The sequence below is a fragment of the Magallana gigas genome, chromosome 2, assembly GCF_963853765.1.
Source record: "Magallana gigas chromosome 2, xbMagGiga1.1, whole genome shotgun sequence".
In the NCBI taxonomy this organism is placed as follows: domain Eukaryota; kingdom Metazoa; phylum Mollusca; class Bivalvia; order Ostreida; family Ostreidae; genus Magallana; species Magallana gigas.
This window is the reverse complement of record NC_088854.1, coordinates 11253629-11316880: the sequence shown is the minus strand read 5'-3', so window position 1 is coordinate 11316880 and position 63252 is coordinate 11253629. Positions and strand designations below refer to the sequence as shown.

General features: G+C 33.5%; 3 protein-coding genes across 14 annotated transcripts in view; 2 read left to right on the top strand and 1 right to left on the bottom strand.

Annotated features, from left to right (window-relative positions):
• Positions 1-9603: 9603 nt before the first annotated feature.
• LOC105334948 (transcription factor AP-4) lies at positions 9604-15271 on the bottom strand. 2 transcript variants are annotated; one of them, XM_011438581.4, is made up of 5 exons: positions 15052-15271; positions 13635-13794; positions 12011-12194; positions 11528-11727; positions 9604-11400 (listed from the first exon to the last, which is right to left on the bottom strand). In XM_011438581.4, the coding sequence occupies exons 1-5, from the start codon at positions 15141-15143 to the stop codon at positions 10984-10986; spliced, it is 1053 nt and encodes a 350-aa protein (XP_011436883.1). In that variant the 5' UTR covers positions 15144-15271; the 3' UTR covers positions 9604-10983. The 2 variants fall into 2 exon arrangements, with proteins under 2 accessions (XP_011436883.1, XP_034300762.1); XM_034444871.2 differs by lacking the exons at positions 13635-13794; positions 15052-15271 and adding an exon at positions 12400-12761.
• A 1851-nt stretch (positions 15272-17122) lies between these two features.
• LOC105334949 (zinc finger protein GLIS2) lies at positions 17123-49127 on the top strand. Of its 9 annotated transcripts, none has more exons than XM_020070056.3 (9): positions 17123-17221; positions 29999-30068; positions 30341-30483; positions 36994-37064; positions 38600-38765; positions 39515-39879; positions 40098-40351; positions 46357-46475; positions 46933-49127. In XM_020070056.3, the coding sequence occupies exons 4-9, from the start codon at positions 37053-37055 to the stop codon at positions 47586-47588; spliced, it is 1572 nt and encodes a 523-aa protein (XP_019925615.3). In that variant the 5' UTR covers positions 17123-17221; positions 29999-30068; positions 30341-30483; positions 36994-37052; the 3' UTR covers positions 47589-49127. The 9 variants fall into 9 exon arrangements, with proteins under 9 accessions (XP_019925615.3, XP_011436886.3, XP_011436885.3 ...); XM_011438584.4 differs by having other exon boundaries at positions 30278-30483; XM_011438583.4 differs by having other exon boundaries at positions 17147-17230.
• A 3367-nt stretch (positions 49128-52494) lies between these two features.
• The window catches only part of LOC105326374 (transient receptor potential cation channel subfamily M member-like 2), a 42113-nt gene continuing 31355 nt past the window's right edge, over positions 52495-63252 (top strand). For 2 of the 3 annotated variants that reach the window (XM_034444865.2, XM_034444864.2), the window contains exons 1-5: positions 52495-52638; positions 55393-55758; positions 56226-56411; positions 56774-56956; positions 58072-58293. In XM_034444865.2, coding sequence (XP_034300756.2) covers positions 52585-52638; positions 55393-55758; positions 56226-56411; positions 56774-56956; positions 58072-58293 — 1011 coding nt within the window. In that variant the 5' untranslated portion in view covers positions 52495-52584. Of the gene's footprint in view, positions 52639-55392; positions 55759-56225; positions 56412-56773; positions 57010-58071; positions 58294-63252 lie in introns of those variants that run through there. The other variant, XM_034444866.2, reaches the window with a different exon arrangement.

The following is a 63252-nucleotide window of genomic DNA, read 5'->3' as shown; positions in this document are numbered from 1 at the left end:
TGATCGCTAGAATCATATATTGTTTCATTTCAGAAAAAAAACCTACTGAATAATGTGCAATTTATGCAAAAATCCCAGGGGCTCGGCAGGATCTTTTTGTCCTTTTGCTTGGTGACCACCCATATACTATGAAATGTAAGTGGATATTATAGTATAGAAGTAGTCAAAGCATAAGAAGACAAAAAGTTCCTGACGAGCCCTTGTTCAAAAAAAAAAAGAAGAGAGAAAAAAAATATTTATGTCTCACGAATATCTATTTTGAGGGCATTTTGGAACTCTTTACCATGCGAGTACATCAACATGTATATATATAAAGGATAATGAATATTTTTTTTTATTTCAGAGAAACAACTTAGACCCTTAGTGTAAATACAGTAGTCCTTGTAATGTAATTTGATCTATACACATGCAGTTTATGATTACACAAACATGAACTTTCATATAATATGGTTATATTGAATTTAGATTTCTAAGCTATCAAATTACAACGAAATCAAATTTTATTTGCATATGCACATCCATTCAAACAACATGTTTACAAGGAATTATCTAGTTTTAAATTAACAAAATGACAATTTAAGAATATTTTGACAAATTACTTATTCAGGTGAATTTAGTTCATATAAATCTATCATACGAGTAGGGGGTGGGGGGTCAGACGCAGTTTACTTTTCTTACGACCACCGACAGCAATCATTCCTTGATTTAAATTTGTTTATTATGAGGATTATTTTCTGTGGTAATTAAGTCGATCGCTGCTTAATCTGCGCAAGGGACCATGCATGTGCAAATTGGGGTCGAGGCGGGGTCATCTCGGGCCAATTCGATATGTATGTTAACCTCATAAAACCGTGTCAGACGTCTGTGTTGTGTAAACAAACATGACACACAGAAAGCGATGGCAGACTTTAGACTGTTTAAATATCTTTACTATTCTTCTGCATCTTACTTTTTAAATACCTTATTAATGAGCTTAATTGTCGTCGATTACACACTTTGATTTTGTTGAAAATGTCTTATATAATAGTATACAACTTTAAAACTTAAGGCATTATTCCAACATTTTTTATCTAGATTTCCTCAGAAATCGGACAGTTGTCACGCATGTCCGAGCAATCAGGGTGGGACTCACCTGGGCTCTGATGCGATCACCTTTCATTGACCTTACACCTGGACAAATGTAAGGCGATCATGTTGAAATGTAACGTCGCAGGATTGCAAAAGATTATTCATATTACACATTGCCATTCAACAATATATATAAACAATAGTTACACCTTATTGTATAACACTCCCCTAAGTGGAGAAATCGATGTACATGTAACAGATTTTTGCGAAAATTAAAAGGTATCGTCTAACTTCACGAAAGCATTGAGAAGTGCAAAGGAAATTATACACTTTTTTTTTATTTGTAAAGTTTGTTGTATTAGATCAGACAGAATTAACGATATCCTGGTGGTAACGCTATATCTAGATATAGTCTATTAATAATGTAAAATACATTTTTACAAAATACGAATAAATCACCCCCCCCCCCCCACCCCCCACCTTTATAGAAGTACATTGGTATACACAAATGGGCATTTTCTCTTTTTGGTATTGAAGAATTACCAAAACTGGCTATTATAGGTTTAATGATGATTTAAGTGCCTAAAAAGTGGAAAAGGGCACATACACACCTGAAATGCTACTAGCACTAGCTGGGCAGGAATAAACATACCCCCTCCCACATATACATGTACTCTGAAAGTCGTGCTTGATTTCCTCCCTATCCCTGTCACTGTGAACTCTACAATAGAACAGGAATCTCAATTCGGGTTTTAAAAACAAGGATCAAAATATTGCGCAAAACAATCAAAATATGGCACAAAACCAGATGCAATTAACGAATATGTTTTTTTTTTAATCCAACTTCTAGGAGGGATGGTACGATAACTCAATTTATCCGGATTATGTTTTATTTAGCATTTCCGTTGCAGTCGAGCCAATATTTCATTGATTATTATATTGAAATTTTTCTGAACAATTGTTTTGAGATACGTTCGGCTTAAAGAAAAATTGGCAGCGTTCCAAATTATTCTCTGTATCAATTAGGGTTAAATGCATTGCCATAGCACTACTTTCAATTACTCAAAATATCGATTACTTTAAAATTGAATGAGGTCTTACAGAAATTAAAGGCCTTCGGACTAAAGAAACTATTTTCATGATTAAAGAAAATGTATAGCACGGCGACTGAATTGTTGCAGTATAAAGAAAACGAACTCCAGAATTTCTTCACCAAGGCACTGCTTTTTTTCTCTAATTTCAACATAATGCAATGCTGTCTTTAGAGAAATTCAAATCAAACTGATTTGTTACGTAACGTACTTTTTAAAATGTCCAATTTTTTTTTTAAATCAAGCCGTGTCTAAACTTCCAAATGAGCATCTACAAGTATGAATATTTTACAAATTTGAAAGTAGGTTTGGTAACGTAATCATACAGGAATGTACTTCTTAATATTTTATGCCCCATTTGATTGATTTGGAATCCGTCATATATATGTACCTGGTATATCTACCGATTTAAAACATGCTCTTTGATAATTATTTACTTAAAAAAAACTTTCCTGTTTTAATTCTAGAGATTTTTCCTGATTAAATCTTCCTTTTACGCGGCGGGTATTCATACATGTACATTATCTTGTACATATAGAACAACAGAGGTGTTAAGTTGCATGCAGATATACATGTGAATGTAAGAAAATCTTGGAACAATCTTTTAAAACCTAACTGATAGTAGGTTCGGTTGTTTACACTAGTTGTAATGTCGTTTTTATACAGTCATAAAAATAGATAAATAAATAGATAAGTAGATAAACGAATACAACATGACAAAATGTCAATATGTATGTTTGTCTAAACTTCATTCTGTGGTTTCATTAATATTCAAGGGTATGAATGTTCGTGGATAAACTGAAAATCGCAGTTTCAAGGATACGTAAATTCGTGGCCAATGACCGTATCAATAAAAAATGTTAATAGAAATTACACTTCGATGAACATTTAATTTCAAGGATCAATATAATAACGAAATCCACGAAAATTGGTATTCAACGAATATTGATGAAACCACAGTATACAAAGAAAAAAGAAAGAAAAAATACAAGTAAAGGGAAAAAGTTTTAAAACTTTACATTTTCTGTCTATTCACAATTGGGTCTAATTTTTTAATTATACGAAATGAAAGTAAAATAAGGCGGTATCTTGCAAATTATAACACCTACATGTACTGCCCGCCCCCTTCCAGTCTACACTTATTTGTCAAACGCTATTAACAAATGGCTTTGTTAATTCAAAAGTACATGCGCACCGATACAATTCAAGCACATGCAATGTGCATGCAAGGGATATTTACATGCATTAATTTAATCACGTCACAGCAGCCCAAGCACACACATATTCACATATAAGTACATATACTTATGTATGTATGGCCTGACCATAGCATTCCATACCAAGGTTCCCGTCGACCGTGACAGATTCATGCATTGACAATATTTGGCAGCCGTGGTCTCTTTACCAGTCAAACATCTGTGGAATGTATATGTCTATTGGCTTTTAAATATATCTTCTTTTTAATGAATGGATATAATCCATAAAAATGCTTAGCGGCCAACACCAAGAATAAGTGGACCTTTTATCAGTTTAGATGTAAAGTACACATTTATCTATTCTGTTTTTATATTAATTTGGGTCGAGAATGACAATCATTTCATCTATTTATGAAGAATAATACAAGTGGTCCGAGGGAAGAGGAGGAGGGATGGAGTAGTCCCGGGGTGGGGTGGGGGGGGGGAGTTGTGACATTAAAAACTTATCAGGACAGATAAGTTTTAACTTTTATAAGGTAATGAAAAAGTAAATAATATTGATTTATACAGGGTGTCCCTGTATACCATTTGAAATTCGTATTAATTAAAATATTTGGCCAAAACGTTTTAATTGTGACTCCAATAGAAAGCGAAATCGTTTAATTTTTTTCCCAAAAAAAAGTTTGGGGAGAAAAACATGCTTTTCTTTGAATTATGATGACACAAAATTGCATCATATTTTTTGGTTCAAATGAATTCTGTTCAAAATGAAGGAGCAAGCATATTCCGTTGTAAAACTATTATCAAACAAATAATCAGACTCCGGATATAGTTGTATGAATTATGAAAAAAAAGAATACTCTGAAAAACAACTCAACATACAACATGTTTTTTAAATAGTGAGAAGATTTGAGGAAATTGGATCCATCGAGTGGCTGTTGGGAGAAATTCTACTCATCGACTTGATGTTCTCATTCATTAAGGACGTCATTTGGAGCACACTCTCTTTGAAATTGTTGTATTTTTATAAACATGCTCAATTTGTCAAAAACTTATAAATGTTCGTAAAATTTCTTGAGATATACATTTATGAAAATGCATATGATATTTTGTAAAAAAAAAAAAAGTTAATCAAAAATTACTCAAAGAGTAAACGGTATCAGACTCTAGTATTCTGGGATACCTTGTATGTATGAATACGTCGTTAGTTGGTTTAAACTGGCTTTTCTTTCATTTCCTATGATGAAATATGATGTACACTAACAAACAAACGCCACCACAGCAAAATGCGAGATTATGTATTGGAGGATTCACAAGGAAATAAATTCATTTAAACTATTCTGTCAATTGGTATTGTGACGATATAAAGAAATTCGTTACGAAAGTTTTTAATTAAGTTATTTTTTATCTTTAAGGGACTCAAAATTATTTCGCTTTACCTGTAAATCAGTTATATCCGAATTATTCATAAATGTAAACTATTTGCATAGATTATTAAAGAACTTTGCCGGGAATTTTTTTAAACTTCGCAATACCCGAGACTTCGCTCTATTTGCATCCGAACTAAACGAGTTTTACTGTATTTATTTTAAATATTTCCGATAATGTATCTTCCCCTTAAGTGTTTCCTGACACGATCCTTAACAAACCAGTGTTACATAAGTATGAATTATGTTATAATGTCAATTTTTACTATTTGTATTCCTGTGTGACTATGAATGTTCTGTATATACCTCTGACGATTTTTATTCATGCTTATTCTGTATATATGTTCTTCTTGTATCAAATTATTTGGTTTGAGTGAATAAACTAAACTAACATAAACTCATGGACAAGCTTAAAAACATTATAACAATATTATTTATATTTTTTTCGACGGTCATTTTAACACAGAACAATTGGCATGTGTACAGGCACTTGATAGAGTGTTCGAGTTGTCTTAAAATTGGTTCTACGGGGACCTCTTTCTATAATGTTTTGTGGAACAGATTTGCATCGCAAATTTAATGTAAATTAATCGGAAGGAATCGGAGGGGCCATTAATCATGAACAAATGAGTGATTGAAAGAGAGAGAGAGAGAGAGAGAGAGAGAGAGAGAGAGAGAGAGAGAGAGAGAGAGAGAGAGATCCATATAAAGCTTTGTTCAGGATTTTTCTCTTTGTTCCATTTTATAATTTCATAATTTGCCGACAAAAACATTTACAGTAAGACCTAGTTACTAGGATATGCAAAAATTCAATACATTCATAAACAAGTTATCAACAGCATTCAGAAATTCAGCTCTTCTGATCAATCGTTGACCATCATTTGCCCTGAGATGATCCGGTCCCATTGTCTGACTGAATCTCTTGCCCAATCGTCTGTCTGAAATTTCCCCATTTCTAATTTTTATCCAAAAGGTTTTCTTGTCTAACTGCATGTCTGGATGGCTTCGTTGTCCTATTGTCTATCTGAATGGTTCCCTTGTCCATTCGTCTGTATTGGTGGTCACCTCGTCGAGTTGTCTACCTGAGTGAAATGTCTGTTTGATTGGTCCATTTTTCCAGTCGTTTGTCTGAGTGGTTCTCTTGTTCAATTGTGTGTCTAAGTTGTTCCCTTCTTTTAATGTCCGTCTTGATTGGCTCTCTTGTCCCAGCTTCTATCTGCATAGTTTCTTGTAAATCGTTTGTCTTAGTGGGCTCTTGTCTAATCGTCTGATTAAGTATTCCCTTTGTCTGGTTTGCCCTCTCATCCAATCGTCAATCTGAATGGTTCTTTTGCCAAATAGTCTGTGTCTGTCTGAGTGGTCCCCTTGTCCAAACCTATGTCTGATTGGTCTTGCATAATCGTCTATCTGAATAGTTCTTTAGTCCGATGTCTGAATGGCCCCCCTAGTCCAAACCTCCGCCAAAGTGGTTCTTTAGTCCAAACGTTTGTGTGAGTGTTCCTTTCTTCAAGTGTCTGATTAAGCGGTCCATTTTTCCAACCTTTTTTTTTTTTTTATTGTAGAGTCGTCAATCTTAGTGGTTCTGTTTTCCGTCGAATTATCTGTTATAGCAAATCTTTATGGTTAGAATTGGTTGTTCCTTTGTCCTATCGTCCTTTTGATTGGTTCCTTTGTCTTTTCGCCATTTTGATTGGTTCCTTTGTCCCATCGTCCTTTGGATTGGTTCCTTTGTCCTATCACCATTTTGATTGGTTCCTTTGTCCATCGTCCTTTTGATTGGTTCCTTTGTCCATCGTCCTTTTGATTGGTTCCTATGTCATATCGTCCTTTTGATTGGTTCTTTGTCCTATAGTACTTTTGATTGGTTCCTTTGTATATTCGTCTGATAGAGTGGTTACCAACCACCCTTGAAGATACTTTTTCTGAATATTACAATATAGTGCATATACATATGATTACTTTTTTACAAATAAGGTGTCAATTTATACATGAACGATAATGAAAAAAATTAATATACTTGTAAAGTATTTGTGTTAGATTATTTATCTCTGAGACGAGTCCGACATCTAACATATTGATCTTTAACTATCAGGAAATTTTTACCGTATGTGTAATCTTGACTGAGGTTGCAGCTATAATAATGTAATGCTGATTTAAATAGTATTACATCTAAACAAAAATTTGTCGTCTAAAGCCATGGTCCGTTGTCTTCATATTAGCTCTCTTCCAGACTGGAGGGACTTGTACGTATGGGCTGTGATTTGTGACAATGTCAAACAAAACCAATCGAAATTAAATAATTTTTGTGAAATATGGTTAAAAATATTACTTTTACTTAATTTCTACTTATGATACGCAAAATCTAGAGTATGTGTGGGGGAGGTGGGGGTAAAAACCTCTTAGATTTCAATGTTTTGGGGTTCATATTGATTGGTTCAATCGAATGTTTTGAAAATTTATTCAGGATGTTTTATTATTGTTGCTCTACCTTGAAATCTATTTTATCCATAAAGGAAGAGAAAAGACGCTGTACATATAAGGATACGGCGTACAACATCAAGTGCCCATGCACAGTGATATTCGAACCAGCAACCTTGTGAATGTGTGTATTTTACTTGTCACTCAGTACTCAATTACCAATTAGAAGATAATACACTATGTGCTTGAAGCATGCTTACACTTTGAAGTCAATGTCATTGCTATCATTCTAGGACACAAATCAATAAGCCAAAGAGGAGACTTTCGTCGTTTAAGGTCACACAGGGCCAAAGTTATTACTGTTCACCCAGTATAATGTTTGTATACATATGAAAATAAACACATTAGTTTGTCTTGGCGTTGAGGTTGTTGATTTTCATCAAACTCAAAAGTTATACAGAACGATGTAAGGATCTTGACCTCTGGTTGCGACTTGGGCCCTGGACCTTTGCTGGACATCAAGGACACTTCAGGTTTGGTTGAGCCCCCCCCCCCCCCCCCAAGCTTTTGGATAGCTGTTGGCTGTCAATTAATGGAAGTGATGATACACTCACAGCATTTAAAAATCATTTTAAAACAACTTTTTTAATGGATTGCTAAATATTTAAAACAAAACGAGGACGAAATTAACAGTAGTATTAAAATGAGTACAATTTGTCGTAAGAAAAATTCGTTGTTTGCCTTAATGGTCGTTCGGCAAATTTTAAGTGTTGATCGTTTGAGACTAGGACTTAAGACTTAAGTCAAAAGCAAAAAAATGATAAGAACCACGTGCTGAAAATCATTAATTTCTTGTTTTGAGGTTTCGTCACGGATTACTGATTTTTAATCCGTATTGCTTTATTTTATGTGCTATTGTTGAGAAAACATATCAGTTACAAAATGATGAAAATTTAATGTCATTTTATTTCATTATTTTCAAATTATGTTATTAATCAGGGAGAAATTTTTATAAATGTGTAAGTGATATAAATTTACTGTTGCAACATTGTTCAGAGTCTTCCCATGCACCTTCAAACTTCTTTTTTTAAAAGTCAATTAGCAGTTGCGCATCTCAACCTTAAATTCTAGGTGATGGTGACCTTACAATCATGACCAATTCCTTCAAAACAGTGTTTGGTTGATGTATAATTCCGCTACACCCTTTTAAAGAGGGTAATGTCGTATATATCCTTGACACAATACACAATTCAAAGGCCAGGGTCTCTGCTATACCTACGTTATAAAACAATTTTTGCATCTTTCTAAATTCGTATAGAATACTTATGAGAATTTTCGTCTTTAATATGTTGTATGGCAGATATATAATAGTATACCGTCCTTAAGATGAAATCATATGGTAAGTTTAAAGGTGTCTTTACATGATTATTTAATATAGTTGTATATATGTACATCAGATTAAAAACAAACAAAATTTCACACTGCAGAGCACTTACGAGAGAACGTATACAAAACAAACTTTATTACTCTTCAAAGTGCTCAGAATTACGCTAAACTCTGATCAAGTCTACGGAGAGTTTACAGTTGACTTTTTAATGTCCTTGTTACAAATGCTGTTGCACTCAACTTGCACCCCCCCCCCTTTTTTATGGGGGGGGGGGGGGGGGGGGGGGGTTGATATCCCTCCTTTTTTAAAGAGAGAGAGGGGGGTTGAGGAAAACATGATCGTTTTATGTAAAGAAATTTCCCGAGACAGCGGGAATCTCCATATTTTATGTCGTTATTGCTGTCCTTTTATTTGTAGGCCACTTGTTAACATCTAGGCGGATATATCGATTTCTGATCACTGGCACATTGCCAGCTAGACAGACTAATCCAAACACACAATAGAGCAGCTTGTAATCGGCCCGATAAACTGCCATGTAGAATGGAAATAAAGACAGAAAATCTCCACACAATATGAGGATACAAGACCTGCAATTCAACTAAGAACCTTAAAAAATAATAAATACGCTAGAACAATGAACAGCTTTCGCGTCAATCACTTGGATCTGTGCCAGTTAATTTGCACAATGCATGTTCCGATGAATAAAAATAGTTTTAGACTAGAGTATTGATTTTTATACCTGGCACATTGCCAAGGCGCCAACTTATTTTACGCTAAAAGCTTACACCAAATGCAAAATGCATGTCAATGGCCCAATGTGGCAACCTTCGCTCAAATACGAGGCCATGTTTGTGTAGACAAGTTTGGTTTTAATCAATGACTTTCTCACTTTAAATGCTAATGAAGTGAGTTGAACCGAGACAAGATATGAATGGGACGACGTCTTTGATCTAGCATCTACGTCTTAACCATAAATTCAACCATTTTTAACACACTAAAACAAGAGAAACACCGTGTTTACATTTACCACAATTTATTGTACCTCCAGATTGAATTTCCAGAAAAACAAACTCTAATATAAAGAAACAGAAAATAGTATCAATTTGTAAGCATCCTTCACATAAAAAAGTTACAAAATTAGCAAAAGTATTTTAATAAAAACTTTTGTAGCACTAACTTATGCATTAAGGAAGAATTTATGTAAATAAACATTGCATGGCTTTGACAACCAAACAAATTATGTAATTTTTTTCAACAACAAAAAAAACCCAGAATAAAGCTAAAAATATTTCCAGTTCATGTTTACAGATTTTAAAATCAAATACAACTGAATATCAAACAATAAATAACATGGTATATACATGTTTGTGAATAAAAAAATGCACCTAGTCATAAATGCTTGCTTCACAATTTGTATCACCAAAACTACCTCTTTTTTTAATCAGTTATCATTTACTTCAAGAAAGGGTTAAAGAAGCCTCATCACAAAGACTTGAAAGATATAGATCATATTTGTTTTAGCAAATAACAACTCAAACATTAACAACAAACAACAATTGCCACATATCATCCCCCTCTCCACTGAAGTTGGAATCTGTCAAAAATCCCAATCTTCAGGTATTAGGGGTGAAGTATGCATTGCTATGTGCATTTTGCTGGTCATTGACAGTGACCCATACATTGCTAAACAATAACATGTACACATTAACATTTACTACACACACTCACTCTCCTATGTAAATTCTGTGCATCTGGAGAATGCCTCAGTGATTGAATGCTAGCGGTTAAATTTACTCAGGTTTGTTACAATAAGCACCACAGACTCACAAGAAAGCTATATGGAAAACATTCAATTCACAATTCAATTTTCTTCAAAAAAAAACTTTAATAAAAATTTGAAAGAGCAGCATTTTGTGGCTTCAACAGACAACTCTTTCATACAAAAATAAAACTTAACAACTGCAATAACAAAGTTTGATACAATGACGGCGACCTATTTACAAATGTACATGATCAATAAATTACAAGAAATGAAAATAAAATGCCTCCCTTCCATATCTTCAAAAGAACAATTCCCCAAATTTAATTATTTTTTTTACTTTTCAAAGAAAAATTAATATTAAATTTTGATAATTGAATCTATCGTAAAGAAATGATTCAGTATTAAAGGCAATAAAGATTTGAGGACATCACAAACTGTATACAGTTACAAAAAATTGAGCAGTTCCTTGGGTGAGAAGCACTCTTCTGAAATAATCGAATGACACATTACATAAAGTATACAAACACATTTCGTATGAAAAGGGCAGTTTTTCTTTTAATGTCAATGGAACCATGAAGTTACTATGTACAGAGTGGCGGGATGGATGAAGAATGAAGAATCTACAAGGCTGATCTTATGACTTCTGAACTATGACATTTGGTCGACAGTAGTAATGTACCATGTTTGGTCGATGTAATAGATTAGTGGCGATGGGGAACTTCTCGTGATATTGTGATGATGAGAGGTGGGGATGTAGTTCTGTCAGTTGAACTTCTGTGACAGATTGTCTGGAGTCTATTTTCTCAAATGGAATAGGAGAGTCACGGTCTTCCGGTTCACTACAAGTAACACTACTTTCTTTCTCACTCTCGTCACTATGAGGAATGCCTCGGTGATGTGTTGTTCGTTCATTAAACCCTAAACGGTCCCCTTCCAGGTGTCGGATTGCTTCCACAATTGTCTCCAAGTTTCTGCGAGACATGGATTCAGAATCAGAATTCCTTTCCTGCATTTTGTCATCCTCCTCAGATTCTACCTGTTCCACGTAAACCTGCAATGTAAAAAAATGAAAGTTCTAAGTAAGTGAAAAAAAAGGCATTTCAAGTAACATGACAATCTTTCCATCATTTCTCATCATTTATCTCCATTTAAAAAAAAACCAACAGAACAATACATACCACTTTATCCTTTGATCTCTTTTCTGGAATATCTTCAACTGTTGTTTGATGTTCTTGCTTCAAATGAAGTGATTGATTTTGTTTCTGTAACATCATTCGCAAATGTCTCTCTCTGTCAAGCTGGCATCGCAGGTCTATCATCTCTCGCTTAATTTCATTGATGTCTTCAAAGTCTGCCGATATTCCCTCATCTGATGATTCTGCAATTCAAGTCATCTTTATGAGTTCATTGAGAACAATTGAAATGAAATTCCTTTGATTATTTTACTTTCCCTTTTAAATATGCCCATGTATTATAAATACATTGAAAAAAAAAAATAATTCCCATCACAAAAAAAATTTACTCATGTAAATCTTTCATTTCTCATCTCACATAAATGTCTTGTTAAATCTGTCCTTATCCCAGTTGTCGCATTCAAGGATTGAGCAATGTATATAATTTACATACTGTCTAAAACTAAAAAATTCATACAAACAGCACACCTGTATCTCGCTTCTTCCGCTTCGTCGGAGGTGACGGGTTGTAGTTGACCGAGACTTGCTTTTCATAATCGCTTCCTAGTAAGCGTTTAAGCTGGGTGCTCAGCTGGTTGTTGATAGCCAAAAGTCTGGTCTTGTCACTTTCTAATTGCTGAATATAGTCTGATGTCTGCTGCAGAATGGCAGCCTAAAATAAGAAATATTTACACTGAATTTCTGTTCAATAATTGTAAAATTTTCAAACGATTGAAAAAAGGTGTGAAATCATGTTAAATCATATGAATATACTTCCAAAAATTCATTATTATTGTTGTCCTTTCATTTTAATTATAATCACTCAAAACAAAGATATGACATGCAATTTGCACAAAATACAGTGTTGGCCTGATTACCACATCAGCTGATGTCTCGTTACTTGTTTGGCATTTGGCCAAGTGCTTGCCCAACATTTAATAATGTCTGTTTGCTTTAGAGAGAACCTGGTGACCAAGTAATGTTTGTATACCCAGATTGTCTGTATCAGTTGAATCGATTCATTTCATGCCTATACTACACTAATGTCACTGACCTACTTTTTCATTTTCTACCCGACTCATCGCTTTCTATGTTTATCTTGCTACCAACTCCTAACGACCGAACTCTTTCAAATGTGTAAACCCTTCAGTAAACACAATCCTTACAAACATTTCATGAATGGCTCATTGTGTGATACACTTGAGTAATTTCATATTTAGGTTTTACCAAAACCAAAGGCATCCCAAGAATCTCAGGTAAAATATATAATACACAGGGATAACATTTTAACTGGAGCACGGTCACAAACCTGTCGTTGCCCATCCTACTTGATCTGAATTTGTCTACACAACTATCTTAAGTGATAACCATCAAACACTTGCAACAGCCATTAAATCAAGCCTTCTTTACACACAGCCTCTGTTTGAATGAATGCTTACTCAAACAGTTTTTAAACCCAACTGGAATTCCCATCAATGAGAGCCACTCCTTTACGACACATGAGCTGCTGACTAAACATTGTCCAAAAAAAAGCAGAAACCATGTAACACCAGTTTAAAAACAGATGTGATTCAACAGAAAAAATTGATTTTGTTTATTTTTTTTCTAACCACTGTATGATATAGGGTTTTATAAATTAATAAAATCTAATTCTTCAATATGGTAAAGGTAGGAGTCTTTAAGTCAACAATTTTCATCTGATCACTGTGATAAAGGGATCAATAATTGCCATCATACCATACAGGCTGGCAAAGCAATATAAACGGCACACAGCTTCCAATGAACACATCAGTTAAAGCTTGTCTAGACACACTAATTTATTTTTATGCAGAAAGCCTTGCCCATCATCAGCTGATCCATGGCACTGAGCCAAGAAATGAATACACATTTTTCACTCTTTACTATCAGGATATCAGGTGCAGCAGTGAAAAATTACACAACAGCAGTTGATAAGAAATACAGTCACATGCTTGTTCATCATGTTTCATGCTTCAGCTGTTACTTTTTTCTCACTATTTGGAATTCCTTAAATTCTTTATGTAAAAAAAAAAATTAAGATTGATGTCATGTGAGGATATAAATTTTTTTCAACATTGAAAATTAGTTACAATACCTTGCTTAGTTTTTCTCCATCACTATGGGGAATCAGAGATTTTAAACTCTGAAAGCCGGCATTGATGCTTTGCATTCTTCGTCTTTCATTGCTGTTGGCAATTTCTCTCCTCATTTTCTTCTCATTTTCCATATGGGCTTTACCTGGCACAGATTGTGATCTGCAACATAAATGAAAAATTAAATAACAATTTCAAAACAAAAACAAAAATACACTATTCATTTATAAATTACCTATCATAATTCTCTGTTACAGCTATAAAAAGTAAATTGAGGGAAAAAAAATTCTTGAATTTCAGAGATTTTTCATTATATATTACAATTATATTTTTCACATATTGTAGCACAACAAAGAAAACTGAATTGCCACATATCATTTATCTAATAACTTCATATTTCAATAAAATTAATTGTAAATATTTATATTTTCCAGTGTCTTTGCCTGTGATAACACTACATATCGATTTTTACTATAAAACTCATAAAGCCAAATTGAGGTGCCAGCGGGGTTTGCTTATATTTAAATATTTAATCATACGATGGTTTAAAATTATATAAATATAAGAAATAACGAATCATTCTCTGAAATTATGAGGAGATAATTTCGGTCGGGGCGTGATCAAATCTATCATAAAGCCCTTTGGGTTTTATTGGATTTAATCACACCCCGACCGAAATTATCACCTCATAATACTCAAAGAATGATTCCTTATATAAACTATTTTTTAACAAGTGCATGTAAACTTATGCAATAAGCACAACTATCTGCTTCATAAAAAAATCTGGAACCGTGCCAAAAAAATCCTCTACAGCATTTAGCGAATTTATTTACAATCCTGTGTTAGTATGGTGGACTAATACACTATAATATTGCTTTTTATTTTTTATATAATATCAGTGAGCAGTGTCAGCAGTGACACTACGTGTTGACAAAACACGATTCACAGATAAGGTCATATGAATAACACATCAGCATATTGTGGCCATCTCATTTAGTACAAATATTCAGCGTCTAAGTTCTCATATATCTGTAAAAATGATGTCAAATCAATAAGAGAGCAAAGCATTTCAGTTTAGAAATGAAAATGAGTCTAGAGACGATTGCAGTTCGTAAAACATTTTGATATAAATGCAATGCAGTATTCAGTTGTCTGCCCTTTGTTTTCAGTCACGCCATGTGCGGTCTCGTGCTCCGGCAAACACATTTCGGTTTGTCATCAAAGTACAAGAAACAGCATCCAATATTTTTGTCAACTTATACACAATCATGTTCTTAATATCATAATCAATCATATAGTAAACGTTTAAAATCGAATTAATCATTGAAAACCATGAAAATTTACAAAACAAGCTGGGCTATGACGCCGCTACGCAATGTTTATATTATGGAAGGCGTGCGTACTCGCGTCGCTACTCACCTTCCCAGAACAGCTGTTAATTCCTCTCTTTGCAAATCGTACTCCGAGTACAATTTTCTCCTTTCGCTACTTCTGTACACATTCGACATCATAACTCCTTTGAAATAACAAAGTTTGCAAAAGTTTTAATCCAAGGAAATAATAAAGTTGTATTCCAAGTTTACTACCGGGTCGTCGTGGCTTCAGTAGAATGAGTATTAATTGGCGGGAAACAGCTGTAGGTCGATTCACCAAGGCGGTGCGCTGGCTGACTGCATTTCATATTTAATCTAAGAATGTTTTGAATTAATTTTAGCATTCATAAAATTTTAAAAGTATTTGAATTGAAATGTTATTTACTTTGTACATCCAACAACACTACAAATATTCCGTTTATGCACGAAACATAACGAACTATTTTGTAGTGCGCAATCGATTCACTTTCCCAAGCTGTACTTGTTTTCCCGTTGGCAAGACGCGGGAAACAAACCAACAGCTGTTTGGCTCAGTGCCAAATTTGAGTAAGGAGAATATGAAAATTTGTGTTCATGTTTTTCACTTATTATAAATCAACAAGCCATTTTCTCCGGATGCCACGTTGTATAGAGTTTTATATTACTTCATTTGTTATATATCGATGATCAATATATTTCATTATTTCAATCTTTATCTGCATTTTTGCAAACCCATATTTAATGTTACTGAAATCTCTTTTGTAACACCGAATGTCTGGAATGCAGACTGCTCTATGACACATTACCATATTTGTAGTAACTAAATTTAGATGTCAATCAGCTGAGCCAGTGCATGTTACAGATTGGTTCATCAGGTCAAGGAAGGCAGCTGGCTTGGGTGAAGCGAGTGTTTACCAACACGGCAGAGACCTGGTGAACTGGGAATGGGGTGAACACACAATACTCAGCAGAATTAATCGTCAGATATACGATGTCCTTCACATGTAAACATTTCTGCTGTTGCAAGGAATACACAGTCTTGTATTTGCAAATGACAACTTTTTCACTGCAGACACAGATTTGGATTTTTGAACGAATTTTGTTAATTATTTTGACAAAAATTAACCGAAATATTGTTTTTATATAGTTAATTTCTGAACACTTTATTTATTTATTAATTAGGATTTATTCATCAATATCTAGACCTACAATTATATTTTCCACTTATGCATTTCCAAGTGCTTCGTAAAAAGGTCGCTCAAAAGATCAAACATTTTTGCCGTTAATTTAGCGAATAACACTGATATTACTCTATAACAAAATATACCAAGAAAAGTCAGTTGCCAATTTTGGAAAAATAGGAAAATATCTTATTCAATGAAAATTTAAAAAATCATAATTTATGACGCGTCCATATAATTTCTTATCGATTTCAAAAGGTCACTCGAAAGCTAAGACTTGTTCTGTTAATTAACTCACTACGCCATTTTTAGGAAGAGATAAAATAAAATTAATGGTTAGGTACGATTATAGATCCTTTTTACAAGCACAGCAATACCATTTAGAAAAATTTATGGGTGATAATTGTCTCATATTTCTTTTTCTCTAGGTGGACAGTTTGAGAAAAATTATAAATTTAAAAGATTTTACCAAAAATAGTTTAATTTTCATTTATTTATTTTTTAATAACGTCAACTCTTCTGAATAACGTTACATTTTGATAGATCTTTGGTATTAATTAAAGCAAATAGCTTAGAAAGTTTTTTTCTCCATTTTTGCAACCATAACAATATTATTTCAAAATTTTCATAGAGAATGATTGTGCCATATTTCTTCTCATCGTTGGAAACCCATGGTCGGCAAGAGAAGCGAGACCGACCGTGGTTTCCGACGATGATTACTTCCGTAAATCGCAAGCTTGAGGAAGGTTTATAAAATAAATTACCAATAATTAATTTTGTTTAAATATTTTCTTTCTTCTTATTTTTTTTATTAAATACCAAATGGCTTTTCTAATGTATGTATATAATTTTTTAAATGATATTCATTCATTGAATTAACAAAAATTGCATCAACAACCAAAAAAAAACCTGTCCATGAAAATATTTGTTTTGTATTCAAAGAAAGATAACTCCTATATCTATTTACTTTGTTTGACTTGCAGGGGGTCTTACGCATGCGTATTATTCAGAACCAGCATGTTGCATTGTTGACAGCAAAGAGGAAATTCCAGAGAGGTGAGAAAGGTAGATATGACTTTACGACGTGTAAAAGATAATAATACTTTGTGACTTCTCCTCACTGACTAGTTTTACGTGACATGGTTTAATTTATTTTCATTTTGGTTAAAATTTTCAAGAGAACTTTAGTCCATTTTTTTACATTTTGGAAATTGCAATGTAACGTTAAGCTACAGGAACTCCAAGATTATTTTTTCTGTTGATAACACATACTTGATATTAATAGAACACATTTTATTGGGACTTGCTGGCATTAGACATTATACTAAATAATGTCATATAACTGTTATGTTTTAAGATTTTTACAGTGCATTGTTCAAAATTACTTTCAAGCTCTGACAGCTTTATTTGATTATAAAATGTTTAAATTTTTTAATTGAAATGCATAGGAAAATCCAAAGAGGGGCTTTTAGTCCATGTCTTTGCTTGCTATATCAAAAACAACACAAATGACATTTCTAAATCAAGAGCAATGCATTCTCCTCTCATATATATATACTATAAAAAATTATGTATTTGAAACTAAACCTGTAGCTTAAAATTCGTCAATCATTCTGCCATACTAAGTTGAGCCTCATCTCAAAAGAGTTTCTTTGCCGCATAACAGTTAACATTGCATGCTGCATAAAGAGTGCATTTTGATATTGAGTAGACATTTAAGAAATAAACAACGTTATTTAGTGAATATGGCGTTATGAATAGCAATTGCTCTGTTGGCATATTCCATGATGCACGGTAGCGCATCATGGAACAAATACCAAAGGGCAATTGCTATTCATAACGCCATATTCACTAAATAATCATTGTTTATTACTTAAATTTGCATTTTACCACTCACAAATACCCTGTATCAGCCTAGACCTTGACTTTTAGCTATTGCATCAAAAATAAACATTCAGACTATAATGTATCTTTTTAATTCACATAGATTTGTTATCAGAATCAATAATATGTTATTTAACAGTAATTCCTTTAAAATGTTATTTTAAGACATTTTTTAATTTAATACATCAATTTTATGGAGTTGGAGAAAACACATAATGTATCGTTTAAAGTGGTTTAAATCTATAACGTCATGGAAAAGTATATGACGTCACACCTTTATGACGTCATAGTATACAGACAGAGCAATTGCGATTATAGAAAAATAATTGCAGTTCCTTCGTATGGACTTATAGTGGGAAAGAACAATGGATATGCAAATATAGTTATATATTTGCGTATTATATTGGCATATTATATTTGCATATTATATTGGCATATTATATTTGCATTTTATATTGGCATATTATATTGGCATATTATATTGGCATATTTTCCATGATGCGCTAGCTAGTAAAATTTCTGTTGATAGTTTGAACTTAAAAAAATAAAGTCTACGCATATGCATTGGTTGAAAACAAAGATATTTTTCTGTTGCTGAGAACATGGGAGTTGTCAGAAAGAATCTTGCACATTAAAGAATATTTTGACAGAAGTTAAAACCTACCTATTTCATTAGTGGTGATGTATGCAATAAATGCTCACCGTTGTTTGATTATATACAGATACTTACCTTAATAACTACCGTTACTTGTCCAATATGGTTATGGGTGTTTCAGTGAATTTTTGCCGAATTGTATAGGTCAGTTTAGCTATCAAAGTTCAGTACCATGCATTTATGTAAACAATAACTTTACAAAATATAGGTACACAAATTATACTTCACATGACCTTGAATTTGTTGCGTGGACCCTGAGGTCCACGCAGAAAAGATATAAGCGAGGTTAAACCGGATGCTATGGGGAAAATTCAACCTGCGCATGAGCTAGCCTGGTTCCTGTGCGTAATGGGTAGCTCAGGGAACCAGGCTAGCACACGTTTATCTGAATCGGGATCGGGATTCCGTGCCATATGCATATATAAGTTCAAAGGCACTGTAAGAAACAAAGTATTCCTTTTAAAGAAATGATTGGCATGTGATATGAACTATCAGTATTATGGAATAAGTTAATGTTATGCCGAAACTACAACATGCATCAAATGGCATAATTTGCAAAGTTTTCTTGTTTTCCGAATACACAAGTAACTTAACTTTACTTTTATAGTAGGCGAGGCTAGAGAACTTCCCAATTAAATTTTTTAAAGCATATTAGTGTGATTGAATAATTATGTCACTGTATAAAAGTTTAAATCTCAAGAAAAATGCATCAAAATTTGAATTTTTCAATTTACACAAAGCTGTCACTGCATAGTTAACAAAGTAGTGCGAATCGTTATGTGTGCGCAAATAGTAGAATTCACCGAATGTCTGATACTATACATGTATGCAATCTTCATTCATAGATAGATCATAATTAATTTAGAAGTATGAACCCTTTTAATTCTGAGATAAAAAAGTCAGGGCTATACATACATGTATACGTAATACAACGTATAAATTTAGTGGTTAAAAGCAGAGGGCTAGAGTCGGTGGAATCTCTGATAATCTTAAGGCTTTCACGTTTTCGTTGGAAACACATGCAAATGGTCCACGTATTGTAGTCCTTTTTTGAAGGACAGCAACTTGTTTTACAATAATCACACTTTTTTTGCTGAAATTGGATTATTAGTATACTATACTAGTATTTGCTGCATCTGCACTGATTATAAATTCAGGGCTCTCACACCATCATTTGGTACTTGGACCAAGGCTGTTAAAATTGGGTTATCTGCAACACTATAGGTTAATTGGGAAATCCTATCAACACTAGAAAATAGATTAGGTTTCTGGTGTTTTGTTATAAACTGCACTTCAGTTTTGTAATACACAGGAAACACAAATACCAAGTTTATATTACATATTTTATAGTTTTATATATATAACCATGAATACTGGTATATGTTCTTAATTTTGAAAGTAAGGATAATTTGGAAAAACAACACAGACTGTAAGTACCAGTAATTTGAGTTGGGACAGGGGCCTGTCAACAGCCTTTCAACAGCTCCATTTATAGACAATCAGGAGTCTTGTTATTGATACAATAAAACTTCCTGTTAATCATTGTAATTAAGATGGCATGGGACGCCTCCTTATTGTAACGTACCTCCTATTGAAATAATGAAATCAAGTACATGTATTATTTTATGTAACAGTATTATAATAACATTTTACCCCCAAAATTGTTACCTAACAGTATAGCGTGAGGGGTTAGGGCGTTAACTACAAATCTGTAAGTTGTGAGTTTAAGGGTCCTCCACACACCTGGGAAAAATTCTGCATAGGCCCATTCTTCTAAATTACTCAAAGATATGGATTTATAGCATTTGTTCGACTTGAAAATGAGTTTTTAGATTTTACCGCTGTTTATGAAAATAAAAATCTTTGCAGTATTCGAACTCGGGACCTGCGGGTTGGTAGACCGAGGCAACACCCACTGCACCACAAAAATACACAACTTTTGGTGGTATGAATTGTTTCAAAATGCGCTAAAATTGCCATGTGGTGACGTTCTTTTTTAAAAAGTAGAAGTCAAGGGATGTCAAGGATCCTTAAATTCCACTGGGCCTTTTATAATTTACCTTTGCCAGAATTTTAATTATTTTTTAAATCAAATAATTAGAAAATAAAAAATTCCAAAACCATGAAAGTATTTTGATTATAATGTACTTATATCCACATTAATGTTGACAGGTGCCCCATACCACCTTATTACTTTATACACATACATGTACTTAGTTCTGACTAAATAAGGTGGTCAGGTTTTGTTCTTTTAGCATCAGCAATCAAATTGCCTTTGTAAAGTTGATTCTTTTTTGGATCATATTCTGGATTCTATAAAACTTGATGGTCATTGCAAATTAAAAAGATCTTAAAACCATTAAAGAAAAAATGCACAAAATATATATCATTGCATTCTAATGTACTATTCAAAAATGATCAGTTTAAAAAAAGAGAGAAGCCTTTTTTATTTTTTTTTTAATTTCTTTTGTTAAAAAGTGTTTATTCAATACAAGTTTTTTAGTTTGAGTTTAATTATGTATGAATTTAATTCTTTTTATAACTACATATAATTAACAGTAAAATACTTTCTTTGGTGGTTCATTTGGACTATAAAGTTATTGATCTTTGCTAATGTGATTTTAAAAATATTCATATTTTTTGCAATGCCCACTACCTTCATACCAGCGTGAATCATCAAAGAGAGCATTTTAATTATTGTTTAAATGATTTTCCCCTGTGAGGTCTGGTTCAATGCTAAAAATATGGCTGCATTGCATGAGATAATTTGCATTAACTTTGAGCAGTTGGGTCTTAACATTTTGGCCAGTTTACAGACTAAAGTCAGTCCCAAGATATTTATTCAGCACATTTGGACAATTTTTAATAAAAACACACATACCTGTGAAAGAAGTGCAATTGAAATAGTTGAAAGGGATAATTTCCAAGATAATTTCATTGACACAGTATCATCTTTCACTCGGAAAAATTCACAGGAACGTAAAAAGATTCCTTACGGAGATTTATAATGGGGAATGTTTACATGTTTTCTCCATTCGGAATACACTCGGAATACATTGCACAATTTTACAACATTATCATCCGGGCTTGCTGCAATACAAAATCCTCGTAGACATCACATTTTTTAGCATTGTATTGAAACCTGATAAGCTAACAAGGGCGTTTGACTGAGAAATCTTGGAAATTTTTCATACTTTTGAATGAAAATCGTTTGAACCCTGAGGTATTTATAAATATCATGCAATTAAGCAAAATGTGAATCCAGGATATCTTGGGACAGAGTATAGACAAGATACAGAGTGCATAACATTTATTAGAATGATTTGTAATTGTTTCAAATTGGACAACATGCCAATTAATGTACAAATCTGGACTTTTACATGTATATATATATATTTATGTTGGGTAAATGTGATCTCTTTTGAATATATTCAACTGATTTAATTTACTTTTTAAAAAAATGAAATTTACTATTCTGTAATAAATAAATGATAAATAATCATTGCAAATATGAAATTGATAACTACTCACAACCAGCACACATGACAAAATTTCTATTTTTAAATCCATGTTTGAAAAAGCAAACACAAATTGAAAAACAAGGAATTCGGAAAAGAAATGATTTTCAAATATATATTTGTATAAATATTAGAATTGTTTACTCTAGACATGAAATATCTAGTAAAAATACGTGTATAGAATATTACCACTTCAAGGTAAAGAAAAACTATGGAAGATCCTTTAATATAAGAGATATATTTGATAAGAGAAGACCTAATTATTATTGGGGAATTATAAAGTCTCCCAAATGAACAAGGCCATCATTTGAGGTAGGGATGACCAACATGGGTCGAACTTTACAGACAAAAAGAGTTTAGGCCTACATTAGGTGAACTGACATGACTTAAGAATCAAGAATATATATGATTTATGGGTGGGGATCTCAACTGTTTTCAAAATATTTGGGCACTTCCTGTTTAAAGGGGGGTCAGGACCACCCCGGGGCCCATAACCTACATACCATTTGATGCTCCTTGACAATGTAGCTTTAGGGGTAGGGATCTTGAATGTTTTCAAGATATTTGGACACTTTCTGTTGGGGGGGGGAGGGTCAGGACAACCCACAGGGCCCATGACCTACATATCATTTGATGCCCTTTAAAGGGACTTGGACATGATTTGACATAACAACCAATTCTTACCCCTGTATCTCACTTGTAACTTGACTTTAACATTCAATATTTTGGTCAATCATTTGAAATGCACCAGTTAACCATTTTATACATAAAAAATGAAAATAAAATTTTTGATCTTAAATTCTGTCCAAGTCCCTTTAACACAAAGAACAAGTATTTATATAGTAAGGGGGTGGAGTTCTCAACGATTTTTGAGATATTATAACACTTTCTGTTTCTTAGGGAAGGACCCACCCCAACACAGCAAACATTACAACATAGATACACCTGCTCAGTTATAAGTCCATAATTGGAAATTTTTTGAAGAAACAGGAAGGTCTCACAAAGCATATCTAAGCTTAGCTATTAATACAGTGATACCGGTACATTGCAAAATGCAGATGAAACAAAACCTGCTGAAGTACATGTATTTTTTTTTTTTTTTTTTTTTTCCAAAACTTCAGAATTTCAAAATGTCTTAACTTAATTGTTTCTTACTGTTGAAGATCTGTATGTACAGTGACTCTGTGTCTTTCTGCATTTAGATTTTAATTCATTTTAGTGTAAAAAACAATCACTTTTAATGAACCAAAGTTTTCACACAACGCCTCTTCAAATATTGTATAATGAGAAATGTATGATGACAGGTGAATGTCCCTGTTTCTTAGTGGAACAAAATTTGAATATACTGGAACTCTGCACTGAAGCACCCTTTAATATCATAGATCTATTTCTATATATACTATTAAGGATGTAGGTGGAGTGCCATCAGATTCTTTAAGGCTTACAGAACAAACCACTGTTTGACAACCCTCTCTTCACCCTAGATTTTTTCTCTTATTTATTGTAGGATGTATGAGAGCACTTTAGGGCATTTGCTACCTTTGACCATTGCCAGCAGTAAAATTTTGAATTTTTTCTGAAAGTTATATATGACTTAAAAAATGAGGCATGTTATTTTGCTCCTCCACCTTTGCTGAACAGAATTCAAACATAGGTACCAACTAAGAAGTAGATGGCCCAATTGATTTTGAGGTCACTAGGTTAAAAGGTCGAGTGTCAAACCACACTGGGTTTTGGCAGGTATGCTGAGAGTTGTCGGGAACTGTTTGCTGGACAGACCTAACTGATTATGAATTTGAGGTCAAAAGGTCAAAGGTGAATGGTCAATTTTCTGGAGACATTTGAAGAATGAAGATATTGTCTGATCAGTATACTATGAACCCCTTTTTTATGAGACATTAAATTAAACTTGTTACACAGGTATCACTCAGAAGTAGGTGACCCCTATTGATTTTGAAGGTTACAAGGCCAAAGGTCAAAGGAAGAATAATGTCTGCTCAATATCTCAAGAACCCTTTGTTTGTCACTTTATTGTATCTTCCATGAAATGGCTGGGTTGCTTTTTTTTTTAGCTCACCTGAACCGAAGGTTCAAGTGAGCTTTTCTGATCACCCGTTGTCCGTCGTCCGTCCGTCCGTCTGTCCGTCCGTCTGTAAACTTTTCACATTTTCAACTTCTTCTCAAAAACCACTGGGCCAAATTTAACCAAATTTGGTACAAAGCATCCTTATGGAAAGGGGATTATAAATTGTTAAAATAAAGGGCACAGCCCTTTTCAAAAGGGAGATAATTGGGAAACAGTGAGTATAGGGTGCATGTCTTTAAAAATCTTCTTCTCAAGAACCACTGCACCAGAAATGCCAATATTTACACAAAAGCTTGTATATATAGTTAAGATTCTAAATTGTAAAAATCATGACCCTCGGACCAGTACTGGGGCCCCAAGCGGGGTTCAAAGTTTAACATATTTAGAAATACATAGGAAAATGTTTAAAAAATCTTCTTCTCAAGAACCACTGCACCAGAAATGCCAATATTTACACAAAAGCTTGTATACATAGTGAAGATTCTAAATTGTAAAAATCGTGACCCTCGGACCAAAACTGGGGCCCCAGGCGGGGTTCAAAGTTTAACATAGAAATACATAGGAAAATGTTTAAAAAATCTTCTTCTCAAGAACCACTGCACCAGAAATGCCAATATTTACACAAAAGCTTGTATATATAGTGAAGATTCTAAATTGTAAAATTCGTGACCCTCGGACCAAAACTGGGGCCCCAGGCGGGGTTCAAAGTTTAACATAGAAATACATGGGAAAATGTTTAAAAAATCTTCTTCTCAAGAACCACTGCACCAGAAATGCCAATATTTACACAAAAGCTTGTATATATAGTGAAGATTCTAAATTGTAAAAATCGTGACCCTCGGACCAAAACTGGGGCCCCAGGCGGGGTTCAAAGTTTAACATAGAAATACATAGGAAAATGTTTAAAAAATCTTCTTCTCAAGAACCACTGCACCAGAAATGCCAATATTTACACAAAAGCTTGTATGTATAATGAAGATTCTAAATTGTAAAAATCGTGACCCTCGGACCAAAACTGGGGCCCCAGGCGGGGATCAAAATTTAACATAGAACTACATATGAAAAATGTTTAAAAATTTTCTTCTCAAGAACCACTTCACCAAAAATGCCAATACATACACAAAAGGTTGTATATATAGTGAAAATTGTAAAAATCGTGACCCCCGAACAAAAGTGGGGCCCCAGGAGGGGTTTAGATTTTAACATATATAGGAAAATGTTTTAAAATCTTCTCAAGAACCATCGTGCAACTGTTTGGGATATTACTATGCATACATGTACATCCTTAAATAATGTAGATTCAAAAAATTGTAACTCCCGGACAATTGATGGGCACCAAGAGGGGTTCAAAATTTAAACATTTTAAAAAACAAAGGAAAAGTTTAAAAAATTTCTTCTCAAGAACTACAATGTTTTAGTTAGTGGAATATCTATGCATGCATCCTTCGCTTATGTAGATTCCTAATTCGTAAAATCGTGACCCCCGGACCAATAATGGGGCCCCAAGATGGGGTCAAAGTTTATTATAGAAATATAAAGGTAACAGGTTAAAAAATCTTCTTCTCGAGAACTACAATGCTTCAATTTGTGAGATTACTATCATGCATACAACCTTGGATAATGAAGGTTCGACAGTTTTAAAATAGTGACCCCTGGACTAATACTAGGGACCCAAGATGGGTTTAAAGTTAAATGTAGAAGTACCGGTATATATGGAAAATGTTTAAAAATCTTCTTTTCGAGAACTACAATGCATCAATTTGTCAGATAACTACGTAAGCACCCTCAAATAGTGTAGATTCGAAATTATAAAAGCCGTGACCTCAATCTAATACTGGGGCCCCAAGAGGTGTTCAAAGTTTAGCATAGAAATATAGAGGGAAAATGTTGAAAAATCTTTTTCTAGGGAACTATAATGCTTCAGCTTGTGAGATAACTATGCAAGCATCCTTAAATAATGTAGATTCCAAATAATTAAAACTTTAGCACTGGACTAATACTGTGGCCCCAAAAGGGGTTCAAAGTTTAACATAGAAAGATATATTGAAAATGTTTTTAAAAAGTTCTTCTCGAGAACTATAATGCTACAGTTTGTGAGATTACTATGCAAGGATCCTCAAATTGTGTAAACTCTAATGTAGTGGAACCAAGAGTTATCTTTCTTAATGCTCTGTACAGTCTGAGAGTTATTCCACTTGAAGTGGAACTCTTCCACGTTCAGTTTTTCAGGTTGTGTACGTGCGGTCCCACCGCAGTGCTACACATTTTCATTCCTATTTTACTATTTATGTTGTTCAAGCCAACCATAAACCTCGGACCATTACTGGGTCCCCAGAAAGGGGTTCAATGTTTAAAATAGAAAAAGCATATGCTACGAAATGTAATGTTACAAGGAACTGCTGTTCAGGTGAGCGATGTGGCCCATGGGCCTCTTGTTTTAATTTGCCATATTGGGGGCAAATAAATGTTTCTACAACTATTTGTTTTTTATTGCATTGTTATGAAAAGTCTTGTGTTTATTGAAGGAAGACCTTGAAATCAAGCTGTTTGATGCTTTATCTCCACTTACTGTGGTATTTGAATGTTTAAAGGGGAAGGGGCATACTTTTGCCCAGTACTATTAAAATAGCTTATTTCTCCCTTCTTTTACGTATTTGTCTGGACCAATCCCTATTTTCAATGACTTTTCATGGTTGTATTTCTTTCATTTCTGAGTGTTTGGGTGCTCTCAAAAATCACGAAAGTCGTCCTTTCCTTGACACAACACCCATTATGCAGGTGTCACTGTTTGTTTTTGCATCTTCAGTCCAAGTTGTAATTTATTTGCTGTATGCGATTACGGGATTTTGAAAGAGGATCGCCGGATATCAAAAAATAATTATATATCATGAATTGTTTATTTTATTCAGTGTAGATCATTTTATAGGGACCCATATTTTTTCGAATTGCCACACTCAACAATTCAAGTGCTACCTGCAAAAAGAAAGAAAAATAGAACATTCATGGGGGCCTCCAAAAAGAATTTTCATTTCGGAAATTCTCCTGCAGTTCCATTAACTTGTTATGAATTCTTAGTCAGCACCCCAGGTGATGTCATTTTCTCTTAGATGACTTTGAAAATTTGAAGGCATGTCTAATCTGGAAAAATCTCTGTTCACTTTGTTTTTTTTCAATTTGAGTGTAAAGACACTTCACATGTGCTCTAAAAAATGTCCAAAGTAGACAATTATAAGGACCCATATTGCATCAACAGACTTAATCCCGTGAAGCCACTGATTTGGCATTATTGAATTTTACACTCATGAACTGAAAGAACCCCCAATGTTTTGTGGTCCAAATCTTAGCCTTGAAATTAAAGTTGTCTCTTGTCGTCAAGCTGGTTAGTTTAAAGTTTTCAATATTTCAAATGGCGTAATTGGTTCTCAGCTATCGGTACATTTCACTTTTCGTAATTCATATGTGGGCTAATTATGCAATTTCTATTTGAAAATGAAATTGACCTCTTCTATTTCTATCTGTATTCTTTATATATAAAAAATATCTACATCAGACTGGTTCTAATAGTAAAAGCATTTTAGGGTGGGTTTTTTTTTTCAAACAAATTTGGGAAATCAATAATCCTGCTGTTCATTATGTAGTTTAGGTAGATATTGAGTACAATTTAGAAAAAAAAGGCATACATATTGCTCAGCTGGAAAGAATTCCGTATTTGAGACCAAAGAATACAGGACCCATTTTATTGCACATTCCATGGAGGATAGCTGTGGAGGGTCCATTGTACAAGATCCGGCAATATCAACAAATCAATTGACTTCAACCATATGTTTTAAGGACACCAGAGAGACCTGTTGGGTTTTTTTCCATGCTTTTTATCTCTGTGTTTAGATTTTAAGAATATTTTATTAGTTAATCATGGGCAGACCTGCTTTGAATTATATGTATTAATTTTACAGGTAAATCAACCCTCAAATGTTTAATATAGTAATTTCTGAAACAACTAAAGTTAAATTCCCCTCATTTATGTTTAATCTCGACACAATTTTATCCCTACAAAAATCTCTGCTTCAACTGCTAATGATAGTGCTGCAATTATGCTTCAGCTGTTGATGATAGTGCTTTAAGTAGTCAGATTTCTTTATTTATGAATGCATCTTACATAAGATAATGCTTTTTTCCACTTTCTGTCCATTAAATTCCATTTCTTTTCATGATTTGTTAAGATGCTTACATTTTTATTCTCAACTAATTTTTACATATAAAAACAGAAATATACAGGAAAACTTGTAAAATTAAAACAAAGTCATTTCATTATATTTATTGCAATTTCACAACATTTCTTCAATCGACATAAAGCTTTATACTTTAAAAAAAAATCTAATATAATGTAACAAATTAATTTTGTGTCCCATAGAGATTTGAAGAAAAATTAAGTTGACAAGGATCATAACACATATTCATATACACTTATCATTTCCCTGAGGCAGGATATGAATTGAATGCTCAATAAGCTTTCCTAGAAGTTATTAAAAGTGGAGCAATGCGTAGGTTGTATTTTAAACTCATTTAGGGTATAAGTAAATCATCACATTTCAAGGATTTTATTAAACAGTTCTGTATTGTACTGTACTTTGTCCATACATTGACAAAAAATTACAAGGGCCTGGTTTAATGACTTTTGCACTATTTTATAGATAAGACTATTTAGTACATGTATATGTATGTATTGTTGTAAAGGCTCTGACAAAGGTGACCAAGAATAACTGACACCATGCATAACCTTACACTGGCTACTCCTGGAATTCTCTATAATAGATGGCAGATCTGTATAAGGTCAACTGACCTTTAATTATCCTACAGTACATCTGAACTAGAAATAGTAAGTATTTGGTAACTTTTCAATGACTGAGTTTTTTTATTTAACTAAGGTGTCGTTCACCTCATGAGGTTGAGGTACTCTTATGGCAAAATGTGTTTTAAAAGTTTTTGTGGGGCGCCTACAATGGGGTATCAGTATTGGGTGTTTACTTTTAAAATGAATATTGATCTGGTACAATCGGGAGTGAAATTCAATTTCTACATTATCCGTTGTACATTAGGGGATTATCACCTAGCCATACCCACACATATATGTTTTGGGGGGAAGACACTGTAAATCCTAGGTGATAGACGGTTAGATAGGCCTTCAGTCGAGTTCCAGTTTGTTTCAAACTGCTGGTTGATTATACTGAATTTTAATAACATCAGCCGTAGAATTGGATACTTGGATGACTCTTACAAGTGTTCACCTGTGTGACACAGGATTGATTTGAATACCATTTGGTATGTTTTTTGTTTACGCATATATTTGGCCGTTTTCATTTTATTTTCTTATTCTAATGCTTTGATTGCAATAGAATTAAGCTTTTCTCTGCCTCAATGTGAGCAGGACATCCACTCCAGTGAGCCTTGATTTCCAGAGACAAACAAGATACTCTTCTATGGTGTACTTCGGCATGTCACTGCATATAAATTCAAAAAATAAAAAACCCTTAAAAAAACCCCCAAGAAACAAACAAACTGGTAATGTCTATTCCAATTTCTGCGTGCTGTCACAAGGGTATTGAAATGATCCATATTTATAGGTTAGTTTGATAATTGGTTTAAATGTACAATATTATGACACTTGCCTGTTTATTGTCTGTGTATTGCAGGTCCCAAGCACACAAAAGTGGTTTTCAATGGGTGTGGCAGGGCCTATGTTCACGAACAGAATGTAAGAAGGTAATTTAAGTACTGTCTTCATTGTTTACTTGAACGGTTTCACTGCTTGGCAGTTATGCAGTTTAATGTTTGAGAGTATGTAAGTATATTATTCTTTTGAGGGTTTATTCTGAGCAATCTTTCATTATTTATTTGCTGGATTTAAATACTCTGTGTCTATGTATAACCAGAATGTGCTGAGGTCATATATATTTTTTCCTGAATTTTAGTTGCAGTTTTTAGATGCAGCCAACAAGGGTGTAAGTGTTTTGATGATATCTGAACCATTTCAGCTTAAAGGAAGCATCAAGACCATCTCAAAACCTGAATAACCAACTCTGCACCATTGTGTAACCATCCACTTCATACCACTTCTGAAAAAAACCCACCAATCAACCAAACAGGGCTTTGTGGTCATCAGACACCAAAACTTTTGGTAAGTCGGTTATTGATGGACCATTCTTAAAAACAAAGCATCAGGGAGGGAAAAAAGTTAAGATCAAGAGGGCCTGTTTTCACAAAACTTGGGAGATCAGGGTGGGGTGGGAATATGGAAGTTGGGGTTTGAAGAGTTAAGTGTCAGATCTATTACAACATCCTGTATTCAACAACATTTTTTTGTTAAAATATTTTCAATTAAGGTCACATAGAAGTTTTAATTATTCAGATAATTGCTTTAATTCGAAGTCACATAAAATTTACAAGAAAGTTTCAGAAAGCAGTTTTAAAAACAAAAGGTTGTTTAAGCTCATTGTGTACTGTAATGAAATCTTTTTTGAATGCTAATCAATAATCATATTCATGTAGATATCCACCTTAAATGGTCTTTGAGAGAATTTTGAAAGATCAAAAGACTACTTCTTTAGAGCCTTAAGCCACAGGGATAACTTCAACCTTGTCATGTTGAGTAGGCCCAAAATATGTCTGATTTTTTCACATTGGGGGTATCGACTTTGTGGAGATCCCTGGAAAATATCCCTGGTGAAGAAGTACACAGTGCACACAGGGTATTCCATGAAGTGCAGCAGTCTGGGTCGACAATGGAGATAATGAGATTTGCAATTTAGGAAAAACTGGGCCCAAGATATTATTGAAGTTTCAGTAGGGGATTTTTTCTCATTGTAAAAGATAAAGTCTGTGACAGTTTTTAAATTTATAGATGAGATCATTCATGGCTTGGTTTTGTATAACATTTTTGAGATTCTTTTGAACCTGAAGAAAACCAAGCATCTGACTTGTGGTTTTGTTGTACAGGCTTTTTTTAACTATCAGTTTTTGGTGTTTGTTTTTTTGGTAAATCATAGTTGACCAATATATCAAAGCAAAGGCATTTGCTTTAGAGTATGACTCACAACTATTTATGTAAATACGTGTTTAAAATTAATCCAATTATCAGAGAATACATCTATTGGATAATGTGAAACTTAAATTGTTGCCATGGAATCTGGTTTTCTATGCCATAATAAGTAATTTAACAACTAATAGGAAAGTACTTTTAATGACATTTCTTGGCTTGACAATTTGACATACTTCCTTTGGTTATAATTTGCCAGACTTGCTGATATTTTGTGGAGCACATGGCTCGGTAGTCATAGGCATTTGGCCAGAAACCAAAAGGTTATAGGTTCAAACCCTCCTGTGGTTACTTGATGTAACAGTTGTGTATTGTGCACTTAGACAAGGCACTTTTTCTACATTGTCTCAGTCCACCCAGCTGAAACTGGGTACCAGCATACGCTGGGGGTTAACCTATGATGGATTGGTGTCCCATCCAGGGGGAGTCAATGATTTTCATAAGCTTAGCACCACGGAAACCGGGGATAAGCACCGGCCTTATGTACCATTATGGCTTGGAGAAGGATTTAACTTAACTTTTAACTTGACTGATATTTTATTTTAGTCTTGTTATATTAATAAAGATTTCTAGTGATCAGGAAGGTCTGTCAATGAAATCTGGAGCAAGAAATGAACTTAAACATTTTGAAAATATATCCTTATTATAATAACTAAGAATACTCTGTATAACCAATGTAATTTAAACATGTACGGTAAAATATAATTTGATGTATGATTAGATAAAATTCTATTACAAGCTTTGAATGATTTGAAAGCTATGCCAGGTATGCTTTGCAATAGCAATCTTTGATGATGGTTGAAAGGTATGTCTAAAGCTAACCACATGGTAAGGTCAATGGAATAAAAGGAAAGGTTAAATTCTACTAGATGAAGAAAGTCAGTTACCTTTGATAATTTTATGCAGTAGATTTCTCTGTCACCGAAATGCTTATTATTGAGACATGTAGCAAAGTCAGTGGTTCTTTAATTTCTAGATACCCAACACACAAAATGGCAGATGAGGGGTGGACTTTTATAGTTACTGAAATTTTATAGTTGTTTCTTTTTATAGCCTAGTCCTTGTTACATTGGTATCTTTTCTACATTTGTGGCTGTCATATAGATTTTGATACATCCTAGGAAGTATAGCTTCCCCTTATACAATTATTTTCAAACAGCTTTTCTACTTGTCTTTATATAGAACCATTTTAACAAGACCTTGAACTTTCAGTAGGATGTAGCTATCTATTTCTTTTGTTAAAACAAGTTAAAAATGATGCTGGTTTCAAGCAAAATATGCACCAATTGTGTAGCTTAGCTCAAAAGCCAGACAAATTGTGTTGATTTCAGAGCCATGGCTGAGTGGCCTACAATGAAATAGACGGGCCTACATCAGGTTGTAGTTTGATACAACTACCCAAAGCCCAAGCTCTTGATAAAATGGTTCTAACTTCCTTCCAACCTCTATACTTTTTGGAAAAAAATATATTTAAACAGATTCAGGGGTTTTCAATTGGAGGTGGGGGGTGTTAAGGCAGGGGACAATTTTTCACTTTATAATAATCAAAGTTAGCTGCTTCAAAATTCAAAATGGCAAATTAAACTAATGGAAATTTTCAAGCAATTAAACGAAGGGAAAGTTTGGTGCTATATATGTTAAGTTGATAATTTACAGCCTTAAAGTCTAATCTACCTATTCCATGGGGCATTTCTTGCCATCTTATCAGGCTTTTTTCACCTGATTAATTCATTTTTGCCATTAATTTGTTTGCCCCTGACAAAAGCTAAGTGTAACATTCCACTTGGGTGCTGCTGACTATATTGGTGCACTGCAGAAGTTTGTTGGCATTTTGGGACTCTAGGGACCCCCTACTTAGAAAGTCGATAGAAGACTTGCATTTATTACTGAATGTCATTAGGGTAGAAAGGTGTGCAATCTGCATTTCTATAGTGTATTCAAGGAAAGGGAAATTTAACATGAAAGTATTGGCATTTTAAATGTGTCTGCATGTTCATAGGTGAAAATGAAAATAGTAATATGTATGTAAGTACATTGTTAGTTACCATGGTAATGTTCAATTAACATTCAAAGCTCCTGAAAAATGGGTAAAATTAATGTTAAGAATTGTATCTAAAAGCTTTTAAAATTTCTCTAATACTTGTCATGTTAAAGTATTTTATATGGGAGAAGATATACATGTCTGATATATCTATCTTTTGAGACAAGAAATGTGTTACCTTTATATTCATACAATAAAAGTTGTGAAGAAATTCATTTTTTCCATAAATATTGTAATTAAATTACAGTGATTTCTTTTATTGGGAATGAATATTTGCTGAATATTCATTGTATCATACAATTATTTTACCAGAATGAAAGATTTTGCCTTAAAATTAATTATTAGTTCATTACATAACAGGAGAAGTGCTAAAGATTCTCTTAATATCAATAGTTCATAAAGAAGTAGTTATATTAATTAACACATTCGTGAGATTGATTTTAAGAATTGTCATTGAAATTAGAGATTCGTTGATCTATTAACCAATCAAAACTTGTAGACTGCACGCTTATTAAATGTTCAAAGATACTAGGTTATTTTGTAGGTGTTTAGCAAGGTCATCTGATTCAACCCCCATGTCATTAAGGGGCAGGATGACATATTTTAATGGAGATCATTTCTGTCAAATTAATCAGACAAAAAACCTAAAGCATACTACTACTTGTAGTAGTAATGGAAATTTGTGGTTCATAGGTCATGTGCAGAGATATATTTAGGCCTTAATTACCGTTGTAAAGATCTACATTACTGGGTAATTATTTACGGTCAAAAAGTTTGTTTTTATGGTCAGTTATTAGTAATGAGATCTTTGGTCAAATTTTCTTGTTCTAAGAACTATTGATGCATAAATTGTACTTGCATGCAACAAAGTTCATGTAAAACACAGTTCATGTAAAACTGACTCAGGAGTTCTCAGTGCTCTCAGTACTTTGATAAAATCATTTTAATTTGTTTTCTATATGCAATGTGTTAGTCAGATTCAAATTTTCATCCAAATATAGACAATTCAGAATTGAATTAAAGAGCTAGCATATTGCTTTTTAGAAATTTATTCCAAATACATAATTATAACTTCTTTCATTGTGTGAATGCTGAGAGTCTGTATAGGAAAGATCCTGCAAGGGAAAGTGGGATCAAATGACAAAATTTGCTGATTTAAATCATGTGTCTAATAGAAGAAAACTGGTAAAAAAAAATAGTCACCCCAATATAGCCTTTTTAACAGTACTTGCACCTCTGTTACTTTGACACTGTTCAAAGACTTCAAAGAACGACCTCAGCCTTGATATTGGGAAGGCTATGAAGCAGTGCTCATTGTGTGTGCACCTTGGTACCTGTTAAAATGGCTAGCACAATTCTCTCTGCCTCATTCTGGTGTCTTCCTAATGGCATTGGTTGATTTACAAGTTTCGTCTTGATTAAATTCAAATTTCATAAGATGTGCAATTTAAACTTTTCTGGATATTATTGTCAATAAGATTGTATTGTTATAGGATCGGGCTTAAAGAATTCAACCAGAGTTGTCACATTAATTCCACTGCATGTTCAAGTTCTCCAATTAAATTCGAATCAAATTCTACGATCTCTAGGGGGTATGGAATGGTGGTATTGTTATGGGCTAAAAAGTAACCCCCCATGATCACGGTCCCTGGCTGACAGCTAGGTATAATTGTTTATTTCTTATTATGAGAGGGGTTTTCAGTGTGTGCAGCGATGTATATTTAAAGGTCTACATATAAATGACCTACACAAAACATTTATAGGGGGTACTTGTGCGCGAAATATATAATCAATTCCTGGGGAGGTATCAGAGAGGTGTAATTACAGTTTCAAATAAAACAAGAAATGTAAATGAACTAATGTGCTCAACAGTTTGTAACAAGATTTTTTTTTTTCCAAACGATTACAATAGAAAATATTTTTTTCTGAAAGTTTCCTTTGTAGCAGTTTCATTGAGTAGGTGAAGTCGATACATTACATGTTTACATTGGTTGTTTTTGTGGGCCAAATTATGGCAAAGTCTACCCCTTCTCCAGAGCCCCTCTGCCACACTTGATTTGGATTTGATAGGTAGATAAACAGTTAGGAATATCTTTTTATATCTCTTCACACATTTGATGACAATATAGTGGAATAAATCAAAGTGGGATTTAGCACTTTACATGGGGGTAAGGAAAAATGAAATTGACTGGCAAAATAATATACTAATTAAAATGAAAAAAAAAACAACTAAACGATAACCGTACTTTGTTTATCAAATTAACAGTTTGCAGAGATTATATATATACAGCTTGTAAAGTTATATTTTAGTTAATCAAAAAGTCTTGACATGACTGTAAGTTTTGAATTTGGTTATTGTTATTTATGAAAACTCAAAAAAGTGGGTGTGTCCTCCTGAGGTCACACTACTCTATGTTTACTGGTACACTGTCAGGATGAGGGAATTGATGATACATACTGCCCTGCAGAAACCTGTCCCATTCCTCTATGATGGATTCTGTCAGCTGGTGATTCTTAGGAAATTTAAATGTAATATTTCACAAATATGCTTAATATCAATTCTAACCCAAAGATGCTCTACGGGGGACAGATTTGGCAGAATGGTGACCATTCAATGGGATTCATGTTCTCTGTCTGCATAGACTAGACAAAGCAGATACTACTGTTGTTTGGCCATGTGTTGTTTTCGTGTAATTCTGAACTTTATGCATACTTGGAGAAAGGAAGCATTGATGGCTTTGTATATTAGTGTTCTTGATTTTTTTTTTTTAACTCAGTAAGGGACATCCTCCAACCAAGGACAATGCCTCTTTACACATGGTCGAATTTTCCACCAAAGTGGTTTCTCTCAACCATTAGGCCTATACATGCAGTAACTTAAAATACTTTTTGACTATCTACCAGACTTAACCTTGACCCAATAGTGAAAAAAAAATAACTTTCTCCTCTGTCACATACTGTAAAATAATAAATCATTTTTAGCAATCAAGTTGATTTCTCTGCTGTCATTCACAATTTACAGTCATCCCACATAACTTTTTTCACAAATAAAAATCATTAGTATGTCCCCACCCACCCCCAACTCCCTGTTACTGACCCCAAAACCAGGAACATGCAACTCCCCATCATCAACTTTAATACAACCTCCACAAGATGCAGATAAGCTAAGGTGATGATTGGAAAGTGTTTTGCATTTGTAAAGTGTATCTTGTACTTCATCCAGTGCTTGAAAGTCCAGTACATGGCATTTTTCACAAAATATTTAGCACGAAATAAACATCATGGTGGAGGATTAGGATAGATTTTCCAGTTTTTAACTGTTCGGTAGAAATAATGACAGATGAGACTCGACAGCCCTCAGGTGAACTGCTGGCATTCACAGTAGCATTTATATCTTGCTAATAGACGGATGCTGTCTTATTGACTTTAGAAGGCAGGTGTAGTGACCTAGTTCATCAGTACGTGAGACTTTTTTAGGTCAGCATAATGTGAAAAATAAGTAATAACCTTTTCATTAAAGGTATTAAATATACTCATATATACTTTTGCAGGCTAACGATGCCTCATTCCGATCCTTGAAGACACTGATGTACAGACATAAACTGTCACCATGAAATCAGAGGTACTTTATTACTTAAAAAGGAATTTTAATTTATTTATTTTTTTTTAGGAATAACAATTTTTTTGTGTATCTTCATGCAGCTATAAGTGAAACTTTATAAATCAGCAATATTATTTTAAAAAATTTTATTTCTCTCAAAATACCAAAGTGAGTATTATAGAATATAAAGAGAATGATAATATTAAAATGTAATGGAATTTTGAATTATTTAGCATCTTTAGAATTCATTCTGAAGAATTGTTAAATGAGTAAAATAAATTCTTATATTGTAGAAAATTCAATTATTTTGTACTGTGTATCAATCCTTCATCACAAAATCAAGTTTATGTTTGAAAATGGCTATAAATTTTTAGGTATGCAGATTCATTATCTTCAGAAGATTCACCAGTTCTTGGTTACTTTTAGTCACTGGAAAAAATTAATTTTGCCATTCTCAAATTTATATAAATGAATGTAACGAAGTTTTTAATTTTTATTTTCATTTTTCTTTAAATAGAATGAGAACATTTTGTTTTATATATGGTTGGTCAGGTGGTTGGTAACTGTAGATTCCTAATTAAACGCGAGACATAAATATCCGCGTAAAGTGGCGAGAAGTTCATCTTGTGAATTTTAAAATCTCGCTTTTATTTTTCTAACATATGTATACTACATGAAACTATGATAAAGTTTTGACATTTGCGATTTTTTTTTCTGGCGATTTGATGGAAAACAGTAGAATCGCAGAATTATAGTCTGTCCCAAGTTATTGCTTCCATTACTTTTTTATGATTTTTAATAAAAATACACATATCTGTGAAAGAAATGCTGTTGAAATCAACAAAAGGGAAAACATCCAAGATATCTTCATTGACAAATAATCATTTTGCCCTTAAAAAAGTTCACAGGAACGAAAACAAATTTCTTACGGAGATTTATAATGGGAAATGTTTACATCTTTTCTCCATTCAGAAGTACTTGAGACACCTCGCGCAATTTTTCAATGTTATCATCCGGGCTTATTAATGGCTGATGCAATGCAAAATCCCCATAGACTTTCTATTTTGGGATGTGTATTGAAACCTGAAGTGGTAGAGGTGGCGGTTCAAAACAGATAATCTGGACATTTTTCATATTAGTGGATGAACGTAGTTTGAACTCAAAGGTATTTATGATTATTAAAATATCAAGCGAAGAGTGGTGGTAGCAAAAACTTGGGACAAAGTACTCGCGTAAAATATTAGGAATCTACAGTAGTTGGTAGACCAAAGGATCATGTACCGGTAAATCCCTTTGCTGGACAGACTTCATGCTTGGTAGACCATTATATCTCCTTAATAGTAGATCATTCTTATTGATTTTGAGATCAAAGGTCAAGGGTTACCTCCATTAATTTAGAGGTCACAATAAAAGGTCACATCACTCTGGACATGAATCATATCTTGGGAACCATTTGCTTGTCTGTTCAGTACATATGAAAAAGTTTGCCCTCTTAAATGATGCCACATAGGGGTCTTTATGTTTTTATAACATTTTTTGATTTGAATCATTTTCAGGTGCTATTGAATTCAGCTGCCAGAAAGCAGAACAAGAAACGACAGCAGATTTTAATGCATGAAGAGAATGGAAATGAAAGCCAAGATAAGTCAAGGAGTCCATCTGATTCTTGTAGTGTCCTGAATATGAGCAAATGTATCAAGCTTACAGGAAATTTACTTACAGGTAAAAAACAACAAAATACTGAACCAAAACACAGAAAAATCAAATAAAGATAAAAAGTTATGAATTTGAATCAATTTGTCAATTTTGTTGATTGTTTCTTTGTTAAAGGCATAATTGAATTTTAGTTTAATGTAGAATGATTATTTGTTAAATAAATGCTTCCAAATTAAATTCAAAACTTTTCCATGACGGATACACAGGACTATATGTATTAATTTTGAGGTTAAAGATCAAGGGTCAAACTACTCTGGACATCAAATGTCAGAAAGCAGACCAGTTATTGACTTAACTGAGAGAATGGGTATTAAGAACATGATTATTTGAGATTTGGTCATTTCGATTCTAAGAATGAAAAAATGTAAAAATCACAATGTTGGCTTTGACTAATAAACCAATGGCCAATGGTCCACAAGCAGTATATTTAAAGTCTCAGTTATTGCCCTTAGATTGTGAAAATTACTTGTTACTCAGAATTTACATTTTTTCAACTTAATTATGAACAATAATTAGTTAAGCAGCAATATGATATACAATGTTGGTTTCATATAGATTCTGTTTTATTTTCACACCCTCAGAGTTTAGAATATTTGATTTGAATTTGTTGACATTTAGAAATCTTCTGAGCTAGATTCTGAAATGACATTCAGATTTGAATGTTAGTGGAGCATTTATTTTTATCTGACCCATTTATTGTTATTTTATAGATTTTCCGACATAAAAATTGAAGCTTAATGGTTTTTTCTTCACAGATTCCAAATCCACTAATGGACAGATGACAAATGGCCTTATTTTTGAAGGATCTCCAGAGAGTCGGCCTTTGCCTTGTGATCCCCCTCTTTCCTTTGGATTGCTGACCAACTTTCAAGCTGATCATCTGTTAATGAGCAAACACAATTCTTCATTCGAACCCAATCATCGAGCACCTTCACCTGAATCAAGTTATAATGATATTGTCCACAATCTCTCGGTGACACCTCCAAGTTTTAGGATTTCAAACAGTGTCAGTCATCCCGACCTTCATTTTAATGGCCTTGACCCTCAGGGAATTCCTGTTTCCTTGGTGACCACATCTTCAATGATTACAGCACCTTCATTGTCAGATGAGTCACAAAATGTAAGCTTTAATTATAGGAAAATAAAATTCATTTTTTTTCTTTAATTGTAATGACTCTTTGCAATGAACATTGTATTTGTTGCTAAAAAGTTAAGGAGGCTGAGTGATGAAGAGCTTAAAAAAATATAAGAATAGAAATTACAACAATTTAAGTATTCAGAGTAAATATTGATTCAGATTTCAGAGTAAATAATTTAGAAGTATATAATTTCTGTCAGAATTCACAGTCCAGCAGTGGATCACCTACAAGTGGATTTCCCTACCTGCGACTGTACTCCAACGAGAAGGAAGATTCCTCGCCCAGAATGCAGTTCCACCAGTGTCGCTGGATTCATTGTGACAGCAAGTTTCTGAGTATGGATGACCTTGTCAATCATGTCAATGACCAGCATGTCAAGGTCGAGAGACCAGACGTGGATTACCAGTGTAAATGGGATGGTTGCCCGAGACGAGGGAAAGGATTCAATGCCAGGTATGTTGAAGGTGATTTTAATGCTTAAGTAAGTCAGAAAAATTGTTGTTTGTGTAAAAGCATCCTTGGGAAGTATAGTTTCAAATTTGTTCAAAACATGATTCTAGGGTGGGGCCACAATTGGGGTCAATTTTTACATATCAATACATAGAGAAAAACTTTTTCAAAATACCATTTGGCCAAAAAAGCTTGTGTGGACCCACCTTAACCCCTGGGATAATGAACTAAACAAACTTGATTCTATATTACCTGAGGATGCTTCCACACAAGTTTTTACGTAGGAGCATATAAAGAAAAAATGTTTTAAAATCTTCTGCTCATTAAGCATTTGGCAAGAAAATTGGTAACTTGTGTGGAAGCATCCTCAGGTAGTAGAGATTCACTTTTTCACAAATCAGGATCCCTAGGGGTAGGGTGGGGGTTAAGATTTTTTTTCATTTAAGAATAAAGAAAAACTTCTGAAGAAATCTTTTTTGCAAAAACTGAAAGAACAAAAGTAGCTTAATATTTATTTGAGATTATGTGTAGAAAAAATTGGAAAATCTTTATAGACAAGATATACTCTATTAAGTAGTCCAGATATTTTATAGCGAGAACAGCTCGCCGGCGGGCAGTGCCGGCACGAAGTGACCCCTACCGGCAAGGCGTGTGTGAATAGAAAATTCGGACTAGTTGCACATTCATTCAACGGATTTTTTTGGCGTCAGTAAATCGGACCAGTAGTTCCCTGTAATCGTGGTAATTTTCATCACTTCACACTCTCACGAGAATCAGCAAGACAATAAAAACAATGACGATGTATACGACATACAGTCAATGTTACCTCTAAAGTTCACCTCAGTACACTCTCATTCAAAAATAATCGAGTGACGTCACAATGGTTTACACATTGATACAATAAATTTTTTCGGCATCAGTAATTTTTTACCCACAATTCAAAGTACCAATGGTTTCCAACCTAAGTTCTCGCGAGAACCAAAGAAAAACTTTTGAGAAGCATATAAGATGTGTAATTTTAAGAACATCAGCCTTTTTAAGTAAATAAAACAGTATACTTCGCGTACTTTTATTTCTCAAGGGAGTTTTAAATAGTCAGTCGACACGTGAACTTTGACGTCACAATAAGGGGAAATAACTCTAACTGAAGTTATTGTAAATCTGCTGAAATTACCAAAATCCTCTCAAAATCTGGCAAACCTAAATAATGAGGACATTTCTTCAGATATAGGAAACAGTTGTAACTTGCACTCATTTGGATGAATGCTCACATTTATTTTATTCACTATACTTACGGTAATTTCCAGGAACGTACAAGTAGAATCGTTTTTTAAAAGGGGGGATGACAGCCTCATCCAAAAAATCTTTACAAGCAAAAAGAAAAAAAAGGATAATTCTCAAAATTATGAAAATTCTAATCCTTATTCACTTCCATTTATTACATGCTCCCAATGCCAAGGGGGGGGGGGGGGGGGAGAGGGGGGGGGCAACTCCATGTTCCTTAATATGATAAGCAAATATTTTTAAGCGTAAATTTTAAAAAAAATTAATAAGAAAAAATGTCTACTGCAAAAAAAAAGGGTATGAACTGACTTTACAATAACTTTAAAAGAGGATATACAGTGCAATGAACATTTATATTAAAATCTTTATTATTCAACAACATTGTATCTGAAATTAAACTATTATTCTACTTATAAATAAATAAAAAAAAATCTTATAAACTTTGAATAATGAAAATTTACTGAAAAAATATGTATGTTATGTTTTATTTTGCAATCAAATTCATTTACGTTGCTAATTTTATTGATTTATCATAATTCATTGTTTGAGCACATGCTGCGCTTGTCTCAACGGTCGCATCGTAAAACATATTATTTAATACAATAAAGATGGCCTTAAGCTTTTCTGTTTAGTTATAGCTATTGTTACTCAGGGAATGTTGTGGTCCCTGGCCCTCTTGTTTGAAGATTGAATTACTTGTGCATTAATACCTGTGCTTTATAAAGCTAAGTGGGTCAGAGCTATGTTATATCTGTACATTATATAAAGAAAATACAGACACATTATCTTTTAACTGTCAACAATTGAGTCATTTATAAAGTGTGATATTAAATCATGCTTTGTCATCAGAAGGGTTGTGAAAGTCAAGATTGAGTCAGAAGTTGAGCATGGTAATAATACATATAAAGCAGGTGTTATATTCACTGTAACGAATGTTTTTACAGCAGGTGTTACATTTACAGTACCGATCAGATCCAACTTTACAGAAAGTAAACCCCAACAAAACCCTTGGTTTACCTTCTGGGTTTACACCGGGTTTACTAGAGTGAACCCAGAGTTAACCCAGAGTAAACCCAAAGTTAACCCTGAGTGGATACAGAGAGTAAACTCCGATCAGAAGTATATACTGTATTTTTCGGGGCATAGGCCGGTATTTTTTTTCTCCGATGAGCGAGCCCCGGCCTATCCCCCGGGATCGGCTATTCTTAGACTCAAAGTTAAAAAAATTTAACAGTAAAATATAAAATCCACTGTTTTTATCCGTTGTACTGTTGTAGCAGTTTATTATGAGGGTTGGGTTTTTTTCATCCGTTTGAACTATTGTTCGATAGTTGTCCCGTTGATAATTTTTGTAATGACATCGTGAGTAATAAAATGTACTGTTCTGTACGAGGTATTTCTTTACAATCCCAATCAAAAGAATTTTTTTCCCACGTTCGTGTATGAACCCTGGAAACTATTATTGCGTAGTAAAAAAGAAAACGAAACCGGGTAGAATGTAATATGACGGAATTTTTGTGAATTCTTCATGTCTGCGTTCGTAGGAATCACTGGTCTTGGGTGGAGAATAAATCAAATGCTTTGTGTTTTTACAATTAATTTTCTATTGGATGAAATAACGGTATTCTGGTGTCGTGTGTATATACAAAGGTGTGAAACCTGTGACTAAAACACAGCCTGGGGGCACGTAGCCTAGTGTACACCGTTACACTTCATTGCATTAACTGTGTTTTTAACATTACAACTTCTCTGCATAACATCAGTCACTATTTAATTGATTAATGGAAAGAACATGTTTGGTATTTCGTTTTCTCATTCATAGCGATTACGGGGGATAACTCTATTTGAATATGAAACCACGTGTTGAGCTAATGGACGCCATACCCCGTATTTACAAGTAGCTTTCAAAGTATAACTTGATTAAATGAGATTTAGCAATAAGGTATTAATAAAATATAAATGGTTTGGTAAAATATTATACTTAGTTCTACCAGACAAAACCACGGAGGTTGGTGTTGCAATTAAATTTACACTATGTAACATTATGTTTACATTATGTAAAATTAAAATACATAACGATACACCGACGAAAACGGAAGAGACCAAACAGCCACAAAACACAGATTGATTTTTAAAAATTGCTTTAAATATATATGTTAAGCAAATTTAATAACATTAATTACTCTTTTGACTTTCTACATCGATATTCTGAAAGTATATACTTAATACGATGACTTCCTTAATAAGCGGTCATACTTTCACTATAGTAATCATCGATTGAAAATCGGCTTTTCCCCAATTCGGCTAATCTAAGGATTTTTCTTGAATTTTGTCTAAAAATTAGCAATTCGGCCTATGCCCCACATCGACATATGCCCCGAAAAATATGGTACCTGAAAGCAGACGCTTACTGTGTATTTGGAATATACAAGGGGTAGGAAGTACAGGTATTTAGATGGTAAGATAAAATAAAGGTCTGCTTCAAACTTCATTCAGTTGACCCCAAAAGCAATTCTCAAGTAAACCCAAAAAGTAAATCTGGGGTTTAGTTGGGGTTTATTCTGGTGTTAGGTTGGGTCTGATCGGTATTGTACTGTTACCAAATATTGTTACAGTAGGTAAGTTTCATTCACTGTTACCAAATGTTTTTACAGCAGGTGTTACATTTGCTGTTACCAAATGTTGTTACAGCAGGTGTTACATTTGCTGTTACCAAATGTTGTTACAGCAGGTGTTACATTTACTGTTACCAAATGTTGTTACATCAGGTGTTACATTTGCTGTTACCAAATGTTGTTACAGCAGGTGTTACATTTACTGTTACCAAATGTTGTTACATCAGGTGTTACATTTGCTGTTACCAAATGTTGTTACAGCAGGTGTTACATTCACTGTTACCAAATGTTGTTACAGCAGGTGTTACATTTACCTGTTACCAAATGTCGTCACTGTCACCAAATGATTTTAGGATAGTTATAAAATACTTACAGTTGTTTTACCTTAGCAAACAAATTTTAGAGGGGTATGGTGGTTTCACCTTGTCCGTCTGTCTGTCTGTAGATGCAATTTTGCCCCCCCCCCCCCCCCCCTATAGAATTTTTTACTACTGCATGGAACAGTCTGAAAATTTCTGCATATGTTGAACACCATCTGAAATGTGCACATGCAATTTTTATTAAGATCAGACAAAATTTAATGATGCTTCAGGGTTTATTAAGAGTAAACTGCCCCAAACCATCTTATATCATATAAAACTAATGAATATTGAAATTATTCCTTAGATAAATCATAAATTATCATTATTAATAAAGAATTTATTATTATTAATATTATTATAGGTTATTATTAAAGAATTTATAGAAGCTGTTGAAATTTATTAGTCAAGTAAATGGATGAAGTGACCCTTAAGGGCATTAATGTAAATGAAATTCAAAAATATTGATATGATTGTTGTGTTCTGGCTATTTCAAAATTGTTTGTTATGATTTTAAATTCTCCTTTTTTCAATACATATTTATATATCCTATGATAACGTTTTGGATGTTTATCCAAGTTTAACAAGCTCATCAAAGAAAACCATAGTCCTTTTGGATCAATTTTCTAGTATGGGGTTGCAAGTACCATAGGAGAAAGTGAAGAAAATTTGAAACAACTAATTGCACCTGTCAAGACTCCCATAAGAAACATATTTAAGGTTTTTTTCAACAGAAGAGTATATTGCTTTAGTATTTTCATTTACTGCAAAGGAAGGGGTTATTGTCACTTTTTCTTTAAAATACTGTGGAATCATCCAATTTCATCGGGGCCAATTTTCGTGGATTGCTCAAGTTTTACAGGTTAGTGGGGACATAATTTCGTGTATTATCTTATACCTACAAAAGGATATATGACTTTATAACCCATATTCAATCATTCGTGGAGGATATTAATTTGGGGATGAGAGGCAACCACTAATTCCACGAAAATTGAGCCACCACGAAATCTAATGATTCTACAGTAATTTAAATAAAAAAAATATCCAATACAGAAATTTGTAAATGTATTACATATGTGTTTACAGTGAATTTCTGGCAATTTTGATTTTGAGATCAGTAGTAAATTGCAAGAGGAATTTAATGGTACTAATTTTCCAAACAGAATTTGTGTGTAAATAAGGTTAATCAGTACAAAACTAGTGCAGGTTTTTACTATGGAAGGCACTGTAGCTTCCATGTTGTCTATCCTAATCCAATAGCATTTTATTCTAAAAGATCTCCATAGCAAATCAGTAGAAAGGGGATGCCTGAAAAATAGGTAAATTAACTTCTTAATTAATCCTGAGAGACCTCAACTGGTTTTAGTTGGTCCATAGATACATGTACATTACATACAATTATTACTTACAGTATTATGGTAACTTACGGTATATGTCTTTGATTACTGCATTTCAAACAAACCATTTTTGATTTTGAAAATAAAGACAATAAAATACTGAAAAATTTATCATCATTGTTTCTTTTTCAATTCTCAAATGCTGTAATGGCCCAAAGTGAAATGTAATGGTGCCATGTAGTTTGAGATCTCTTAAAGATTTTCAAAAGAAGTTATTCAGCACATGTTTCCATAAATAGGATTTCTGGTATAGTGGTTTGAAAGCAAAAGACATCATCTATTAAACATAAAAACTTTGTGTGAGGCTCTCTTGTTTTGTGGACACTTATATAACAGTATATCTTTTTTTTCAGGTACAAAATGCTTATCCACATACGGACCCATACCAACGAAAAGCCCCATCGCTGCGCTTTATGTGGAAAATGTTTCTCCCGCCTAGAGAATCTTAAGATTCACAACAGATCCCATACTGGTAGGGCATTCATATGAGCTTTATGCAGACAATATCTGTTTTAAATGTCCTTTTTCAGGCATTTTAATGGGTCCTTCGTTGATGTTGGGCAATATCAGTAAGATAATGGAGACGTAATTGAAATGCATTAGTTGTATCATTCTGTAATAAATCTTGAGTGTATCGCTGACTACTCAAGGTTAATATTCTTTGCATGGTGAAAGTTTTGGCACTGGCATTAAGAGATTGTTACAAGGTTCCAATAAATAAAAGATTGGTAGTGAATAATGGAGACTAATTTGTTTAATTAGAATTTCTTGTTAGTACAATAAATATTTTTTTTTTACAGTGAATATGAGTATTTAAGATTTGTGCTATTATGAAATGTGATGAATTAAATGAAATTAATTATATATTTAATAATGTAATTAATTATATAAATTGAAATTGCTTAGTAAAAGGTGTTGATCTTTTATAGGAGAGAAGCCCTATATATGTCCATTTGAAGGCTGCAAGAAAGCTTACTCAAATTCAAGTGATCGATTCAAGCATGTGAGAACTCATCAGGAGGAGAAACCATACATCTGTAAAATGCCAGGATGTAATAAACGCTATACAGACCCAAGTTCTCTACGCAAACACGTCCGCACACACGGACACTACTTCAATGGTGAAAATGAAAGTAAAACTTCAAAATCAAAATCTCCAGATCAGCTTAGGTCTTCTCCCAACAATAAGTCTCCACCCATTCCCCCCAATTCCTCACCCTCATGTATCAGTCAAAAGTTATTCAGCATTTCCACTAGCTGCATTCTGCCCCAAAGTGTACCTGCCCACTACATGTCGCCCCATGGGATTTTTCCATCCAATCCAATGTTGTCATCTGCTGTGCTCCAGGGAGGTCTCCAGGCGATGTCTGTTCCGGCAGCAGACGGCATGGTAACAGTTTCTCCGAGCTCTCCATTGGACTTTGAGAGTGATAAATTGTCCCTAGAGTCCAAGTGCCAGGATGGACCTCTGGACCTGACCACCAGCAGTCCTTCCACGGGGTCAGATGTCGGCGACAGGGAGGGCCCCAATTTTCATCAAAATGGAAACTCCTCTATTCATGGTACACTGTTTGGGGATGAGTGATCTTGTCTAAGTGGTTGTGCATTTTTTTGTCTCTCTATGAGTATTTATTATTATATTTTACTGGGAACTTCTGCCTTGCATTTGTATTTAATTTTTATTTTCTTTACGACATAAAGGCAATGATTTCCCTTTGACTTGTTATTTTTTTCCGTCCAATTTTTTTTTTTTTAATTAGAATCTTGCGTGCATGATTTATAAGAAGAAAGATGTATTTTAACATGTGTATATTGGAAATACAACTATGGCATTCTTGTCATAAGCAATGAAGAAATTTTGTACCTAACAGTATTAATGCAATAATCTTGTTACATTGTTTATCAAGGTAGCTAGTTTGAATATGTACTACATTTCCAAAGCTTTCAGCCAAATTGGCTTTCCTTTGTTTTTATAATTGTTCAACTGGCTGGAACTGTACCATGTTTTGATCTGTTCATTGTTCATAGTCTGAATCATGTTTTCCATGTTGTGTTACTGTATGTATGGTGTACAATTTATTTATGCATTGTAATTTAATTTCTGTTCGTGTACTTGAATCAAATATAGTTTTGATATCTCCTCCATTGAAAATGGAGATTTTCCAGTTAAAGAAAATAAGTTTGTTCAATTAGAATACTTGGCATATTGTGGACTTTCCCTTTATGAAACAGAATTAACTGAGTGATCTCCTTTGTATAGATATATAGATGTACAGACGTTGACAATACATAATATGTGTACTGGTATAAACTGTAACGGTAATTACCTGTTAATCATGATATATCAAGAATTCAAATGTACAACTAAGATATGTAAGTGCTTTTTATAACTGTTACATGGTTTATTTTTTACTTATATTACCGATATATTATAGCTAAATTGAATAAGGATCATTCATTGGCAATAACACAAACAAACAGAATTGATGTGTATTTGAAGAAAGCTACCACTGTTGGTTTTGCTGTATAAGCCTTTTAAGGTGGAATCTTTACACCTCTGAATTTTTTATTTCTTTCCTTTATTAAGGTAATAATTTTTATATTCATTTTTTTTTTTGGAATCTTGAGTTTCCTAAGTGCTTTAAATGGTGCATTTGTCACATGCTAGCATAATTTGGTAAAGAGAGTTTACTGGAAAGACTGGTTGTTGTTAAACATTAGAACAAAAATAGATGTTAATTATCTGTGATACAAAACAATTGTATAGGTAAATATATGGTTGTGTTACTTATACACTAATAATAATGGTGGTTTGATCGCATGGGCCCAGGAATCTGTGTCAGTAGAACGGTCAATGACAAGGTAAAGTTACAGTGCCAAACAATTTGTTTATAAGGCATTCCATTCATTTTTAATAAAGCATTGTTTTCCCTCTGATGAATTCGTACATGTAATTTTCTAACGTTAATGTTTGTAGTTCTTGCCTATCTCTATTTGATAAAGGGTTTAAACGTTCTTCTCAGCTGTAGAGGTGCTACTTGATAAGCATTTAGTGAAATAAATGAACTCATTTATATTTGTTGTGATATGTTTTTTTTAAATAAATGAATTATATCTGTTATAATTTATTGTTTGTCTTATTTCATAGATGTAAAAATAATTCCTGGCTCACATTAGCTTTCAGCTCAAGTGAGTTTTGTGGTCACTGGTGTTACTCAGATGCTTGAAATTTTAACACACTTTGTTTTTAAGGCATGCCATATATATATATATATATATGATTGGATTCAATTTTCTATCAATCAGATGTCAGCTTCCTGTTAAATGACAACTTTGTTCATTTTAGCCTAAAGAGGTATATCACCTCTTCCATTTATTTTGCCAACACCCGTGTTTGCATGAAAGTACTAGTACCTGTTACTAAAAATAGATGCAGGTACCTGTTGAAAATGCGATGTTCGACATAGGTGCTTGAAGACCGATTTAACCCAGGGGTAGTGATTTTTTCATAGAATTCCTTTAAAGTCATGTACACAACATATGTTCCATTTTATATATATTTTATATAAAATTAACAGAAAATAAATTATTAATGTAAAACACCCCTATATAAAAAGAGGAAAGGTATGCCACTCCGGTTTGTTTACATTACTACCCCTTCGTCGTTTTGGGACTTTAAAACATGCATCCTCTTTAAAAATCCAACAAGCACAAGGTGATATTATTAAATCAGTAAACATATCTCTCCCTCACAAAGCTTTTAAAATGAATATACACTTTTCTGTAAACCTACTTTATCATGTTAAACGAGATTTTCGAAAACAATCTATATAGGTTACTGTAACAGAAGTCAACATATTTCAGTGACGTAATGTACACTCATGAAGGATAAAATCCAAGGAGTCTTTTCCCTGTCTTCAAGCACCTGTTGATTTCCGACACCAAATCTGCATCTAAAATGAATATTTAGAACTCTGTGTATAAAAGTCAGTTGATATTCTGAACTGTAATAACTTTTCAGCAAAATGCATTGAATGCATTGAATGGATTAGTGTAAATAAGGTAATGTGTTAGAGAGAGTATTGGATGTGCTTATACTCAGACTTTAACAAAAAAATTTAGAGGGGGGGGGGTCCAGCAGATTTGGTACACGTAGTGTAAACTATATTCTACTAATTTTTAAAAAATGTTTAAAAAAATAGTTCATACATAATAACAACATGATTACCTCGTAATAACGAATTAGTATCTCATTTTAACGAGTTAGTTTAGCGTCATACCGAGTTATTTTCATATTGAGTTAAATATGTCGTAAAAAATAATAAATTTGAATCACAATTTTCTTCAAACTAGTGGTGGGCATTTTGTTTTCTCTGTCAGATGATTATGTTAATTGTCAGATCTTAACGTCGACTTGTCAGATAATTATGTTAACTTGTTAAATATATATGTCGACTTGTTAGATATTATGATGACAAGTTAATGGCAGTTGTGTATGGCACGCCAAATTCATTCAAATGAGATCATCATAGTTTCACGGTCGATAAACTAGGTTTAACGGTTGTAGACAATAGTCTACGGACAGAAAACTATAGTTAACGCCGTTAATCTATTTTTCACATCTGTAAACCATAGTTAACGCGATCATCTATGTTTCAGGAGTGTAAAACTATCATTAACAATGAAAACAATTATTTGAGAATGCAAAACATAGTTTATCTGATAAATATAGTTTCACGAGTGCAAAACTATGATTAGCAACTCTTAACTATAGTTAACGAATGTAAGTTATAGTTTACAGATGTGAATCTATATTTTCAGCAAAATCTATCGTTAACGTTATTTGCAGACAGATAAACTTAGATTATCATTCGTTAACTATAGTTTCCAACCGTTGAATATAGTTTTACAGATGAAAACTATAAATAAAACTAATCGTTAATTATAGTCTGCGGTTCGTAAACTATAGTTACCAGCCGATAAACCTGATTTATCAAATGTGAAACCATGTTTAGCTCATTTCTGTGAATTTGCCGTGCCATACATGTAGTTGTGGCACTAACACGCTTTGACAACAAAATATTGAGTTTCTAGACAAATATCTGAGAAGTCGACATATCTGACTAGTGGTGGCAGATCTATGCCACCATAGTTTCTTAATTTTTCGTAACAGTTTGAAAAAGTCTGTTATATTTGTGCAGTTCGGAGCTTTCTTCTGTTCATAAAGGATCACTTGTTAATAACAAAAGAATCGACCAACAGGGGAAATAGATTTTCTTGATATTAAATTTAAAAATAGAAATTCATTTTATATTTTCTCCTGTACATATTTCCTAATTTTCGATTTTTTTTCATTTAGAATATAGCATATAAGTAAATGTAATTCTGTAGTTAACCTCCAAAGATGGCTAAAAACCAGTTTTGCGGTAAAACAGTCTATTTTCTGCTTAAATTTTGGCATAGAAGACCAGCTGTCCTTATTAAGATAGGATCGATTTTAGGGGTACCCCTGCTCTGAGGTTGAAATTTGCAAAAGACCTATAAAAAAAATTAAAACTTATTTGTATTATAGTGGTTTATAAAAGTATATATACATACTAAACCTGAAAGGTTTGAACAGTTCAGTTGGTTTCACCGCTGTCACATACCGCATATTCAAAGTTTTTTTTTGTTGTTTTTTTTTTTTGTTGTTATTTTTTTTTGGGTTGGGGGGGGGGGTGTTTCCTGGTTCGATTTTACCTGTTGGTATGATCTTTCTTTTTTTAATTATTGGTTTTTATAAACACCTTTCTGTTCAAATACATGATTAACAGGGGCTTGACAAGTTGACATGCTTATCTGACAAGTCGACATAATTATGTGACAAGTCGATATCAAGACCTTACAAGTTAACATAATTATCTGACACAAACAGAAACAAAATGTCAACTAGTTTGAAGAAAATTATTCATATTATAAGTCGACTTGTCAGATAATGATGTTGACCTCTCGATGTTATGTCGACTTGTCAGATAAGCATGTCAATTTTCAAGTAATGATGTCGACTTAAAAGAAGATTATGTCGACTTGTCAAATATTTATGTCGACTTGTCAGAAATCGGGCGTAGAAACGTTTTAGTGTTAAATTTTTAAATACGTGAATAAGTGAAAAGTCGATATAAAGATCTGACAAGTCATCATAATTATCTGACATGTCGACATAATCATCTGACAAGCAGTGGCAGAACTATGCCACAATACTTCCATGCGTAAACTATGTGAGTTGCGTCATCTTGATACATAATGCATGTCGTCAAATTAAATAAACTAGTATTAACAGTGTGTTATATTAGTGATTAAGTACAACTTTGCTTTGTTTTCTTACAGTACCATAAATAAAAGACAATATATGATTTATTAAATTAAAATAACGACACTGGACACATCGTAGTAATACCCAGCCCCCCCCCCCCCCCCCCACCCCCTCTATTAAATTCGATCGGGATCGAAGATCCGAGAGTCATCGTTGAGACTGGATTTCCCCGGTTTTAGGTTTTACGCATTGAATGTAAGGTAACGTTAGACATACAACATGACCCTAAATGGATGACAAAAATTCAGATGGGAAAGAGGTTAATCTTCCCAGCCATGCACAGGTAAATTGGGTTAATCAGAAAAATGGATGAACTGAATGTTTTGTCAATTTTACACTGAAAAACGTCTGCTATCAGTCTCTCTCTAACTGTAAACAAAGCAGCGTATTTTGTGATTCATAAGATCTTACTTGTATTTTCTTTGTTTATTTTCTATTCTCTGATTCTTTGTTTATGTTTTGTGGGAATATTTTTATAAAAATTTAATGTAGAAACGTGAAATGAAGCTGTGTAATATGATCCTGGGGGAGCTCAGGTCAATGCCCCGACATGTTTGGTTCAATAAACTTTGCTGGCCTGGCCTTGTACATTCTCTTGAATAACGGTACAGCAACAAAACCAAGATATATTGGGAGACAATAGAAGGTTCATTGTAGAATTTGAGAAGGGCACACAACTTGTATACTATACTGGCGTGCAAACAGTTCTCGCTGAGTACCATTTCTCGCCAGGACATTGTGACATCATTTAATCAACACATAAAATTTTATACGAAAAGTGAATGTACTGGCGAGCAATGGTACTCGGCGAGAACAGGTCGCACGCCAGTACTCTCTCCCAAGGATATTAATGCAGCACATTTTCGTAAGTTATTCAATATATATAAATACCTCAGAGTTTAAATGATATTCTTTTGATAGTATGAAAATATCCAACAATTTTTTCTTTGAAACACCACATATAGCTTGCCAGGTTTGAATACACAGTTTTAAAAAATGGGATTTTGTATTGTAAGCGATAGTACCATGACGATAACATTGAAAAATTTTGTAAGTTATTCCAAGTGACATCTGAATGGAGAAAAGATGTCAACAATTCCCATTATAAATCTCCCTAAAAAACTGTTTTGGTTTATAAATCTCGTAGACTCTCTGAGAAAACTGAGTTTGTTCCTGTGAATTTCTTCAAGTTATAAATTGACAATGAGTCAATGAAGATATGTTGGATATTTCCCAATTCATCGATTTCAGTTGCTACTCTTTCACAGATATGTGTATTTTTATTAAAAAAAAAAAAAAAAAAATCCAAATTAGCAAATATGCTGCGTACCAGTAAATATCATTGGACAGACAAGGAAAAATGTGCTTTTTAAAAAAAAAAAATTGGGATCATTTTGGGTTAATTTTAGATCAAAATGTTTTTGTATTGCAACAACCAATTCTATATAATTCTTGAAAAACAAGATTAATTATAAATATTTAGCATACATTTTAGATAAAAAAGTGATGTAATATGAAAGTAATTTTGGTCATGTCAATATATAATTTAAAATCCATCTTTTCATGTAAAAGCACAATGTTTAGCTACTTTTTCTGAATCTCAATCTGCCTTTGGTTATATTTTCCATCATTTTTACAATGAAGTGACAGTGTCCAGCTTGGAAGTACCCAGATGATAATTTTGAAAAATTGAAAATGGATCATAGATGTTGGGTAAAGCATAGTTTTCCCACTAGATAATGATTAGAAATATGTGTTTTGACTGTATCAAACAGTGGTTGAATTTGAATGTCACATACCAGTAATTCAAAACAACAAAGCATATTGCATTAACTATCAAGTTAATTGGCCCTACAGTTATACAAGTGTGAAATACATCTGACAAAATGCACTCACAAAATCATTGAACTGATGACAAGTCTATTATGAGACCTCTTGATTATTTTTAAAATAAAACTTCATAGTACATTGTTTCTGACATGAAGGTAGGTGTACATGTTTCATCAGTACAGTGAGCGAGCCACTGAATTGTAAACATTCTATTGGGAGAAGGAGCCACTGAATCACATGACAATGAATGATACACTTAATGCTGGCCCTAAATGTTATATGTGTATTTGAAGAAGGAAACCTCTTACTCATTTATCATGTACTGAATGCATATTCATGTAAAAGCTGCCCAATTAAGCCAGTTTGGAGCTGCCTTGCATTAATCAGTGCAGAGCTAGTTCCCTTATCAGATGATGGCACTGACTGCCAATGAATACGCTTTGTTTGCTTTAGCATCTTGTTCAGCTATGTAATATCGTATGCAAATCTTAAGAATTTACAAGCTTAGTTCTGTTGGTGTGCCAAGGGAAGGAAGCTTATAGGAAATGTACATGATATGACTAGTCCAATTAAAAACAGTTTGGTAGTGGGGGTGCAAAAAAATTATCAGATTTACTATAATTAATGTATTTAATCTACTGACCCAACTGTTGCATGTATGCATCTAAACTACCAATATTAATACAGTATATACATGTATTTTGAATCTTTTACTAGTCATGTAAAATATTAAGAACAGGTAAGAAAAATGTAATTTCTGGAAGGACAAGAAATCTTTTCAATACTTTGTATGGCATAGACATTCTTTTATAAAGAAAATGATCTAAAACAAAAAACCAGAAACTTTATCTTATACTCTTAAATAAATTTGGTAAGTTTTTGAAACTATTTTCTATTTTGTTTATACATATTGAGTTTTACAAAACAAAATCCAAAAATTATAGTGATAGGATAAGCAACTAGCTGTATCGCACAATATTTGAATTGTACACATGTACATAAAATTTTGCTCTCCTTTAGCTTCCTATTTTTTCTCCTTTATTATCCCAATACTAAAAAAATTAATGACAAAACTTCTTCAAAACAAGGTAATATAATAACTGGGTGTTCGCCAACATTGTCAACAAAGTTATTTCTATACAGCTTCATTATCCCAGACCTAGAGTTATTGATTTGTTGTGTAACAGTCTTTGGTTTTGTTCTGCAGGAAACCGAGTTGGATAAGATTATAGAGGAGCACCTTGTAAACGATGCTGTCTCCTCACATAGTGAGGATGTCCACCATTCCAGCAGTGACAGTGAGGGCTCTGTCCATGACACAGTCACCTCTGTGCTGTATATCCCCCACGGAGGCACCCAGCAGCCAGAGTCCTCCCCACAAAGCCCAGTCCCCTCCCCTCGGCCAGTCCTGACGTCTCAACAGTCCATAGTCTCTGGCAGATTCACCCGCACTTCTTACGCCAGCGGGGAAACTGGTCATGTCTCAACTCCAAGTCGACTCAGTCCTTTGCCTATCAATATGATCAGTCCAGAGACCCTAGAAGACAAGGATGAGAACCAAGACGCACCACTGGTTAGAAGTTATTGCCTTTTTATTTGGCTAGAGAGTGTTAATTGAGTAGTGCAAATAAAGTGATCTTCCTGTGTTGTGTACATGCCCTTTCACTCAGTTACCAGAATTTGTTCTACATAGTAAATATACTGTTACATGATTAAATTTAAGGAAATTTTATTTAATTTTTTGTTTGCCTTTAGAATCTTTAGGAAAAATATTTTCCTTATGTATACCAGGTATATATTTTTATGTACTGTAGTAAGAGGCCTACTTGTATATTAAGTAACTACTGTAACTACTAAGTAATTTGTTTGGAAAGAAATTGAAATGAATACTTTCAATGCTAACTATGGGTAAATCGTTCTCGCTGCCACTGGTATGTAAAACTTACTGTATTATGTATATTTAAAGCATTGAATATTTTTGAAAAAATCATTTTTTCAAACAATTATGTTGATTAAATCATTGATTTTTGGTCTGTTCAGGGATATGGCAGCTCTGACTCGTCTGTTGGAGACTCGACTGAGTATGTGGAGAGTGCCCAGAGAACCGTCACTTCTTTGGGAGCCATCTCCACTGACACTCAGGATAGTGCCAGGTATGACGATGCTCCGTTTCCATGTGGAAACATCCACTTTTGGATCGGACAGATGAACATGGAGGAAAGCTCGGTAAGTGTAGCAGGACCAGAGTACCCTGGTTTCACAATATTCATCGGAGTGTGCAAATTTCATTTATTTTGAAACTTTCACAGACTGGAGGAAAAGTTAATTAATGAGTAGGGTGGCTTTGCCAATATTGAGCTTGTCTATTATATTTTGAACTTTTATAAACATAATGCTTTTGATTTCCTGGATGGACTCAATTAAGAGGTCCACAAAAATCAATGAATGATAAAACCAGATTCTTTCTTAAGATTTATATGTGATTGACAGTATTGTTTTATTTTATTTTTGTTTTTAAGACTTAACACAAACACATCAAGAATTTTCTACCGTAGTTATAAAGTTGAGAAATTATATACATGTTTCAGACCAAGAAGCATTATGTGACTGTGTCGGCAGAGACTCCTAGCGAGGAGGTGACCCGCTTCATGGGTACATACTGGAAAATGAGGAGTCCCAAAATCGTCCTGTCTGTCATATCAGGGGTCAAACACTTCAGGCCGTGGAAGAACAACCGACTCAAGGAACAGTTCCAGAAAGGCATAACCAAAGTATACCTAATGCAATGGTTTTAAATCACCCCAAATTTCAATCCATTTTGGAGGTATCTATTGATTTGGCTGCTTTATTTTTGCACTCGGATGCAAAGTTTGTTGGTATATAATTGGTATTTACATGTTTGGTCCTTGAATACACAATCTAGTCATTCAAGTTTTTTGTGGCATTTTCTATAAGACACACCAAAGAAATCTTCTTTAAAAAGGATAAGATATTTCTCTTTTTGGGAATAAATTTTTTACAAGGCTGTTCAAAAAATAAACCGTAACATTTTGATGTGCTTTTTCGTATACTGGTTCAATAAACGTGAAGTGAAATTAAATCTGTTGAATATTATTTTACAAAATTATTGTAAAAAATAGGTATTTTTAAATAAGTTCAGACAGTTCATCATATTCTTCTTGGCAATGAAAAGTCAGCCTAAGGGCATGTTGATAACTAAAGATTTTCACACCATGGGTGTTACGTATTTGGATATTACATATTATTTGTAATCCCTCTCATGGTACTTTTTGTTTTGTTTAGGATTTAAATGGACTAGTCAACTGATTTAATCATTTAAATGTACAGGCCAGTGTCAATTATCATTTGTAATGGTATGTTTAGTTTTGCAATATTGTCTTACAACATGTCAAAAGAAATGTTTCACAATCAGTGCCATACAGCAAGTGGGTTATATAGAAATTGCCCTTTTTCTTACTAAATAATTACATGTATCTGCCCTCAAAACCAAGCTCTGTTGATGTGTCATACACATGTTAACTACTGTTACTAATTACTGTTAATATGGCTGGCTAGATCGTCTCAAGTATTCATCACTTTCCTGGTAGGGCCAATTATACATGTATTTTTGCTTGCTGTCACACATAAATATTTTTTCTGCAATGTCGCCACCTTCAAATCACACCAAAAAAAAGAAAAGCATTTATTTAATTTAATATTATTGTTTAAGTAACCCGCACTGTTGAGAAATGGAGATCTTGGAGAAATCATTGATTATAGCCAGCCAGCAATGCCAGTATTCTAAATGGAGTACAAGGGCTAAGCTCTTATTTGTAGTGTCCTAAGACAATAATGATTGCATTAATGATATCCTGACATCCTCTAGGCAGCTAACACCACCGAGATGTGGATTATAACGGATGGAGTGGACATGGCCGTCTCCAAGATGATAGGGGAGGCCATCAAGGAGGAGCGAGCTCGCAGAGAGTGTAAACAGCTGCAGCTCTCCCACCTGGGACAGGAGAAGGTCCAGCGCTTCCAGAAACTGACCCTGATAGGGGTGGTCCCAAAGAATGTGATCACCTACTCTGACCTATTCCAGGGAAACGTAAGTATTCAGGAGACCGTACAGACGTCATCACGCTGATCAGTAGGGGAGAAGGTGTGATAATCATACCAAGCCTGCCAAGTAATTATATTAACATTGTTTATTTGAACACAGGAAGTGTTAAAAGCAAATTCATGTGCCATTTAACAATGCTTGGCATCCCTTTCTCATTCAGTTGTATTTTCAAGAATTGATATTGTGTTTCAATGATAGCATGAGAAGAATTTTATTAAATCATATTGTAAAGATAGAACACACGTTATTTTAATTTTTTACATTTGCTTGTTATGTAGACTTTATGTAACCATCACCTTAAGACTTTTAAAGGATAAGATGAAAATATGTTTAAGTCATATATGAAAGATTACATTTAACATCTATTATAACAAATATTATTAATCATTAAGAAATTTTGTGAAACATTGTTTTTAGACACCAAGAGCACTGAATAGGAAGAATTTTATATAGTTATATAATCTCTAAGACCCTAAATCAATGCTTAGTTACATAGGCACTGGGATAGCAAGTCAAATAATTTCACATTAGTTTGATTGTGATTCTAAATAAAGAAAAAAATACTAAGCATTTTCTTAAAGAGGTTCGTTCCTCTGTTTTTGGGTAGCCATTTTGGGTCACCTCTATTCTAGAAATTATGCATCATATATTGATTCTACCCTTAAATTCAAATTTTATAATGCCAATTTAACTATTTTAAATAAAATAGTAATAGAAAAAATTACATATTTACATAGTTTAGTATGGGACTATATTTTGTGGCGGAAGGTTTTTAAGAAGAAAATGAACATTTTTCATAACTCAGTTGTTTTAGAGTACCGTCACTTTAGCTTCCTTATTTTCAGTTCAAAGAAAATTTCCAGATAGTTTGTGCATTAAGATATCTTCAGTTTGTTACGAAAAACATAATTTTACAATTTTTCAATATTTCTATCGACACAAATTGGCAAATTTAACTTATATTTCATAAAAGTCAAGGAAAAATGAATCCCAATTTTTGCCTAAAATCAGCTTATTTCATTCCATATCTCAAATTTTACATAATAGACCCATACTTTTTGTTTTATTTTCTGAAATTTTAAGTTTTTTCTGACAACTTTATTATAGTTTGACAAAAAGTTTGAGACTGTTAAATAATTAGGGCCCCGCAAGGATTTGCGGGTGCCCTATAGTAATCACTCTGTCCGTCCGTCCTTCTGTCCGTCCGTCTGTCACTCTTCCGTCCACAAATTTCCTGTTTTTTTCTAATAACTTTTTTTATGGTTGCCCAATCAAGTTCAAATTTGGTATGGTAGTTCAGTAGGCAGAAATACATATTTTGATGCTAAGTTTGGTTCTCTATGTCTTCTGGTTTGGAGCTAGGGTGGTGGGGTAGATTCCTAACTATGCATAAGAAGAATGGGCAAAGAGAGATAACTGCTGAGAATGAATGGGCAAAGAGAGATAACTGCTGAGAATGTTACCATTGTATACATGGAAGGCTGTGCAATATTTGTCCTTTGGGATTAATTAACCTTCCACAGGAAGAAAATCCGAAGCTTTATCTTTATCTGTCACATTGAGATTAATTACTGCACTGCCTGTGTCTGCAAATGAACTTTGTTTTGAAGTTAAGGTCAATTTTGAATGATGTGTAGTATTGTGTACATTCTTTGAAATATGGATTTAAAATATAATATTCATATTTTATTTTGGTTAAAATACCGTACACAATGATTTATAATAATTTTATTGAATAGAGGCAAAGCCTAGGTATCATTGCATTGGTATCAATTCTTTGTTTTTTTAGCAAATTTTATTTCATCCCATGTTAACCCACTTTATCCCGTGGATATGACTCATTGGATATTTTTTTGATATCCCACAGTTGTGACTTTACAATGGGATTTGCCTAGGCATAATGAAGTAAAAATAATGTAGAGTTTTATAAACAGTGTAAACATTGATTGCGGTGTATAAAATATGGGATAAATAGAATCTCATGATTTGTAGTATAATATGATTTTTATCCAACTTGTGTGTTTTATCCCCTCACTAAGGCTCAAGAAAAAAACACTTTAATTGTTGGATGAAAATCATATCCAACTACAAATCACGAGATCCTATATATTCCAGTTCTTTACATCTTCTGCCGGGCATTTTTCATCATTGTTAATATAAAGAGGATGGAATTCAAAGTTTTTTTCACTTCTCTATATTAATTGTCATAGCGGGGCCCTTCCTGACTGGTCAGTTTTCTAGTTTCATTACATGTTGAATTTGTAATGGATAAAAATAGCGTTTTATCAGTGCAAAAAGGTCAAAAGATCAATTAGGAGAAGAAATTGTAACATTTTTCTTTATGATAATTTTAATTTTATTTATTTTAAATAGTATAAATTTGTATTTGGTGCCATGGTTCATTCCGATAATAAAATATAGAGGGAAAAGTGATTTATATGCAATCTGCACTTTCAGTGCAGAAAGGTCATATTAGATACACCGTAGCGCCTAATGAAGCATATAGACCCCACAATTTTGTTTTGAGTTTTGGTTAAGCTATGTGTGTAGATTTCTAAAAAATACTTTAGGAAAAAACTTTAAGACTTTTGATCGCAGGATCCAACGTCCTTAAAGGACTATGTGCGGTATGGTCAAATATCTGCCCCCGATTTCAACCAATTTTTTAATAGTATCGTATAAAAATGAAATCTTCACAAATCATTGTAAAGAGGATGCCTATAACTTTACTCTTGATTTTAGTCATCATTGCTCACTCGCTGTTTATCTATGACGTCACTTAAATGACCTAATTCCCGCAAATTTGCAAACAAATGAAGATATTCTCATTTTTGCTCTATATTTTGCATTCGGAAGTATAGAGCGCAGGTCTGCTCAAGTGCGATTTTAATATATGTTTTTCTTCAGATAGTTATACATATTATACTAAAAAATGGTACTTGAGCAAGCCTGCGCTCGATGTTTCCCAGTCAAAAAACCGTCGGAAAACACCCATATTTTGCTACAAAACATCAATTTATCAAAATAATGCAATATTCATGACGTCATTTCTACATTATGACGTCACTGTGGTAATAACCTTTTACACCTTTATTTCCAATATGATTTTAACTATCTTTCACCTTATTTTAAAGCTATTTCTAAAACTTTGATTTTGGGGGGCAAAAATTGCATAAAACCGCACTTAGTCCTTTTTAGTTAAGATCAATAAAAATTAGGTTAATCCCCTTGAAAAACTTTTGATGAGCAAAAAACCAAAATATCTGCATGCTACCCTGGTACATTATATTTAGAATTTGTAAACTGTTGCGTAAAGTATCTCATTTTATGAAATATTATTTTTTTGTTATGAAATGGAAGTTAGTTAGATTTAGATTTTGCTTACTTTTAATAAAAAGCAAAGGTTTGACACATTATAGAATTTAAGAATCATACAGCAATAATATTTTGGATTTTTTTCTTGTTTTAAATTATCGGATACATGTATTATCTTCACATTTTGAAGGGGATACAATGGGGACTGGTTAGTGAAACTATAATAGCAGACAGACAAAATAAAATTAACATACTTTTTGTGGATTTTTGTAAGGAAATAGTATGGAATTTACTAAGAAAACATTAAATGCAATTTTCTCTCAACATTTTTAAAAATCAAGTTTTCTTGAATTTAAAGTGAATTTGAAACATTTTTAGCTCACCTGAGCTGAAAGATCAAGTAGGCTTTTCTGATCACTTTTTGTCAAGCATCCGTCTGTCTGTCTGTAAACTTTTTACATTTTTAACTTTTTCTCCAGAACCACTGGTCCGATTTCAACCAAACTTAGCACAAAGCATCCTTAGGTGAAGGGGATTCAAATTTGTTAAAATGAAGGGATAAACCCTCGTTCAAAGGGAGATTATTAAGAATTATGAAAAAAATTTAGTATCTTTAAAAAATCTTCTTCTTAAAAACCAATAGGCCAGAAAAGCTGTAATTTGTATGGAAGCATCCTCAGGTAGTGTAGATTCAAATTTGTTCAAATCATGATCCCCAGAGGTACAGGGGCGAGAATTTTTACATGGGAATATATAGAGAAAAATCTTTAAAATCTTCTTCTCAATAACCAATTAGCCAGAAAAGCAGTAACTTGTGTGGAAGCATTGTCAGGTAATGAAGATTCTAGTTTGTTCAAATAATGATCCCCAGGGGTAGGATGTGGCCACATTGGGTGGGGTGGGGGGGAGGTGTCAAATATATACATAGGAAGGGATAGAGAAAAAATTTTCTTTAAAAATCTTCTGGAAAAGTATTTAGTCCAAAAAGCAGTAACTTGTGTGGAAGCACAGGTTGTGCAGATTAAAGTTTGATCAAGCCATGATTCCCTAGAGGAAAGTGGGGCCACAAAGTTGGAGGGGTGGGGGGGTTATTTATGAATAGAGAAAAATCTTCTCACAAATACTAAGACAACAAAATGGGCTTGGTATTTACCATAAAAATATATGGATAAAAATCTGCTGATTTTTTTTAATTTTTTGAGCATGATCTACTGTTCTAAGTTGTCAAGATATTTATACCCCCGCTCCGAAGGAGAGGGGGTATACTGTTTTACCCTTGTGTGTCTGTCTGTCCGTCCGTCTGTCCGTCTGTCTGTCCGTCTGTCTGTCCGTCTGTCTGTCTGTCCGTCCGTAACAAAAATTTCTGTCGCATTTATCTCAGCAACTATTTATCGCAGATGCTTGAAATTTTAACACAGTGTTTGTTAGGGCATGCCATATCGTGGGATATATTTTTGTACCAATCGGACGTCAACTTCCTGTTAAATGACGACTTTGCTTATTTTTTAACCAAAATTTTCAAACAAATTTTCGTCAAAGATTTCTCAGCAACTGTTTATCGCAGATGCTTGAAATTTTAACACAGTGTTTGTTAAGGCATGCCATATCGTGGGATGTATTTTTGTACCA

What these genes read in the sequence shown, in the direction of transcription:
- LOC105334948 (XM_011438581.4), bottom strand. Translation starts at nt 15,143, where the DNA reads ATGATGTCGAATGTGTACAGAAGTAGCGAAAGGAGAAAATTGTACTCG. An exon ending in TTAACAGCTGTTCTGGGAAG is followed by an intron (nt 13,795 to 15,051) that starts GTGAGTAGCGAC and finishes TTTATGTTGCAG; the next exon opens with ATCACAATCTGTGCCAGGTA. An exon ending in AGAGATCAAAGGATAAAGTG is followed by an intron (nt 11,401 to 11,527) that starts GTATGTATTGTT and finishes TTTACATTGCAG; the next exon opens with GTTTACGTGGAACAGGTAGA.
- LOC105334949 (XM_020070056.3), top strand. An exon ending in TGTCAGATGAGTCACAAAAT is followed by an intron (nt 39,880 to 40,097) that starts GTAAGCTTTAAT and finishes AATTTCTGTCAG; the next exon opens with AATTCACAGTCCAGCAGTGG. An exon ending in TCACAACAGATCCCATACTG is followed by an intron (nt 46,476 to 46,932) that starts GTAGGGCATTCA and finishes GATCTTTTATAG; the next exon opens with GAGAGAAGCCCTATATATGT.